The following is a 72,089-nucleotide window of genomic DNA, read 5'->3' on the forward strand; positions in this document are numbered from 1 at the left end:
TGTCTAGTGACATGTTCAATTAATAGACTTCCAGACCATGCCCAACATCATTGTATATACCTGGGGTGAGAAAACAGCTTAGCAATGCTAAAAGAGAGGATATATTCCCTCTGTGGCCAAAAGGTTACAATGCAGTAAGTGCATCTGGGCTTATCCTCACAGCTTGACTCAGGACACGGAATTGTAGTCCAGAACTATGAATGGCTCTTTCCAGCTGGCTTAAAATTTGAAAGTCCATCAGACTGGTGTGGGCTGGTCCAACAATGTTAATGCTTTGCCATTGGGGCAGTAAATAAGAACGTTAGAATCTGGATACCCTGAAAAAGTGTCAAGAGAAAGGTCAGCCATCTGGCTACTACATCAGGTCTTAGTGGTTTTAATTGACCCTTCTTTCTGCCCTGTTTTTCTATTTATGAGCCCACAATTGACATTTCAACTGGTATAATGTAGACTGTGTCTGAGAAGTCACTGTCCCAAGAGCTGGAAAGGGGATTTACAAATGCTTAGTTCTTTATAAAGGCATATTTTCTCATTAGCACATTTATTTTATAGTCAGTATCCTTTACATGTCCAAATAATAGAGAAAACAGATTTGATTTTCTTTTATCTAAAAGATTAATATAAATGGTACAAAAAGTAATAAAGATCATGGACTTGTTGTTAGAAGAACTGGTTTAAAAATATTTCTCTGAACATCTTTAATCCCTAGATTTATCAGCTATAAAATAGGAACAAGAATAGGATACACTTTAAAACATAGGCTGGCTTACTGATGGGTGGGCTTGGTCCCACCACAGCAGGCTGTGGGACTGCAGTTGTCCTGGAGTTGTTGTCCACCCAACTATGAGGTTATAACAGGCTCACTGGTGGGCAGGGCTGGGACCCTGCGGATTCTAGAGCTGATATCTGTCTCTGATGAGCAGAGGTAGGTCCTGAGAGCCTCAGCTTCACTGCTGCGGGTCTTCTGACTACACACTGGTGTGTAAGATTAGGTCGTGGGCCTTCCTGTGGGATGTACCCTGCCCAGAGGTTGCTGTGGGCTTAGGGGTCATAGGTGGTCTGTCTGCTGGTGAATAGAGTTATTTCCTTGCATAACTAGTCACTTGGCCTTGAGCTCTCAAAATGGCAATTTCCAGTATCTTTGTCTACAGTGTGAGTTCCAATTGCCTCCAGCCACTCTGGAAAATTCTCCAAGATCAGCAAGCAGGTCTGACCCAGTCTCCTTTCAAATTACTGCTTCTGTTCTGTGTTCCTGAACCTGTGAGATTGGTTGTGTGCCCTTTAAGGGTGAGTCTCTATCTCCCACAGTTCTTTGGGACCTCCAAAAATAAGTCCCACTCCCTTCAAAGCCAAGCATACTAGGGGTTCATCTTCCTGGTACTGGACTCCCAAGCTGGGGACCATGATGTGGGCTTCAGATGCCTTGCTCCTTAGAGACAACTTCTGCAATTGTAATTATTTTCATGTCTGTGGGTCACCCACCTAGGGTTATGGGACTTGACTATATTGTGACTCTACCCTCCCTACTTATCTTTTTGTTGTTCCTTCTTTATATCTTTGGCTATAGAAGATCTCTTCTGGTAGGCTTCAGTCTTTCTCATTGATAGTTTTTCTGTAAATAGCTGTAATTTTGGTATGCCCATGAGAAGAGGTGAGCTTCAGGTCTTTCTGCTATACCATCTTGGAACTGACCCTCCACCTTGGATATTCTTGAATTCTGGTATTTCATAAATACTATATAAAATCTTACTAGGATATTGAGTAGTGTCTCACTGAATTTGGAGAGTATTTCTGTAGACTCTTGCCACCATGATCATTGTATATCTCTAAATTTAGATACAGACTTCCCTGATGGCTCAAAGGGTAAAGTGTCTGTCCGCAAGGCAGGAGACCTGGGTTCGATCCCTGGGTTGGGAAGATCCCCTGGAGAAGGAAATGGCAACCCACTCCAGTACTATTGCCTGGAAAATCCCATGGATGGAGGAGCCTGGTAGGCTACAGTCCATGGGGTTGCAAATGATTTCCATGGAGTTTACATTTTTTATTTTAAAAATCTTATAGGATTTCATTGTGGTGGTGGTGGTGGTGGTTGTTACATTTATACCTAGTATCATATAATGGTTGTTACATTGTAAATGGCATTATTTAAATACAATTTTTAAAAATCTGATGTTTACTAAGATGGAGGCAAAAGATGTATGCCACTCAGACATACTTTTAAGAATGAAGAGATGCAAGTTTGATCCCTGTGTCGGGAAGATCCCCTGGAAGAAGGCATGGCAACCCACTCCAGTATTCTTGCCTGGAAAATCCTATGGACAGAGGAGCCTAATGGGCTATGGTCCATAGGGCAGCAAAGAGTCAGACATGACTGAAGCAACTTAGTATGCAAGCATGCAGCAGTCTTGAGTTGTTGCACTTTGGGGATACATTTCAGTGACTGAGTTAAACATACACTCTCTCTAGACAGGTCCCAGTCAATGACTAAATATGATTAGCATTTTAAGGCATGGTGTCTGCATCCCTTGAACTCCCTGTTAGGCTGCCTATAGGTTTCTTTCAGAGCTGTGTCACAGTTAAAAGCTCTTAAAAATTTTTTTTTTAAGGCTCTAAGTTTTTGAAGAAATCATGTATTTACTAAAAATAGGGCTTAATTAAAACATTAACATAAAGTTATAATCTGAGATGTTCCCATTCTATTCTTAAATAATCTGTATCCTCTCTGTTATCACCACTTGTGTCATCAACAGAATGCATATGACATCATGCTGGTTTTTACCAGAGGAATAAAGCTTCCATGAACCGTGGTCAAAAAGCATCTGACTATCTCACTGTCTCAAATACACTTTGCTTTTCCCAACCTAGAACACAGTTTTATATCCAATTCACACGGACGTATTCTGCCAAAGAGCTTGAGTTCATACTGTTACTAAAACAGGAACTTACAAGAAAATACATGAGTGATTATTGAAATGCACTCATACATTTTCATACTGCCAAATAGAAAAATAATACAGGTTAATAAAGTCAGGGGACAAGAATGCTGAATAAAAATTCAGTTTACATCTAGGTTACTGATGCAAACATGTGTTCCCACATATGGCTTTAAATATTTCAAGACATTTGGGTTGATATTTACACCCTACAATGTGTGACTCTTCCATATGGTGATCTTATATTACACATAGTATTTCAGTAATATGGTAAGAGGATGGTAGAAGTTTTCATTTCAAATGCTAGTAGATGCATTCATGTACACACACACACACACACACACACACACACACACACAGAGCCACACAAGCTGTAAAGGTTAGCATGAGTCTTCAAGACCAAGAAAATAGCCCAGGTTATCAGCCTAAGTAGGTACTGAAGAAATATATTTCTCTTGGGGTATTTTATTTAAAGGATACAATTTCATCTCTGCCACTCACACCTGTCTTCCATGTTAATGGCAGCAAGTAATTCAAGATTTGTCCCCTTGCCTAAAAACTAGCTACCAATACTTCACTTCATCATTTTTTTCTTACTTTCCGTATACTAAAGGAGAAAATATAATTAATATGACTCTTGCTTAAATGAGTCAATAAGTAAGAAGTTCCACTTTGAGAGAAAGGTCTACAGAAATGGTAAAAGAATAAAAAATGATTGGTTTGTTTAGACAGGGGATGTAGATAAGTGCAGCAAGCACCTCACACAGAGAATAGCATTTTCTAATTTATTTTCTTGGTCAACGCCTCCAAGAACTACAGCATGACAATCCTTGACCATGGAGAAATGACAAGAAACATATGTTGTTTTAAAAGAGTGTTTCAATTTTCAAGGAATTTTTCAATTAGCAAAAACATGACTAGAAGATTTTTAAAAATCAATGTCTTAAAGATTTAATGCAGAATCCATCTCAAAATCTTGCAGACATATTTTTAATACTCATCATTCAAATGTTCAAAAATAGATTTTTTTGGTAAAATGTCCTGCCAGAATGCACACAAACATTCTTTCTGATTCTTTTTCTGCTTCATTAACCTGTGTAACCAGGAATTCATAAAAATAAGTGGTTAGACAGAGTGCCTTAGTAGATGATATACATTAAGAGAGACAGATAGATATAGAAAGATAAACCTCTGTTTTTTTCACTGATAAGTGTAATTCCAATGCATCAACACCTCTTGGGAAGAAAAAAATTAGACATCTCAGTTTACCATAATGTTAACTATTCTTCCTTGCTTGAGAAAAATTATAGAAACACTTGTACCACATGTTTGACAATAATTAAGTGACCTGAATGCAGTCACCCTTTCTGCAGAAACTCACACAAATTGGTTGGAATTCCTCTACACAAGAAAATGGATTGACATTACAAGGGTCAAGACCAACTGCAAAAATTTTACACCACATGCCAAGTAATACCTCCTAATTTCCTGGCTTTTCTATAGTGACAGAAGAGGTACTGGACAGATCTTGGGAGGAGCAGAAAGCATTACCTAACTTTTCTGGAGAATTCCATGGACAGAGGAGCCTGGAAGGCTACAGTCCATGGGGTCACAAAGAGTCGTACATGACTGAGTGACTGAGCTTGTATGTATACTGTAACCAGGATCCCTCACCTAATGGTAATAATTTATCTCTGGTATAAGCGGCAGTAGTCGAGATTATTGTGTTTGCTTTTAGCAAGCCCATAAAGAAGAACAGGTAACCTAAATAGGAAATGGTGCCAAGATCATAGCTAAGATAAACTCTTTTAACAAATGGGTGGGAGTTAAAGAAAAGGACAGTGTTGTTACATGTAATCTCCTTTATTTTGCCCCCAGATAAATAAAAATAATAACAGAAATAGAGTTTAAACTTACATTGATAATAACAAAGAAAAAATAAATTTCTTTCAAGTTAATCATTACAAAATGCTCCTATCTATAAGTGGTATGGCCCAGTGCTACAGAATTTGCTACTCTAATCTGATGTTTTAATGGTTTACATAAGCCGAAGAGTTAATTCAAGATATATGAGAGATGCTAACTCCTCTTCCCAATATGTCTTGACATTAAATTCCCATTCTTGGTAATATATTATGAATGTTTGGAAATAACAGTCATTAAACTAATTGCTGTATGATATATGGTTACGATCTCACTTTTTGTTAGATCTTAATCTTGTTTTTCTATTTTTGAACAAGAATGAAATAAAATCATTAATATGCTTATTTTTCTTAGGCACATTTTCACCTTTTTACTCCATAAACATGTGATGTATAGTGCTTACCTTAAATTAATATGTAGGGATAAAAATATTATTGTATATTCTCAATTACATACATCAGTTCAGTTCAGTTCAGTTGTTCAGTCATGTCTGACTCTTTTGACCCAAAGGACTGCAGCACACCAGGCCTCGCTGTCCATTGCCAACTGCTGGAGTTTATGCAAACTCATGTCCACTGAGTTGGTGATGTCATCCAACCATCTCATACTCTGTCATGCCCTTCTCCTCCTGCCTTCAATCTTTCCGAGCACCAGGGTCTTTTCAAATGAGTCAGTACTTCACATCAGGTGGCCAAAGCATTGGAGTTTCAGCTTCAACATCAGTCCTTCCAATGAGTAACCAGGACTGATTTCCTTTAGGAGGGACTGGCTGGATCTCCTTGAGTCCAAGGGACACTCAAGAGTCTTCTCCAACACCACAATTGAAAAGCATCAATTCTTGGGCACTCAGCTTTCTTTATAGTCTAACTCTCACATCCTTACATGACTACTGGAAAAACCATAACTTTGACTAGATTGACCTTTGTTGGCAAAGTAATGTCTCTGTGCTTCTTAATATGCTGTCTAGGTTGGTCACAACTTTTCTTCCAAAGAGCATAATGGCACATATATTTTGCTTTGGACCTAATGCATGTTGAAAAGGTAGGGTACAATTTGACTATGCTAATTAGAGACACCAAGGGAACATTTCATGCAATGATGGGCTCGATAAAGAAAAAAAAAATGGTACAGCCTAGCAGAAGCAGAAGATATTAAGAAGAGGTGGCAAGAATACACAGAAGAACTGTACAAAAAAGAGCTTCACAACCAAGATAATCATGATGGTGTGACCACTCACCTAGAGCCAGACATCCTTGAATATGAAGTCAAGTGGGCCTTAGAAAGCATGACTATAAACAAAGCTAGTGGAGGTGATGGAATTCCAGTTGAGCTATTTCAGATCCTGAAAGATGATGCTGTGAAAGTGCTGCACTCAATATGCCAGCAAATTTGGAAAACTCAGCAGTGGCCACAGGACTGGAAAAGGTCAGTTTTCATTCCAATCCCAAAGAAAGACAATGCCAAAGAATGCTCAAACCACCACACAATTGCACTTACCTAACACACTAGTAAAGTAATGCTCAAAATTCTCCAAGCCAGGCTTCAGCAGTATGTGAACCGTGAACTTTCAGATGTTCAAGCTGGTTTTAGAAAAGACAGAGGAACCAGAGATCAAATTGCCAACATCTGTTGGATCATCGAAAAAGCAAGAGAGTACCAGAAAAACATCTATTTCTGCTTTATTGACTATGCCAAAGCCTTTGACTGCGAAGATCACAATAAACTGTGGAAACTTCTGCAAGAGATGGGAATACCAGACCACCTGACCTGCCTCTTGAGAAACTTGTATGCAGGTCAGACAGCAACAGTTAGAATTGGACATGGAAAAACAGACTGGTTCCAAATAGGAAAAGGAGTACGTCAAGGCTGTATATTATCACCCTGCTTATTTAACTTATATGCAGAGTACATCATGAGAAACGCTGGGCTGGAAGAAGCACAAACTGGAGTCAAGATTGCTGGGAGAAATATCCATAACCTCAGATATGCAGATGACATCACCCTTATGGCAGAAAGTGAAGAGGAACTAAAAAGCTTCTTGATGAAAGTGAAAGAGAAGAGTGAAAAACTTGGCTTAAAGCTCAATATTCAGAAAATGAAGATCATGGCATCTGGTCTTGTCACTTCATGGCAAATAGTGGGGAAAAAGTGGAAACAGTGCCACACTTTATTTTTTTTTTGGCTCCAGAATCACTGCAGATGCTGATCACAGCCATGAAATTAAAAGATGCTTACTCCTTGGAAGGAAAGTTATGACCAACCTAGATAGTATATTGAAAAGCAGAGATATTACTTTGCCAACAAAGGTCCATCTAGTCAAGGGTATGGTTTTTCCAGTGGTCGTGTATGGATGTGAGAGTTGAACTGTGAAGAAAGCTGAGCACAGAAGAATTGATGCTTTTGAACTGTGGTGTTCTAGAAGACTCTTGAAATTCCCTTTGACTGCAAGGAGATCCAACCAATCCATCCCAAAGATCAGTCCTGGGTGTTCATTTAAAAGACTAATGCTGAAGCTGAAACTCCAATACTTTGGCCACCTGATGTAAAGAACTGACTCATTGGAAAAGACCCTGATGTTGGGAAAGATTGAAGGTGGGAGGAGAAGGGGACGACAGAGTATGAGATGGTTGGATGGCATCACCAACTCGATGGACATGAGTTTGGGTGAACTCCGGGAGTTGGTGATGGACAGGGAGGCCTGGAGTGCTGTGATTCATGGGGTCGCAAAGAGTCGGACACGACTGAGCAACTGAACTGAACTGAAAGTTATAATACTGACAAAAGCGTGTCACATAATCTTTGAAATTCTTTCTCTTAATACTTAAAAAAGTCAGTGGTTTATCTGAATATACTGTATATTTTTCCAGATAAAATTATAGAGACAACTTCAACCTATAATTCATAAGCACAGCTCCAGAAACAGTCCTGTATATATGTACACTGGCTTAATTGAAGCACATGAAAAAATGTTTATTATTAATACTATATCATGATCACACCTAATGCCAATTTCTTTACTTATATACTGGGCTCCAAACTGATCTCCAAACTGAGCAATCTGATCACATAGACCACAGCCTTGCCTAATTCAATGAAACTATGAGCCATGTCATGTAGGGCCACTCAAGATGGATGGGTCATTGTGGAGAGTTCTGACAAAATGTTCTCCCCTGGAGAAAGGAATGAAAAATCACTTCAGTATTCTTGCCTTAAGAACCCCATGAACAGTATGAAAAGGCAAAAAGATAGGACACTGAAAGATGAGCTCCCCAGGTCGGTAGATGCCCCTTATGCTTCTAGAAGTCAGTGGAGAAATACTCCAGAAAGAATGAAGAGACGCAGCCAAAGCAACAGCAACACCCAGTTGTGAACGTGACTGGTGATGGAAGTAAAGTTCAATGCTGTAAGAGCAATATCGCATAGGAACCTGGAATATTAGATCCATGAATCAAGGCAAATTGGAAGTGGTCAAACAGGAGATTGGAAGTGTGAACGTCGACATTTTAGGAATCAGCGAGCTGAAATGGACTGGAATGGGTGAATTCAACTCAGATGACCATTATACATACTTCTGTGGGCAAGAATCCCTTAGGAGAAATGGAGTAGCCATCACAATCAACAAAAGAGCCCAAAATGCAGTGCTTGGATGCAGTCTCAAAAACGACAGAATAATCTCTGTTCGTTTCCAAGGCAAACCTTTCAATATCACAGTAATCCAAGTTTATGTTTTGACCAGTAATGCTGAAGAAGCTGAAATTGATTGGTTCTATGAAGATCTACAAGACCTTCTAGAATAACACCCAAAGAAGATGTTCTTTTCATTATAGGCGACTGGAATGCAAAAGCAGGAAGTCAAGAAATACCCGGAGTAACAGGCAAATTTGGCCTTGCAGTACAGAATGAAGCAGGACAAAACGCACTGGTCATAGCAAACACTCTCTTCTAACAAGAGAAACCTCTACACATGAACATCACCAGGTGCTCAACACTGAAATCAGATTGATTATATCCTTTGCAGCCAAAGAATGAGAAGCTCTATACAGTCAGCGAAAACAAGACCAGGAGCTGACTGTGGCTGAGGTCATGAAGTCCTTATTGCCAAATTCAGACTTAAATTGAAGAAAGTAGGGAAAACCACTAGGCCATTCAGGTATGACCTAAATCAAATCCCTTTTAATTATACAGTGGAAGTGAGAAATGGAGTCAAGGCATTACATCTGATAGACAGAGTCTGAAGAAGTATGGAAGGAATTTCATGACATTGTACAGGAGTCAGTGATCAAGACCGTCCCCAAGAAAAAGAAATGCAAAAAGGCAAAATGGTTGTCTGAGGTGGCCTTGAAATAGCTGAGAAAGGAAGAGAAGTGAAAGACAAAGGAGAAAGGCAAAGATATAGCCATTTGAATGCAGTATTCCAAAGAATAGCAAGGAGAGTTAAGGAAGCCTTCCTCAGTGATCAGTGCAAGGAAACTAGAGATTTAATCAAGAAAATTAGAGACACCAAGGGAATGTTTCATGCAAAAATGGGCACAGTAAAGGACAGAAATGGTAGAGATCTAACAGAACCCGAAGATATTAAGAGGTGGCAAGAATACATAGAAGAACTATACAAAAAAGATCTTCATGACCCAGATAATCATGATGGTGTGATCACTCACCTAGAGCCAGACATCCTGGAATGTGAAGTCAAGTGGGCCTTAGGAGGCATCACTATGGTGGAAGTGATGGAATTCCAGTTGAGCTATTTCAAATCCTAAAAGATGATGCTGTGAAAGTGCTGCACTCAATATGCCAGCAAATTTGGAAAACTCAGCAGTGGCCAGAGGACCAGAAAGGGTCAGTGTTCATTCCAATCCCAAAGAAAGGCAATGCCAAAGAATATTCAAACTACCACACAATTGCACTTACCTCAATTGCTAGCAAAGTAATGCTCAAAATCCTCCAAGCCAGGCTTCAACAGTACATAAATCATGAACTTCCAGATGTTCAAGCTAGATTTAGAAAAGGAGGAACCAGAGATCAAATTGCCAACTTCCATTGGATTTTCAAAAATGCAAGAGAGTTCAGGGAAAACATCTATTTCTGCTTTATTGACTATGCCAAAGACTTTGACTGTGTGAATCACAATAAACTGTGGAAAATTCTTGTAATCAAGAAATGGTAATACCAGACCACTTTGCCTGCCTGCTGGGAAATCTGTATGCAGGTCAAGAATCAACAGTTATAACTGGACATGGAAAAACAGACTGGTTCCACAACAGGAAAGCAGTACATCAAGGCTGTATATTGTTACCTTACTTATATATCTTATATGCAGCATACATCATGAGAAATGCTGAACTGGATGAAACACAAGCTGTAATCAGGACTGCTGCAAGAAATATCAATAACCTCAGATATGCAGATGACACCAAAATTACGGCCAAAAGGGAAGAAGAACTAAAGAGCCTCTTGGTGAAAGTGAGAGAGGAGAGTGAAAAAGTTGGCTTAAAACCCAACTTTCAGAAAGCTAAGAAAATGGCATCCGGTCTCATCACTTCATGGTAAATAGATGGGAAAACAGTGAGAGACTTTATTTGGGGGAGCTACAAAATCACTGCAGATGGTGAACTTCAGCCATGAAATTAAAAGATCCTTGCTCCTTGGAAGAAAAGTTACGACCAATCTAGACAGCATATTAAAAATCAGAGACATTACTTTGCCAACAAAGGTCCATCTAGTCAATGGTATGGTTTTTCCAGTAGTCAGGTATGGATGTGAGTGTTGAACTATAAAGAAATCTGAGCACCAAATAATTGATGCTTTTGAACTCTAGTGTTGGAGGAGACTCTTGAGAGTCCCTTGGACTGCAAAGAGATCTAATCAGTCCATCCTAAAGGAAATCAGTCCTGAATATTCATTGGAAGGACTGATGTTGAAGCAGAAACTCCAATACTTTGGCCACCTGATGCAAAGAGCTGACTCATTTCAAAAGACCCTGTTGTTGGGAAAGATTGAAGGTGGGAGGAGAAGGAGATGACAGAGGATGAGATGGCTGGATGGCATCACCACCTCAATGGACATGAGTCTGAGTAAACTCCAGGAGTTGATGATGGACAGGGAGGCCTGGCGTGCTGCAGTCTGTGGGGTCACAAAGAATCAGACACGACAGAGCAACTGAACTGAACTGAGACTTACAATATTATACCAGTTTCAGGTATACATCATAATAATCCAATATTTTTATAGACTATATTCTAATAGTTATTTTAAAATATTCTGTATTCCCTATGCTGTACCTCACATCTTTGTACCATATATATCATACATAGTAATTAGTACTTCTTAATTCCCTTCACCCATTTTAACTTTCCGCATATGCCTCTCGGCTTTGACAACCAAGGTTTCATTCTCTACATTTTTCTTCTTTAGATCTCACAATTATGTCGACACACATAGTATTTGTCCTTGTCTGTCTTACATTTTTACTAATCATGATACCCTTTAAGTCCATCCTTGTTGAAAATGGCAGAATTCCATTCTTTTTATGGAAGTGTAATATTCTATGGTATATATATATACATATATACATATATATATATATATCTTCTTTATCCATCTTTTGAACACATTCTTATCTTCCTATTTTTATCCTCCTATTTTTAGCAAAATGACTAGAGACAGGTGTTTTTATTTTCTATCCTCACATGTTCTCCGAAGTCCACTCTAATTATATTTTCTACCTCGTCACTCTCTTTAAAATACTGTCATCAATATCACCATCTAAGTGACTCAAGTCAGTTTATTTCACCTGTAAGTAGGATGTGAAGTTGTTGCCCAAACCCTTCTCTTTTATATACTTTCTCACACTTCTACCCAAACTGGACATTTTTCAGTACTTATCATATTTCAATGGTCATTTTACCCCAGTTTTCTTTTCTGGTTCCTTTTCTCTCCCCACTCTCCAAAGCGGACTGTTCCAAGTCCCAGTCTTTGGTCTTCTCTTCTTCTTGACAGTCTCACCTGTTCTCTTGTCAATCCCATTGATTCTGATAGCTTTAAAAATTAGCGTATGCCAAAGACTTCTAAAGTTACATCTTCCACACAAGTGCTATATTATCCTGCATCCCTATAAATCTGGTTGTCTACTAATATCTCTACTGAATATCCAACTGACATTTCAGACTCAACATATTCCAAAACAAATTCTCAGTTACATCTTCCCAAGTTTGCTCCAGTTATAGACAATCCTTCTCCATTTTTCCAGTACTTATGCCAACATATGTGGCCTCATCCTTGAAATCTGCATTTTCTTTCTCAACCTACAACCAATCTGTGAGGAAATCTGTTATTCCTACCTTTAAAATATATCCAAAATTCAAACATTTCTCACCACCTCCACTGCTACTGCAGCTGAACAGGACTCTGGAGGGCTTCCGGGCACTGAAGCCTTTCTGTTTCCGCCATTTCTTACAGGCAAGACTCCAGTCTCCATGACCTTCCCTTAACTCCAAAGGCCACATCTGAACAGTTAATCATGGAAGGAGCAGCCAAGAAACCACATGAGGCAAGATGGGGCCAGAGAAGTTCATCAATATTAGCAGACCAACAACCTGAGATGCTGCACACATCCTAACATTGTCAACAACCCCACTCTTGAGTTGTTGCTATAAAAGTGCTTATCAGATCCTCCCAGGTTGGGACACAGTTTTCAGGGGCAGGAGCCTGCTGTGTCTCCCTTTGCCTGGCAAAGCAATAAAGTTATTCTTTTCTACTTCAAAGTTCTGTCTCTGAGATTTGATTAGGCACTGGTGCACAGAGGCTGAACTTTTGGCCTCTCTACCACACATTTTTTTTCCCAGGACTACAATAGCCTCCCAACTGATTGCTTTACTCACAGATTTGTCCATTAGAATCTAATCTCAACCCAAGAGCTAGTTTGATAGGAAACATTCTCCAAATTAGCTCTTGTTGGGGGAAGGGATGGTGAAGAGCAATGCGTCTCTGGGTAAGGGAGAAGTTGGGCTGTGGTGCAGTCTTGGGAAAAGTCACTCAATTCCATAAGAATCTCTGAAACTACAACAGCCTTTCTAAGTTGTCCCAAGGTGGTGAAGGCCTTTATCTTCCTCAGTCATTCATTGAATGTAGATTTTCTCCAGAGACAGAGTGAGATCATGGATGAATAGATTGTCTTCAGTTGAGGGCAAATATGGGAATGTCTGGCAACTGAAAACAATCAAAGCACAACCAGCAACTATAGAACAAGTCCTCCAGTTCTGAAGGGGCATGTGCTGGGAACATCACTGTATACACAACACAACCAATTGAAAATCACAGTAGAGTAAGTAAGTGGAATTTGTCTAAAGTATACTTTGAGAATAGAATATTGCTTAGGGTAGCTGTGTGACAAAATACAAATTCTATCCCTTCTTTATGAATTTCAGCTATACTGTGTTTACAAAAACTGTGAATTCTAAGGTTCTTTCAAACAGAACATGTGATTAATGATTCAAGAAAGCATAGGTCTCTTAAGGTACCAACTATGTGATGTGGATTTAATCACTTCAGTGGTTTCAGGAAAGTTCCCTTATTACCAGATATCATTCTACACTGCTTCTTTCTGCATGAAATCACTTCCAAAAGTAGTCATTAATTCTTTTAGCCCATATTTTTCTTTGTTTAAACACACACACACCCTAAAAAAGAAAACATTGATTTTTTTCGTTAATTTTTTCTGAACATTACCATTCAGTAAAGGCTATTGACCCTTTAGGTACCAAGCACTGTGAGAGATTATGAGCTTACTGCTAAATATATAGAATTTCAAGAAACTGCAATTTAGTAATGGGAAAATAATGAAAAACAGACTATTTCCCGTGCAGTCTGATATGCACATTGACAGAAATTTGCCCAGGGACTTGGTCAAAGGTCACCAGAGAGAAATCCTGGAAGACTACTAGGGTTAATCAGTTGAAGACTAGAGATGGAGATAATATTTCAGACAGAAAAAGCTGTGTCTGCAAAGGGTGAGATGTCAGAGAGAACTCAAAACACATTGGAAATTGTAAGGGACCAAGAGGCCTGGGGCCGAGAGCCTGAGGGAGGCAAAACTGTGGTGAGAGGAAGGCTGGAGTCGGTGGCAGGGAGAGTACAATTGTACTCAGAAAATTATTTTTCCAAATCAGAATTTCTTTAGGGGTAAGGGGTACACTTGGAAACAAAAGTAAGTTGGAAGATAAGAATCAGAAATAGCGGAATCATTTTCTTTATGAATAGTTTATGACACATTGAAAAAATGTGAATCTTCCTTTTCTTTATACCTGAGTTATCTTGGTGTTTAATCTTCTTTGTGTGTGCATATATGATTATAGTCTATACAAAGAATTCTGTAAAAGAAATAGATCTTCCCTTATAAAATGTCACATATATGTGTACGTAAAATTGTATATACTTAATTTCAATATGTTTATAGATTTCCTGAAGGTCATCCATGGTTACTTTAGGACACTGAATTAAGAATTCCATATCTGATATGTTTACATCAATTTTATAAGACTAGAACTGCTATGTTCCACAACTACTCCCTTCCCCACCACCCAAAGTACACAGTGATGTCTCTTGTTGCCAATCCATTCATTTGGTGACATCCAGAATCATGATGTATTACATTACTCGGTTTCTGGGCAGGGACAGATGTATATCACCTTGGTCACACAGCCCCTTATCTATGAGCATATAAACTACCAGGGAGTAGTGCTTTTCCTTATGTCTGCTCTAAATCACTCAGATGGTATTATTGCTGTATTTCCACCTATTTTGTCCTCACTTGATTTGGAAGCGAACAGCTTAGAGAGTCATTTACCTGTTGTAAGTGCAGGTGTTTAAAACAGGAGCCCATAATTTATAGCTATGCGATGTCACAATGAGTTTACTTTGGGGGGGGGGTAGATTTTGTCAGTGTCACTGATGAAAACTCAATTTAAAAATTACTTTTAGTCTTTTGGATTTTACTCCAGTTGGCACATGAAATAGCTATCCTTTTATTCTAGTGCAGTAGAAATCTTTTGTTAAACTGAGAAAGTTGAAGGTTTTTCTTTGTCTTTGTTTCTCCTCTGCTATTTCTATGTACTCTTCAGTGTTCGGGCTTAATTTTCACCCCTAGGTGCATAGTCATTTGATTAATTTTTGGTGCATTTTGCTTATTTATTTTAAATAATTTTATGAGATTATAGTTGATTTGCAATGTTGTGTTATTAATAGTTTCAGGTGTAACCAAAGTGATTGGTGTATATATATATATATATATATATATACATATATATATATAATTTTTAACTTTTTATTTTGTTTAGAGTATAGGTGATTAACCCTGGAGTAGGAAATGGCAACCCACTCCAGTATTCTTGCTTGGAAAATTCCATAGACAGGGAAGCCTGGTGGGCTATAATCTATGGGGGCTCAAAGAGTAGGACACAGCTGAGTGACTGGCACTGAGCACATAGTTGATTAACAATGCTGTGATGCTAATCATTCTTTTCCATTAGGTTATTACAATGCAGGACTTAGTTCTCTGACCAGGGATCAAACCCACACCCTCTGCAGTAGAAGTGTGGAGTCCTAAACACTGGGCTCCCAGTGAATTCCCAGTTATCTATCTTATACATAGTAATGTGTGTATGTTAAACCCAAGCTCCTGATTTATCCCTTCTCCAATATTTCCACTTTGGTAATAAATGCCTATCTTTTAAAACAAGGATTGGATGATGTATAATTGTAAAACTACTATTTAACATAAAAGTGAATACATATTTTCCAAATTCAAAAAAATGTCAATTCATTGCCAAGTATTTTAATCACTAAAATGTAAACCTACAGTGACAGAAACTTAAGAAGCCTCCCCATCTACAAATAACCTACTATTTTCCTCAGTGAAAGGAAGGCTGAAAAGATTTCGGAAATGAGGGAGAATATGCTCTGATGATCATGTTTGCAAGCATCAGGCATAATTGGAGGGGTTTGTTGGTGGACTTCAGTTAAAAGAAAAATGCCCATTAGCTGAAATATCAGTAAGAGTAATGTGTATATAGTTCATTCTGTTAATCAAGTGTCTGATTATGAGAAAAGTTGCTCGTATAGAGTGATTATAAGATTTCTTGGAAACCTTCTTAACCCAAACTATGTTCATGTACTAGAGACAATGGTTCAGATAAGAATAATCCTCAGAAATTACTAGGAGATAGTTAATGTAAACCCATTCATAACCATATAAATTAATTTATTAGGTTTATCAGTTTCATCCTACAAAATCTGTGGACATACGACTTAAGAGCTATCAAGAACAGTATTTTACTTGAAAAAATACCCAGTGTGAGTTTTCTGATCCCTAAGGACATTTCAAACAGAAGGTAAAACAAGAAATAAAGAAAAACTTGATTTATACCATTATACAAAGTTTTGTCTTATCAGACTATTTGGTATATATATATATATGAAATGGCAACCCACTCCAGTATTCTTGCCTAAAGAATCCCATGGACAGAGGAGCCTGGTGGGCTACAGTCCACAGAGTCACAAAGGGTTGGACACAACTGAGCAACTTCACTTTCTCTTTCATATATATATGCACATATATCTGTATATTCACCTTTCTATTTATTCACTCAACATTAATTGGTGACCAGCGACCTTCTTAGGAGCTAAGGATAGTCTTGTGGTGCCATGAAGCTTACACTGGGTTTTAAAGTAAGCAATCACGCATCATCAGAATAACCAGGATATCACAATTCTCACTTAATCATTTTAAGCTGTTTACTTACATTAACCACACTGATGCAAATATTCAGGTATCAAGTCATATATCATCATTATATTTACCATTTTTAGAAGTTACACCAAATGGGTGAATTAGATATTAGTAAGTCTTCATTTCTGAAGTAAAAAAGTAAAAGTAAAATTTGTTCTTACACAAATTAATAATTCACATTTCCATTCCTTGAGCAAAACAGAATCTTAACCACAGGCAACTTTGGATCTTTCCCTGCAAGGGCTTTGTCTAAATTTTGAATGATGGAGGCTTACATGCCACCAAAATATTGGTTAGATGGGAAGTCAGCTGGGAATAATGTATTAGCTCAAATAACTTCTTCATTCATGCAGTTGCATCACTCTTTCATGAGTTATATGCCATGTTTTAGGGCATAGGAGTTAATCCCAAGCTTGCTTCCTGTTCCAAGGCACAGAATCATTGTGAGGTCATCTTTGGTCCCATCAACCATGTTTTCCTGGAGAGTGATGCAGCCTAGCCTGTTTCTTGATTCTAAAAGGGAAGTGAAAAAAATTTCCCCCTTATCTTGGAATCTTGGAATCCATTTTGACACTGTTTACCCTCCCACCAGATCCTGATTTACTCTTCACTGTACATATAAAATGAAAAATAACAACAACATTATTTTCAAACATTCTAGTAGTTCAGTTGCTCAATCATGTCTGACTCTTTGTGACCCCATGGACTGCAACATGCCAGGCTTCCCTGTCCATCACCAACTCTGGGAGCTTGCTCAAACTCACGGCCATTGAGTCGGTGATGCCATCAACCATTTAATCCTCCATCATCCCCTCCTCCTCCTGCCTTCATAAAAGTATTTTCCAAGGAGTCAGTTGTTTACATCAGATCAGATGGCCAAGGTATTGGAGTTTCAGCTTCAGCATTAGTCCTTCTAATGAATATTCAAGATTGATTTTCTTGAGGATTGACTGGTTTCATCTCCTTGCAGTCCAAGGGACTCTCAAGAGTCTTCTCCAACACCACAGCTCAGAAGCATCAATTATTCAGTACTCAATGGCAGAACCAGTGATATGATCCCTAAGAAAAAAGAAACAAAAAGACTAGTCCAACAATCACCCCAGCTTTCCCACTATTATTCATGATTTAAAATTGTTTAATTTCTTTAACCTTTAGGTTCTTATATAGTGAAAGTTGTGCAGTCATGTTCAACTCTTTGTGAACCCATGGACTATAGAGTTCATGGAATTCTCCAGGCCAGAATATTGGAGTGGGTAGCTTTTCCCTTCTCTAGGGGATCTTCCCAATCCAGGTATTGAACCCGGGTCTCCTGCCTTGCAGGTGGATTCTTTACCAACTGAGCCACAAGGGAAGCCTAGATTCTTATATAATAAGAATAATATTAGTATCTACCTCATCAGATTTCTATACAAATTTAATTTGATAATTTAGAAGCATTTTTAAGCATAGCACAAAGTTTAATAGATATTATGTCATGTCATTATCACTATTTTAGTAGTACTAATTATTATAATTACTTACCATTATTTTCATAGATCTTTGCTGAGTGTTGCTATATCTTGGTGATATCCAGAGATAGAATCCTTTTATAGAATGGATCCTCTTCCATTTACCCTTCATTGAGTCATTCTCTTATTTGCATTTGGAATTGCTTTTTTTATGAGTGAAATAGTAAAGCTTAAGAAGTTTAACTAATGGTAACACTAGAAGGGTTAAAATATCTAAATTCCAAATTCATCTGAAAATATTGATCACCTTATATTGATAATAATAAAGTTAAATGATAAAATCACAAAACTTAGGAAAACATTGAGTATTCTTTAGTCTATTGCATTATCTTCATGTAGAACAACATGTGAAAACATCACATTCCAGACAAATAAGGATCAAATGTACATTTAAATTCGTTTAGAAAAGGAGATGCATAATCACCCGCACCAAGCCATTCTAGTATTTTACAAAACTAACCTCTAAACTAAAGGAGCCTCTGCTACTGTTTACAGGCTATGGTTTTCCTCTCAAAATACAAGGAAACCAGCAGTTCCTTCTGTGAATGCAAGAAGACACAAAAGCAAAACCTATTGCTCTACTAATAAATACACTTTTAACTTCTATCTAAACATTTGCAAATAATGGCAGATACATAGAGTATGACTAATTTTAATAGTAGTAAATGTTAGGTCTCTTGAATTTCTTCACTGTTAAATTTCTTAGCTCTTATATTTAGTGATTCATTCACTGCATGGAATTTTGGATATTCATATCTTTTATTTTACAGGTTATTTAAAAATCAATTTAGTTCAGTTCAGTTCAGTCACTCAGTCATGTCTGACTCTTTGTGACCCCACGGACTTCAGCACACCAGGCTTCCCTGTCCGTCACCAACTCCCGGAGTTTACTCAAACTCATGTCCATTGAGTTGGTGATGCCATCAAACCATCTCATCCTCTGTCATCTCCTTCTCCTCCCACCTTCAATCTTTCCCAGCATCAGGGTCTTTTCCAGTGAGTCACTTCTTCACATCAGGTGGCCAAAGTATTGGAGTTTCAGCTTCATCATCAGTCCTTCCAATATATATTCAGGACTGATTTCCTTTAAGATGGAGTGGTTGGATCTCCTTGCAGTCCAAGGGAATCTCAAGAGTCTTCTCCAACACTACATCTCAAAAGCATCAGTTCTTCAGTGCTCAGCTATTTTTATAGTCCTATTCTCACATCCATACATGACTACTGGAAAAACCATACCTTTGACCAGATGGACATTTGTTGACAACGTTATGTCTCTGTTTTTTAATATGTTGTTACGGGAACTCCCACATTTGTGAATGATGTCTAAAGGCTTGGGTACACTTGGCAGTCTGGAGGATTATACCTTTAATTTGAGTTTGACCTAACCCTGGGTAGCACAAGGTATCAAATAAGAGTCCTACAATATACATGTACACAAATGTGTATAACCTTTTATATAGTAATTCTAATACTAAAAGTTTGTCCTAGGTTATAGATATATAATCATTATTATAAAATAATTTAAAACAATAAAATAATTTATAACAATAAAAAATAAAAGACAATGACCAAATAATCAACTTTTCTTCCACATGAATATTTTAATTGATATTTTTTGTGGCTTAGGAACTAGGTTAGATACTCAAGGATAGAATATTGAAAAAGATGAATTCCAAATACTCTAACAGTAACATAGGAAATAGTACATCATTCATCTAGATGAATAGACAATTTTAATATTCTAAGATGACTTCCCTTATAAAGAATAAACTTCTGCCATTGAATCACATAAGAATGATACCCTGCCCAGACCTGGGAGTCCAGAGTAGGTTATTCAAATGTAATGAACAGATCAGAATAAAATTGACTATAAAAACATTAATGATTTTACAAATAAAGATATTTAGTCATTGGATAAAACAACACTTTAAAATAAACATAATTAATTACAAAATAAAATAAAAGGTAGGCAATACCAGATTTGGAACCAAAGCTCAGTGATCTTATCAAGAAGCCAGTGATATAAAACATATCATTCTGTTTCCTACTCTGCCATCTCCAGCACATTGGCTTTTCAGTCCTGGTAAGGATGGTTGCTGCACGTCAAAGACATAATAATCAAGGAAAAAAAGAATGGAGTGGGACCACAGATTTCTGATTTCCTCTACAGATTCTGTCTTTTCATCAGAGGAATACTCTAGTGCATTTGCCAGAATGATGTCTTAGGTCGCACCAGTGAGAGGATGCTAACGTGAGGTTCTGACATAAGGAAATAGGATTTTCATGATTAGCTCAATTTCATAATGATTATACCCCGGTACTAGTGGAAAGTACTAGCAAATTTCATATCACTTCTGAAATCAAGGAACTTCCACTCTTAAGTAAAATCAAGTAGGATTTGGCTGCTGAGTAACTCACAGTATCTACCAAAGGAACTAACCTCTAAGATAAGACATGGTGGATGAGAGGATCAGCTAGAAAAATATGAGCATCAGAAGGATAAAATAAGACAGAGAACACATGAAATATTCGTAGAGACAAATCTTGATAATCATATTGAAATACCAACAATTTGAGATCACAGTGTAAAAGGTGATTGTTGAGAATAAGATTCTGAAAACTCAGAAAGAATCAAATCATAAAATACCACAAATTATGTACGTATAATGAAATATTACTAATTAATCAAAAGGAAGAATTTAAAAAATGATACATGTCCATAGATGTAGATAAAATTAAGGAAAATAAAACAAATGTATGTACTTTGGAATGTATACAAAATATTGTATAATATAATATATGAAAGAGATACAGTTGTGAGAAGATGGTAAGATTATAGATGCTATATATATTCACTTATTTTAAATATTTTTGACTTAGTTGATTAAATTAAAATGCTAATTAGTTTCCCAGTGGTACACATTTTTTGCACCATCAATTTACAATGTAAAGTTTTCAAGTAATTTGTTTTTTTAATTCCAAGTTCAAGCAGTCACATCTTGTTGTATAGATTGTGTACTGTGCAAGATCATTCTAGAGGGAAGTGGTTGTTCTGCCCACTTTACTGTTTGTCTGGATTCAGGATTACAGCTTCCTGGAAAGTTTCCACTTTTATTTTCCATAAAGTTATTGCATGGGTTAGCCACAGACTGCTCATGATGGAACATCATCTATTATTTGAAATGAGATTTGAAGATACTCATTTTCCATACGCTCATCTTCTCACTCAACTAGCATGGCTATTCAAAGTTAACTATAAAGCTCACAAACACACAAAATGAGTGTACTTGAAGTCACACAAAGAACAGTAGCAAAGTTCATAGCATAATATTCTTATTGGGGAGTGAGAAATCTTTTAAAGAAAAAATATATGTCAGGCAACTGTGGTTCCTTAAATAACTCCAGAGATTCCTGCAGATGCTCTTCACAGAGAGCTCTTTTTTCTGTTCATTTTAAAATTATTTCCTAAACTTCCTTAGATTCTTTATAGTGCCATTTGACCTACAAAAAATGGTGTTGAAATAGAAGTTCCTTTTCCCTTCTAACTAAATGAGAAGGGCAAGATTTGTGGAAGTTTTTCAAGAAAGGAATGAACTTGGTATTATGGTAAATTATGTGAATCAAAGGACGAAAATATAATTTGGTTTCTGCTCTTCCTATTTAATCCTATTAGTTCCAGTCTTTGCAACTCATCTTCTGCACTTTCCTTGAGCAGTCAGAATCCTTTGCTTTGAGCTGGTGGTATGACTAGTTGAGTACAGTCACAACATGGAGAAAATCCTTCTTTGGGGGTTCATGTAAGAAGATATGAAAAAAAAAAACTTTGTCAAGTAGGATGAAAAATATCCTAGAAGGTATGGACATCATTTTTTGAAGCAGATGCCTATCCTCTCCAAGGTGATCCTTGCCTTATGAACTGCCTTTACTGCTCCTAGAGGGAAGTTTTAACCAACGTGTCTGAACAAGATTAACTTCATAGCTGATCTGAATTGGAAATTTTCAGAGATTGGTATTTTTTCTGAAAGTCATTTAGATTCACCTCAAAAGTTGGTAATCTAACCAACTAATAGTCTCAGTCAGTTCTGTCCCCATATGGAAAAAAGTAAAATCAATAATTCTACATTTATTAAATGCTTACTAAGTGCAATGACATATTTAAGCACCTTATGTGTAGTTACTCACTGAATAAAACACCATACGAAGTAATATTGGCACCCACAATTTACATATGAAAAATTGAGGCATGTAAAGGTTAAATAATGTGTCTACAGTCAAATAAATTTTAAGTGTTGGAGTTAAATCCAAACCCGAAAGTTTAACACAGAATCTGATGTGTAATGATAGGTTCGCTTGATCAGACTGAATATTGTATTTAGGACAATGATCTATAGAAATTTATATATCATCAATTTTAATCTTCTAACTAGTGTTTAAATTACTTCTATGTTAACTCCTCCAAGCATACACTGTTTCTAGAAATTTCTGGTAAATCAGGAGGTTTCATAGAGTTGGAAAAAAATTAACTATTTCTTGTGCTTAAACTGCTTCATTAACTTAGGCAAGCATAAGAAAGATAGTGGACTGGTTGCCGGTCTCTGTCTTTTCTAATGAAATGAAAGATGCCAGCAATGTGCTATCTAAAGAGCTGCATCCACATGACATATCTCATGCAGATGCAAGGTTTTGATTTATTATTTGGTGGCTCAGACAGGAAAGAATCTGCCTAAATGCAGGAGACCTGGATTTGATCCCTAGGTAGGGAAGATCTGCTGAAGAAGGGAACAGTTACCCTTTCCAGTATTCTGGCCTGGAGAATTCCATGGATAGACCAGTCCAACAGGCTACAGTGCATGGGCTCACAAAGGGTTGGACACGACTGAGCTACTAACACTTTCACTTTTTCTCTTCTTTGCTGAAAACTGTTTATTCTCAAGACTGGAGAGGTCCCACATGCTTCCAGTGGCATTTGTGCTGTTTGTAGCAACACCTTCATTAAAAGATTTAGTGAAAACTCTGATTTTCAGAGGGCAAGTATAAATGATCAAACCTTAAAACGTATCTGAAATGTGAGGTCACCTGTAAATTAGCAGGAATATGGTACTATCTGCAGACAAACATGTGGTACTAGTGTTTACAATTTTGTATTATAGAAAAGAGCCTTGAAGCTAAGGAGATGACAGCTGTGTTACAGAAACCAGATTGGAATGTGTCTTTACTTACAACTCTTCTCCAGAACTTATATACATATTCTATCAGCAGTAACTATGCTCTTTTGTAACAGATATTAGAATGAGTGGGCAAAATGAAACCCCACATAAGTAAACACTCTTCTTATACACTCACATGGCCTTATGAATTAATTTAACAATGTCCTGGTAACTCCTGTTTTCAGTCATTCTCTTCTTTCCTTGTATGTGGGCTATTGCAATAGCCTTCTAATTGAACTTTCTACCTACAATCTCTGCTTTGCATTCAGCTTCCACATGTCTGTCTGTGTTGTGTCTGAATCATATACCTTATCTGATTTTTTCAGTGCTAAAAACTTTCAATGGATGCTTGATTGTCTTATAGGATCCCACATTTTTAATATGGAAATCAAGAAGCTTTATATGTAGCTCCAACCCTCTCCAGTCTTCAATATCTAAAGATTCTTCAAGTCTCTTTAGTCACTTCATAATTCATCCAACAATATTAAGACAGTACAATAAAGCTAAATGTACAGACTCTCCTGAAGAATGCCATGTGGAACTGTATGATCACAATGTGAGAATTTTTATAGGTAGTGAGTCATGGGCAGGATTATCAGAAAGTAGACAACCAGTCCGATGTATTGATTGCCCTAAGGCTGTGGTTTGCTGACACCAGCAACATTCCAATCAATTATTTACTTGTTTGTCTTCCTTACTAAGTAATGAGTTCCCCCAATGATAGAGCTGATCTTCATCTTTCTATTCTCAGTGGCTAATCTGAGTATGGCACAAAGTAGGCGCTTAATAAATGCTGCACAGATGAATATGTGAATTAATAAATTAATCAAAAAACAATTAGAAAATTTGGGGGAAAGGCCCAAGATTTTCAAACATAGAAACATGCCACTGGAGCATTCATAGTCAAAAATACTTTGAAAATTAGACATTCTTTTTTTTTTTCATTTATTTATTTTTGGCTGTGCTAAGTCTTCATTGCTAAGCAGGCTTTTCTCTAGCTGTGGAGAGCAGGGGCTACTCTCTTAGGCTTCTCATTCCAGTGATTTCTCTTACCGTGGAGAACAGGCTCTGGGAGCACAGGCTTCAGTAGTTGCAGCACGTGGGCTCAGTAGTTGCATCTCATGGACTCTAGCACAGGCTTAGTGGTTCTGGTGGACAGGTTTAATTGCACCGTGGTATGTGGTAACTTCCTGGACCAGGGATCAAACCCATGTCTCCTGCATTGGGCGGCAGATTCTTTACCACTGAGCCATCAGGGAAGCCATAAAATTCGACATTCTTTGTGAATTAAGTGACACTACATGAAACAGGTGAAGTCAAAGAATTCTGCAAAGCTGTCATTTAAAATGCAAGTTGGGAGACATCCAAATGATGGGTTTGATAACATTTTAAATAGTTTTATCTTTTAGTTTTATCTTTCTGAAGCTATAATGATTTATGAGAAAATAAATGAGAATGAATTAATTGCCCACAGTTGCTTTATGTACTAATTCATGTAAAGATTCTTGTTGCTTTATTAGATTTTAATCAAATACATTTTAAACTTCAATCAGAACAAGTTTTAAAATGTCAGTAGAAAAATATATGCATGAATTTTCCATTGTTTTGAAATCTTTTCATATAAATTTAATTGAAATATCATTATCCTCTATAGAAAATAAATTGATTTATATCAACACCAGCAGTATTTAAGAGGTCCTGTTTCTACACACACACACCCACCCCCTGAGTAAAATGTATTATCAAATGTTTTGATCTTTGCCAATCTTAGAGGTGAAAAATTATTACTCATTTTATAGCTTCATTTTTAGATTCAAACTTTCCTACTGAAAATTTGAGTTGAGAATATGGGTAATATGTTTAAGATCCATTTATATGTATTTTCTCTGTGTTACTACTCATAGTTTGTCCCTTTTTTGGGAAGAAATTTTTATATAGTAAAGATATTAGTCTACTCTCTATGATGTATTACAAACACATTTTCTATATAGTTTATTTCTTTTTTTTTTTATTTGTGTGTGTTGCCATGCCTTTTTTCCTTTTAATTATATGTAGCCAAGCTTATTATTCTTTTCTTTTAATATCTGAGTCTAGGATGATACTTCAAAAGTATTTTTTTACATCATCAAGATTTTTCTCTCAAGTTTTCTTCTAGTACTTTTATGGTTTTATTATTTTACACTTAAGACTTTGATATTTCTAGCAATTTTTATGGTCTAAGAAAGGGGCTGGAAAACTTCAGACATATACCTCACAATGAGACAGATTCAGCCATGCCAATTAATTTATGAACTATCTACAGCTGCTTTCACACTACAATGGTAGAATTGAGTGACAGAAATCTGCAAAGCCAAAATTGACAATTTGGCCCTTTCAAGAAAAAAAAAGTTTTGCTAACGCCTAAGATAAGTAATATAAAATACTATATATATATATATATATATATATATATATATATATGCATACACACATATATATATTTGAGTTAAACACTATTTCACCTTTTAAACACTTGTTTGAAAGCTAGCTTTGTAATGTACTAAATCTTCAAAGATCTTTAAAAATGGAAGGCAAGCAGGCTATTCATAAACAACTACTTTCCAGAAAGTCTGTTTAAATGTCTCCCTTGTTTTCTCTTATGTGAATGAGTCCCTAGTCTTTCCTTCCAGGGCGGGACTCTGGCCTGAGCGCCAAAGAATGTGGAAAAAGTCACATTTTACTGATTCCTTTTTCTGTGTTAGTCAGATCCCAAATGACTGTCATGGAGTCATAGCTTCCTTCATCCCATGAGTAGGGGAATGCTGAATTTATGTGGAGCACAGACACAATTGAAAGATTGCCTCTCATATACAACCTGTCTGGCTTAATACATATCATCCTTGGCATTATCGCTGAATTGAGAGGACTGAGCAACAATTAGGAAACACCATCCTTTAAGAAAGCACTTTTAATTATTTTGTCATTAGTCTGATTAGATCAATAAAGAACTTTTAGGGGGCCTCTCTCTCACTCCTCTTAATATCCATGGCATCTACTGATGACTCAGACTTGAATACCTGATTTGGAGATAGTCCGTGATAGATGATCATTTTTCTCAGTGCAAAGATGTTTCTCATTAGATGCTTCAGAAAATGTTATGTCACTATTTCCGGTTACTAGGAGACTGCAGTATATCTAAAGAATATATGATTGATCCATGGCCGTGGGTCCACAGTAATTTAGGCACATTCTAAACACAAAATTTAACCATGACCGTCTTGTCACCAAGATTTCAAGCACAAATAAAGATGACAACCAAATGAAGATGTCACTTGCCAGTAATTGATGCACTTTCTCTTATTCATGAATCAAAGAGTCTTTTTATTTTTAATTCCCTAAAATATTTAAGTGAAATGTACTTTAGGGCCTCTATGACTTTTATTTATGACAAACTCACAATTTACTCACGTGTAGAATAATCCTCACTTCCAGGGAAAATAAATGACTGCATGACGCCCAGGTTTCCACTAAATGTTCAACATGGAGAGAAAGCAGAAGATTAGTAAGTGAACTGACACTATAAGGAAAAGAAAGAAGACTTTCTATGTCAAATGGAAGTTCTTTAAAGGAACTGTTAAAGCTGTAGCTTTCAGACATCCTAGGAAGTTTCAAATGGCCGCTCATTGTGAGTAACTCATTTCGAGTACATTTGAAAGGCAGAACATCTAAACGTGCGGTGGCCTTTCCACCTCTCAGGAACTTTGATTGGTCCCTGACTGCGAAGGAGAATGCACAGAACTGAGTCACCAGCACAGCTTCTGTAGCACCCTGGGGTCCTTTGGAAACAAGTCCTCATCCAGCCTCAGTCTGAGATGGGTTAGAATAGTGACTCCTCCAGGCAGGGGTCTGAGATAAACGACCTCCGGAGTCCTCGCTCAGCCTCACGAGTCTTTGATTCGGAACTGATGAAGTGCAGGCCGACTTTAAGTAGGTCATCCAGAGAGCTCGCATCCCGGCATGTGTTTGGCAGTCACTAGTGTGGTGCAGAGGGAGAGTGTGAGAGACTGAGACAGAGATGAAGAAAAGTAGCAATGGATATTTTTTTAAAGCAAATCTTCTCACATATTTTTATTGTCCCTAAAGATTTAGTATCCTTCTTTCTCCTCTAGGAAGCCACTTCTGTAAGTAGTAGGACTGATTATCATGAGCATGAGAGTGCAAAATTATATGTGATTGTTCATGGTACCTATGTTGACAAAGCTACTGTGAAAATAAACAGTTGATGCTTCTGTCTGTTATATGATTGGCTGAGGGCAGATAGCACTCGGATTCTTTTTATTTTTGGAGTCAAATTATCTTCATTGCAATCTATAATTATATCTATAAATCTGATTAAATCTATATTTAAAGTTGGATTTAATTCAATCTGGGACCTTAATGAGCGACCTATAAGTTGTCAATCATTTAACTCCTTTGCAGCTATTTTTCTCTTCCAACTTACAACAAAGCCTCCTGATATACTACCATCTACATTATATACCATAATATATGTAGAAGAAAAGCCAGATGTTACTGTAAGTTATCTATATCTTTGTAACTTTTGTGAGCTATCCAATTACGCTTCTTTAATAACTTATAACTCCTCATGGGATTTTCACATTACAAAAAATCTTTGTGGTCATCTAATTCAGTGCTTTCATCAGTAAAAAATGGGAAATTTCCTATCTTTTTGTGTCACTTTTTGCATCCTGTATACCAAAGCTATTGTCTTTCACTTAATAGTAGAATGTATTTCTCACCATTATTTCCAATGAATTATTTTGCCAACACAATTTCTTATCAAACCAGAAGATTAGGGCAACTTTTCTTTTAAAATGTTCTTCTTCATAAAAGATAAAAATGCTCACTAGTCTTGTATCAATACAGCATTATTTGAGTTTGTTTTTTTACTATAGAAATAATTTCAAAAGGATACATCTATTTTGAATTTTCCTTTCCTCTTTGTTATACCTTAGTTTGAGTTGGCTTGAGTTGGGTTGTGCTCTGAGGTTCTTTCTGAAAAAACACACTCATTGTTCTGAGTATAAAATTCGTGTCCTCAGCCACATTAACAAAGTCATTTAAAGAATTATAGGCTCTAGATATTTTTTTTCTCTCACTGACCAGTTTTATTGTGGTGATTTTTCTAAGCACTTCATTAACAACTAGCATGGCTGACTTATAGCTTATATAGGGAAGACAGAAATCACTATTTGCCTCCTGAACAACTTGACTCAATGTGTGTGTTTATTGGATGGAATGGAGAAAGCTCCCTTATGGCTAAGGAAAAAAATATGTTACACTGAGTTAAATTCATAGAAACCAATACATCTGCAAAATAATTGATTTATTTCCAGAGTAAGAATATTTATATTTACTGCAAAATATCTTTAGGGAGAAGGAAATATAGCAGATTTTGTTGTTTTCTAGATCTTCACAAATTATTTCAAAAAGTTGGGAATAATGTAATTTGACAGTTTGAAGAGCATAATATAAGCAAAATAGTATTTGGATTGTCTAATAAAATAGTGTGGATTAATGTGTTTTTCAAAAAAATTATAAACAGATTGCATCTATTTATTATGGTAACCCTAATAAGGCTTTATGTTTTTCATTTTCTCTTTATAATGTGTGTATTAGTCATTCAGTTGTGTCCGACTCTGCAACTGCACAGACTGTAGCCCGCCTTTCTCCTCTGTCCATGTAATTCCCCAGATAAGAATATTGGAGTGGATAGCCATTCCCTTTCTCCAGGGAATCTTCCCTACCGAGGGATCTAACTCAGGTCTCCTTCATTGTAGTCAGCTTCTTTACTCAGGGAAGCCCTTTTATAATGTACTTGTATGTAAGAAAATTGTTTCTGAAGCTACATTTGAAATGCAGTCAACTCAGACTGGTTAGTAAGTCAGATACTTTGAATTGGAGGAGATTTCTGGTAGATGGACTGTCTGCTATTCGTATTCCAAACATTTCTTGGATTTTTAAATACCATTAGCTAATGATGGTGAGAAATAGAAAAGTTGAAGAAAGTTGCCAACAAAAGTGGGCAAGTGTAAGTGAAAGGCCTGGAAAAGGTCAGTTTTCATTCCAATCCCAAAGAAAGGCAATGCCAAAGAATGCTCAAACTACCACACAATTGCACTCATCTCACACGCTAGTAAAGTAATGCTCAGAATTCTCAAAGCCAGGCTTCAGCAATACGTGAACTGTGAACTTCCAGATGTTCAAGCTGGTTTTAGAAAAGGCAGAGGAACCAGAGGTCAAATTGCCAATATCCGCTGGATCATCGAAAAAGCAAGAGAGTTCCAGAAAAATATCTATTTCTGCTTTATTGACTATGCCAAAGTCTTTGTGTGGATCACAATAAACTGGAAAATTCTGAAAGAGATGGGAATACCAGACCACCTGACATGCCTCTTGAGAAACCTGTATGCAGGTCAGGAAGCAACAGTTAGATCTGGACATGGAAAAACAGACTGGTTCCAAATAGGAAAAGGAGTACGTCAAGGCTGTATACTGTCACCCTGTTTATTTAACTTATATGCAAGTACATCATGAGAAATGTTGAACTGGATGAAACACAAGCTGTAATCAATTCTGCCAGGAGAAATATCAATAACCTCAGATATGCAGATGACACCACCCTTACGGCAGAAAGTGAAGAATAACTGAAAAGCCTCATGATGAAAGTGAAAGAGGAGAGTGAAAAAGTTGGCTTAAAGCTCAGTGTTCAGAAAACTGAGTTCATGGCGTCTAGTCCCATCACTTCATGGCAAATAGATGGAGACGCATTGGAAACAGGCACTGACTTTATTTTTCTGGGCTCCAAAATCACTGCAGATGGTGACTGCAGCCATGAAATTAAAAGACACTCACTCCTTAGAAAGAAAGTTATGACCAACCTAGACAGCATATTGAAAAGCAGAAACATTACTTTGCCAACAAAGGTCTGTCTAGTTAAGGCTATGGTTTTTCCAGTGGTCATGTATGGATGTGATAGTTGAACTATAAAGAAAGCTGAGCACTGAAGAGTTGATGCTTTTGAACTGTGGTGTTGGAAAAGACTCTTGAGAGTCCTTTGGATTGCAAGGAGATCCAACCAGTCCATCCTAAAGGAGATCAGTCCTGGGTGTTCATTGGGAGGACTGATGATGAAGCTGAAACTCCAATGCTTTGGCCACCTGATGCAAAGAGCTGACTCATTTGAAAAGACACTGATGCTGGGAAAGGTTGAGGGCAGAAGCAGAAGGGGATGACAGAAGATGAGATGGTTGGATGGCATCACCAACTGGATGACATGGGTTTGGGTGGACTCCGGGAGGTGGTGATGGACAGGAAGACCTGGCGTGCTGTGGTTCATGGAGTCGCAAAGAGTCGGATGTGACTGAGTGACTGAACTGAACTGAACTGAAAGTGAAAGTCACTCAGTCATGTCCGACTCTTTGTGATCCCATGGACTATAGAGTCCATGGGATTCTTCAGGCCAGAATACTGGAGCGGTTAGCCTTTCCCTTCTCCAGGGCATATTCCCGACCCAGGAATCAAACTGGGGTCTCCAGCCTTGCAGGCAGACTCTTTACCAGTTAAGTTGGCAGGGAAGCCCAGTTACAATACAGATCTACTCAGATCATTAGAATGAGTAATATAAGTCTACTGCTCATGAGATAAGTAAATTCCCTTTAGACAGCTTTGACTATTTTTAAACAATTTTGTTTTGTTTTGTTTTAACAAAATTTATTACCGTTGTTAAGTTTTAAGTGTAGGTTATATAACCCATATAAAGATTTTCTTGAGCAATATAGAGAGGCAAGTTTCCTTCTGAACAGAATAACAAAATACATATTAATCTGATCTCGGTGGGCCTCAGCCTGCAGTGGCTTGAAGCATGATTTTAGTTTCCAGTCACAGACTCGACGGACATGAGTCTCAGTGAACTCCGGGAGATGGTGATGAACAGGGAGGCCTGGCGTGCTGCAATTTATGGGGTCACAAAGAGTCAGACACGACTGAGCGACTGAACTGAACTGAAAGACTGAGATCGGGCCATGGCAGTGAGACTGTTGAATCTTAGCCACTAGACCGCTGGTCAGTGATAAGGCCCTGGCCCCTTGACTTTGCAGAACTGAATTTTTCAAAGTCAGAAAAGTAGTGGAACAAAAGTTTTTATTAGGAGGAAAAAAGAGTATGTGTGGATAGACACACAGGCAGTCTCAGGGAGGAAGTCATGCCCCCTTGGTAGTTTGAATCACATACATGAGGCATTTTTCCAGGTTTCCTTTGGCAGTCTTTTCATTTTGCCTGGTTCTAACTCTCTATTTGGCATATCTCAGGATCCTCCCATGTGTAAGCATGCATCTCTTAGCCAAGTTGGATTCCAGTGAAGAGGCCTGTGAGTATATTGACATTACTCCCCTTTTGACCTCCAAGGAGCCTTTCTGTGCATGTATAGTTAGGAAGGTCTCCTTGACTTTGAAAATGACAAACAGGTGGTCTCTATCTTTCATCTGGGCAAGGCTCAGCCTCTCTTATCTTCAACTTGGAATATCTATCCACAGGGGACAACTACAGCTGCTCAGCCTGGGGCCCATCTATCTCCCGACTCTCATACAAAGGCTACTTTATTTGTTAGATTTTTTAAGATTCATAGGTGGCAAAGACATGCTGTTTCAAATTTGGATCTCTGTAATAACATGAAATGACAGACTCACAGAGAAGACCATTTTCCACCTTTATCAAAAGTGTGAAGACCCCCCAAAGAATTACCACATGGGTATAGGGAAATTGCTAACAGAAACCAAAATTGTATTGTTATTATTTTAATTATAAAGTGCAGTGGAAACACTTGAACAAATGAATGCAAACATTTGAATATTCAAAATGAATCATTACCATGTGTATAGGCAAGACATTTGGCTAATGCAGAAAAATTGAACACTGAGGATTTGTGATAAACTACGGTTACCACAAAGCTATTGGAATTAATGTTTTAATTTGTGCTTGGGAATATGAAGCCATAGCTTATCATCCTGGCCAGGCAGACTTGTTGAGTGTTTCTGTTTCTGAATGCTTTCATTAACATTTTAAAAGCTGTTCCAATATGACAATATAGTTTCTCCTTCTTCTATTTGTTACATGCTTAAGAACTCCTAGGATAGAATGATCAACACATTGACTCAGCACACAATTTGAAGGGGACAGAAACCAAACAAAATATTTTAGACAATGGATTAGAACAAACACACAGATAAATAGAACATTTTTTAAAGGTAATTATATTGTTGCTCAGAATACACTAAAAATCTCAAAGGGAAGACATAAGCCATTCTATATTTCATGAATGCTTTGGTTTTTCCACTCCAGGAATGATAACACCTGGAAAAAAAAATTCTGCTCTCATTCTACAAAAGACATTTGTTCAATGAATGTGCTTAAAACTTACTGTGTGTGAGGTCCTTATTAGGCACCGGGGTAAACACAATCTTAAGGAGCTTACATTTTAAATGCAGAGAGACAGATTTCAGTGAAAAATAACGCAGTACAGACATCAATCAATCTAAGAGCCAATGGCTTTCTCTAGTAAATAAAATGTAAGAGATTTTCAAAATGAGAGGCAGCCTTCCCAGGTGGTGCTAGTGGTAAAAAAAAAAAAAAAAAAAAAGCCATGTAAATGCAGGATACTTAAGAGGTGTAGGTTCTACCCCTGGGTTAGAAAGATCCCCTGGAGGAGGGTGTGGCAACCCATTCTAGTATTCTTGCCTGGAGAATCCAATGGACAGAGGAGCCTGGTGGGCTATAGAGTTGAACAAAGAGTTGAACATGACTGAAGCGACTTGAAGAGTTGACCATTCAGGTATGACCTAAGTCAAATCCCTTATGATTATACAGTGGAAGTGAGAAATAGATTTAAGGGACTAGATCTGATAGATAGAGTGCCTGATGAACTATGGACAGAGGCTCATGACATTGTACAGGAGACAGGGATGAAGAACATCCCCATGGAAAAAAAAATGCAAAAAAGCAAAATGGCTGTCTGAGGAGGCCTTACAAATAGCTGTGAAAAGAAGAGAAGCAAAAAGCAAAGGAGAAAAGGAAAGATATAAGCATTTGAATACAGAGTTCCAAAAAACAGCAAGGAGAGAAAAGAAAGCCTTCCTCAGTGATCAATGCAAAGAAATAGAGGAAAACAACAGAATGGGAAACACTAGAGATCTCCTTAAGAAAGTTAGAGATACTAAGGGAATATTTCATGCAAAGATGGGCTCGATAAAGGACAGAAATGGTATGGACCTAACAGAAGTAGAAGATATTAAGAAGAGGTGGCAAGAATACACAGAAAAACTGTACAAAAAAGAACTTCACGACCAAGATAATCACGATGGTCTGATCACTCACCTAGAGCCAGACATCCTGGAATGTGAAGTCAAGTGGGCCTTAGAAAGCATCACTATGAACAAAGCTAGTGGAGGTGATGGAATTCCAGTTGAGTTATTTCAAATCCTGAAAGATGATGCTGTGAAAGTGCTGCACTCAATATGCCAGAAAATTTAGAAAACTCAGCAGTGGCCACAGGACTGGAAAAGGTCAGTTTTCATTCCAATCCCAAAGAAAGGCAATGCCAAAGAATGCTCAAACTACTGCACAATTGCATTCGTCTCACATGCTAGTAAAGTAATGCTCAGAATTCTCCAAGCCAGGCTTCAGCAGTATGTGAACTGAGAACTTCCAGATGTTCAAGCTTGTTTTAGAAAAGGCAGAGGAACCAGAGATCAAACTGCCAACATCTGCTGGATCATCAAAAAAGCAAGGGAGTTTCAGAAAAACATCTATTTCTGCTTTATTGACTATGCCAAAGCCTTTGACTGTGTGGATCACAATAAACTGTGGAAAATGCTGAAAGAGATGGGAATACCAAACCACCTGACCTGCCTCTTGAGAAACCTATATGCAGGTCAGAAGCAACAGTTAGATCTGGACATGGAACAACAGACTGGTTCCAAATAGGAGAAGGAGTACGTCAAGGCTATATATGGTCACCCTGCTTATTTAACTTATATGCAGAGTACATCATGAGAAACGCTGGACCTGAGGAAGAACAAGCTGGAATCAAGATTACCAGGAGAAATATCAATAACCTATATATGCAGATGAAACCACCCTTATGGCAGAAAGTGAAGGAGAACTGAAAAGCCTCTTGATGAAAGTGAAAAAGGAGAGTGAAAAGTTGGCTTAAACCTCAACATTCAGAAAACTAAGATCATGGCATCCGGCCCCATCACTTCATGGGAAATAGATGGGGAAACAGTGGAAACAGTGTCAGACTTAATTTTGGGGGGCTCCAAAATCACTGCAGATGGTGATTTCAGCCACAAAATTATAAGATGCTTACCCCTTAGAAGAAAAGTTATGACCAACCTGGATAGCATATTGAAAAGCAGAGACATTACTTTACCAACAAAGGTCCATCTAGTCAAGGCTATAGTTTTTCCAGTAGTCATGTATGGATGTGAGAGTTGGACTATAAAGAAAGCTGAGTGGTGAAGAATTGATGCATTTGAACTGTGGTGTTGGAAAAGACTCTTGAGAGTCCCTTGGACTGCAAGGAGATTCAACCAGTCCATTCTGAAGGAGATCAGCCCTGGGTGTTCACTGAAAGGACTGATGTTGAAGCTGAAACTCCAATACTTTGGCCATCTCAGGTGAAGAGTTGACTCATTGGAAAAGACTCTGATGCTGAGAGGGATTGGGGGCAGGAGGAGAAGGGGACAACAGAGGATGAGATGGCTGGATGGCATCACTGACTCGACGGACGTGAGTCTGAGTGAACTTTGGGAGTTGGTGATGGACAGGGAGGCCTGGCGTGCTGCAATTTATGGGTCGCAAAGAGTTGGACACGACTGAGCGACTGAAGTGAAGCGACTTAGCAGCAGCAGCACAGCTAACACAAGTTCTTGGAAGAAATGGGGTATGTGCCTTGTCTTTGAATTCTGCTTTCCTAGCATAGGCACTGTATGATATTTGCTGAACTGAAATGATCTGAAAGCATAATGGTAAAAGATATGAGCCATGTTTTTTGTTCGCATAATAGATATGAAGTATTTTAAGAAAATATTTACACATATTTGACTAATCAGGCTTCTTAGGGCTTTCTAACACTCGATACTATTTTTCTGAAGTCAGAGCCAGAGGTAAGAGCATTGAACCAGATTCAAATGCAGTTGGAGAGGCATGTTGTACAGGCTCAGAGAAAATCACAGCTCAATGTTGGGTCATTAAAAAGTTGATTTCTCACTTATTCCACAAATCTGGGAAAACTAGGTTTATATTATTTTTTTGCCCAAATCTCCAACATGGTATAAAACTTGATTTTTACAATTAGCAGCCAGGTTAAGAATCATTTCAAATAGCTTGTAAATATTACTCAAATTCACTAATCTTGAATGAACTCCGAATACATTTGATTCAGACTCACTAATTAAATTATCTAAGAGTAACTGCACTGGAGATACACATTCTCAGCAGGAGAAACAACAAAAATTAATTTACATCATAATATAGCCCCTGGGCATGAGAATCAAAACACCTTAGTTCATTTTGCCATTTCTCTAGGAAGACAACCCTGGAAAATGTATGTTTAGTTGAGATTACTGGCAAGAAAAAAACCTTTTGTCATTACTTCTCCCTTTTTCATTCTTATAGAGAGAAGCAGAAGGAGGTAATCAATAATTACAACTAAAATTTTCTTTTTATCAAATACTCAAATGCCTTCAGATATGTCATCATTACATTTAAAAATTATAACCTTCTCAAATCCATGAGGCATTTTCCTTTCTTTTCCTGACAAAGTGTGTATCATTGATTCTGGTACTTAAATGCTACACAAATTAGTGAAATGGTGAGAGTAGTTATAAATGGGGTTTTAATAGTCAGTGAAAGAAAATAATTATATATAAGATAAGGATACTTTTCTAAATGTAATAAAGGTAAAATAATTTGACATAAAAATGAAATTTTCTCTGTTGCTGCTTTATTAAAAATGACATGTTGAATTCTTATTGTTAACAGTTCATTATGCAATTTATTATTCCTCAAGTTCTATTTCCTAAACTCTTGCTGAGAATAGGTGAGATAGACAATCAAAGCATAACACCTGGCATCACAAAAAAGACACTAAAATGTATTATTTCTCTTTTATTGATTTTTCTTCAATTTCTTCCACCTAATGTGAAGATTTACTCATTTATCCACTTAGCAAGTATTTACTAATAGAACCTATGTGTCAAGTACTCTGCAGGTACTTGAGCTACAGTAGTGAGCAAAAGGAAATCTTTCATAGCATCTGCCAACCACATTGACATCCACACTGTGAAAAGGAACACAGATGTTGAAACTTAATGGAGTCTGATATTCTTTTATAATTGTAGTATTTGTCAGCGATGACTCAATATACCAAAATTATTGTTGGGATGTTTATTAATGAAAACCATTTGCTTGATGTCATTTAAATACAAATTTTATTACTTGAATAAGCTATTTTGTTATTTCTGACTGGAAATGTGATGGTTTGGGAACAATACGTTGTGAAGTGTATTGTTGCTGCTAAATAGTTCTGTAGATTAATTATTCTAGGTAGTCTGCATTCTCTATGTGAGGAAAAGGGACTTATTAGAAAATAGAATGTTATAGATGAGACAGGCCCCACAAAACACTTTCCAGATGTAGACAGAGGCCTCAGGTATTTAAAGTGACTATCCCTTATGATCAAGTCAATTATTAACAAATGCAAGCAAAACTGTTGTGTACTGCTTATACATTTTTATGTCAATTAGTTGCTAATTCTGAAAAAATATATATTTGTAATTACATTGATATTCACAGATTCTCCACAGATAATTCATTTTATACTCTTTCCAAATTACATATGAACCAGAATATCTAAATGGGTATGCTATATATTAATCAGAATTCTGTAGGCCTCCTAGTCAGAGAATTTTTTAACTTTGAGAAATTTTTTTTTTGAGATATATTTTTTAAAGCACAGGTTTTGGATGACTTTTTAAATGTTTGGTTTTGAAACTATCAGATTGCTAAGCACACTTGTTCTTAGAAATGAAGTGCTAGGAATCCCTGTTAAGTGGAATACTTTTACTGGACTACTCATAGATCTACCACTGTTCCCATAGTAACTCATTCTTAGATGAGCAAATAAGCAAAGGGACTGATTTCTATATTAATAAATATGGTCCAATGATATTTGATAAATACCCACTCATACCTAGGATATAGTAGGAGAGTGGGTTTTTGGCGGGGAATATAAGCATACTGAACAGTTGTCCAAAACAAGGCAAAAAAATGATGGTGTGGTGTGATTTTCTGCTTTGTGTCTGAATTTTCACTAGATTACTTCTCTAGTGGTGTCAAGAAAAGTTACGGTTTTGAATTAAATAAGGAGAAAAATTCCTCTGGAGTATCTTTTGAAGAAATCTTCAAGATTTTGGTAATACCTAGGAAAACTTCCAAGTATTGGTACAATTTTACAAGTATTAATTATATACCTGGAATGATAGTTAAAGATTTTACGTACTATACCAACAGTTGATGCTTTCATTAAGATTGGAATCCTTAGAGAAATAAATGAACCTATTAAAAAACAGATACTTATTAATCTGTTGAAAAATTAGATAGATACTTGTCATCTATAATTTACAGATAAATTATAACAAATATAAGTAATTAAAATGTATTGTTTCTCAAATTTCCCTTGCAAACACCTTAAAGACATTCTCCTGTCTGTAAATGTCTAGAAGTTTATGCCTTCGTTTCCTAAAATCATTTTTATTCATTGCTCTTCTTTTTTCATATAACCTGGAACAGGAAATACGACGTTTAAAAATATTCACTATTTTACCCCAAACCATAACTCCCTTATAGACTTTCTTTTGTTCCCCTTATTGGACACAAATAAGTTCGATCCCTGATTTGGGAGGGAATGGCAACCCATTCCATTATTCTTGCCTGAAAAATCCCATGGACAGAGAAACCTGGCGGGCTACAGTCCAAAGGGTCATCAAGAGTTAGACATGACTGACTGACTATGCACAAGCCCACAAAAGCTTAGTACTTAATTTTGATACTTTGAACTTCATGTAAAGTTCATTTTCCTTATTTTTTTTATTATGTCCTTTTGGATGGGTGAAACAAAAAAAATTCAGAGTGAAGTATAAGTATCACAGATTCTTGCCTCTCATTAAGAAAAATAACTTTTGATATATTTTATAAACTGTATTTAATTTTTATATTGTTTATCATAACCTTATGGTCATATTTTATATTAAACTCTATACTTTCAAGATAGAAATCAATAGACCAAAGGCATCTCAACCAGCTTCTATTGATAAAAACCTGATCTCAAAACCAGACCAGAGTGCCAAATATGTGACAAAAGTGAAAGTGTTAGTCACTCAGTCATGTCTGACTCTTTTCCACTCCATAGACTGTAGCCCTCCAGGCTCTTCTGTCCATGGAATTTTCCAGGCAAGAATACTGGAGTGGGTAGCCATTCCTTTTTCCAGGGGATCTTCCTGACCCAGGGATGGAACCTGGGTCTCCTGCTTTGCAGTTAGATTCTTAACCATCTGAGACACTTGTACTTACACACAGAATTAGAACTTAATCAGAAAGAGCAGAATCTTAAAATAGATCCTGAATAAAGCCTGGAGAACTTCAAATGCAAAGCAGGCATGACCGTGGGTCCAAGACAAAAGCAAGCCTTCAAATTCCAGGGTATGTGAGCCAAGCAGTGAGCAACAATGGGCTCGATTATGAGTACTGGACCTGTTTTTGCTCATCAGCACTGGAGCTGTCTGGAAGCATTTCTCGTCCCTGTATGTGCCACCAAAATGTTGATCTAAAACAAATAGACTGCTACATATTTCTTCAGCAGTGACGGGCTTACTTAGGATCAGCAGAGAGTTGCAAAGCAGGATATAAACCATGGAGAGCCACATGCAAGTCCTTATATGCATAGGAAGGAGAAATCTTCTGTAGAGAGAAAAGGGCAGCTTCCTTTATAGTCAGTAAAGAGTCCAAGCTTTTCATTGACTGAGTCATTGCACGGGAAAAAAAGAGTCTTTCTTCCCACTGGGCTCTGCTATTGTTGTAGGATGTAAGTGCTCCTCATTTGGATTTCTTGAGTTTATTTAATTGACGTTGCTGTTCATTATTATTATTTTTTGCAAGAGCAGCCTGGTGTGCTGCAGTCCATGGATGTGACTGAACAGCAACAGTCCAAAAGTTAAATATATGGCTCTAGGGTCTGTTAATTGGACTTAGAACCCAGCTCAGCCATTTCATTCTATCATTTATTTTATTTTCGTGATTGTTGAGTGCTGCACGGGCTTTTCCCCAGCTGCGGGGAGCTTCGTTGCAGTCTGTGGGCTTCTCATAGCAGTGGCTTCTCTTGCTGCGGAGCATGGACTCTAGAGTGCAGGCTCAGTTGTTGTGAGGCATCTGGGATCTTCCCAGACCAGGAATAGAATCTGTGTCTCCTGCAATGGCAGTCTGATTTTTTACCAGTGAACCACCAGGAAATGGAAATAACATTATTTTTGATAGTTAGATGAGAATTATATAAGCTAAAGTATGAGGAATCCTAGAAGAGCGATTGGCATATAGTAACTGTTTAATAACTTCAATTATATTAGTATTACTAATAATAGTAACCTTGTACTTATGCTAAGCAGTTTTACTTCTCCATTCCTATTTCTTTTTCTAGAAAATAAAGATATTGCTATTACCCGCTTACAAATCTGTTATGAAAATTAAGTTAAACAATACATATAGAGTGCTTACGACATTGCCTGGCACGTGTAATCAATAAATGCTAAGTTTGTTACCATCAGTTTTTAAATTCTTCCCTACCACCCTGCTACTTCTCCAGTTATGAGCTACTTTTCTGTGGCTCTGGGTTTTTTTTTTCCCCCTCTTTTTTATTTTCAGAAAAAAAATGTTCAGTTCAATTCATGTTCAGCTATATAAAAATGATGGGGGAGGGAATCTACCATGTGATTGATTTGCTCACGTTTTCAGATCCCTCTGGGGAAAGCCCTGTGCATTGGCAATAACATTTTCTCACCAAAAAACATATGTCCCTCATTCCCCAGCCTTATTTTTCATACACAATCCTTTGCCAATTGTTGCTGCTATTTGGCTCATGTTTAGGATAAACATTCTTATCAATTCAGAAAACTCTTTCTGATATTCGAAAAGATAGAAGTATTCAGATCTCAATGTGCCAGTTTATTATTTTTAAGACAAAAGTACTTTTTATTATGTACTTCCTCATATATTTACTTTTGAATTTTCAATGTCTTTCTTTCTTAGACAATAATTACTCATCACCCATCCATGCCGTCATTGACAGATTGGATACGGCTATTTATTCCACATAAACCTTGGGGTTTCTGCTGCTTTATTTTTTTTTCTTCATTTTATTTCTAAAAGAAAAGTTAATGCTTTTCCTTTCCTTGGAGGAATGATGTCCTATTCTTAGTTTCTCCTAAGAAAGATAATTTGTTCTTTATGTATCCCCATTCTCTGAGGTATTTCTACTCAAATTTGTAAAAAATTTTTGTTGTTTTGTTTTGTAGTGGGCAAATTTAGGCAAATCCTAAATCCACCATAATTAAGAAATTAAGGTTATCTGTCTTGTAAAAAATTTTTTGGGGGGAGAAAAAATATAGATCTAGAAGAAAAAAATTATTTAACTTAAATATATTTCCACTAAAATCAACTTTTTTCATTTTCGTATGTAGATTTCCTATGTAGAATACCATTTATCTCATTTTAGATTTATTTATTGCACTTTTGTCTTGGGCATGAAAACAGTAAATACTTGTTTTCATCTTTACATGTACAGATCCTGTTAAGGTGATGGACCCTAGACAACAAAAGAAACACCAAAACGTGTAATGCCAATCGGTCAGCATTCCCCGTGCCTTGGATGTTCACTGACTCCATGAGTTTCATCAGACATCAGTGCTTTATTGACTCTCTCATCCAATCTCATAACAGTTATGATTTCCTTCCATCCTGCTGATTACATAGTTATATATGTGAACAATTAGTTTCATTATATGCTAATACAGTTAGTTATACTTACATAGCAACTACATGTATGTACATATGTATACATGATGTATAACCATATACATATATACATGTTCATTCATCAATACATATTTATGAGCATACCTATATATATTTATCAATACATAGTTACATAAAATTGTCATCTTTTTAAGGATATATTATAAAGCTCTTAGTTATGTTTCAAATATTATTTAGATCATATCACAAAGGAATATCTCAAGTTAAATTCCTTTCTCTTCTGTTAAAGTTATTCCCACAGAGGAAGATCATGTCTGTCTCATATTCATTATTCATAGGTTCCCTTACCACGGGCACTCCTTCATACTGCCTCTAGTCCTAAGGCTGTAGCTTCTCCGGTGTCTGCAGTGACACCATGAAAAGATGGCATTTCTGCCGCCTATTCTCCTCACCCAGCAATCAACCAGAAAGCCAAATGTCCTCCCACCCTCTTAATCACAGATCTGCAGGGGAGGCAGACATCCAAACTGCCTGATTCCTTTGTTTAGAATTCTGAGTGCTGGTCCAGCCATTTCTCTTGGCCCAAGGCTGTCTTTGGTTTTTTTGTTTTTTGTTTTGCACCTGCAGGTTTCCTGGATTATGACTAGACAGACGCCTGAAGCGCCACCACAAATCCAGGCTAAGCTCTCACTGTATTTGAAGTGTTGTGATCATAATTGAACACTCACTTTGTTTCCTCCCTTAAAGGGGCCTTTAAAGAAAGAACTACAGGCTCAGGGTACAAGAAGAAGACGTGCTACCAGGTTCTGATACTACCCCAACCTCCACACTCCAAGATAGTCAATAGGATCCCCGCTGGGTGTTCTGAGAGACTCAGCCATGTCCCCCTTGAGTTTCTCTAATTTTATCAAGGATTCAGTTGTATAAAGTCATATAAAGAAGAGTAAAAAAGGATGTGGCTGTCAGTGGGTTATCTTAACTGGGCCAGATCAGTTACTTAGATCCAGTTTCTGTTTAACATGGTTCTGATTACATTTACTGGTGTTTCTGAAACATGACCTTACTTTTAAAACCTAGTCTCTAGACTAGTTGTCAGTGAACTGACATATGGTACACTTAAAAAAAATAGCTGTTGGAATATAAGGAATTATGTTTGGATGGAATGAGCCCCTCTTTTCCCCCAAAGCATCCTCTTCACTGTCTGCAAAGACCATCTAACTTCCACCAGTCTTCCTTGTCCCTTCTGGATAAAAAGATGCCCACACTGGAAAAATGTAAAAGTTCCAACAATTTACCATCCTTCCTCCCACATTCTCATTTCCCATAACTGAGAGTTAAAATTCTAGACCAGGACAATCAAACTTTTTCTATAAAGGGATCTCATGTGCTAGATAATGTCCCACTGCAAAGCTATGTCTAATTGGAAAGTGAATGTGATGTTCTTTGGAAAGAAATATTTTTTTGCATATGTAATTAAGAGACTTGAGAAGAGATCATCCTGAATTATCCTCTCAGTCCAATGACAGGTGTCTATTCTAAAGGGAAACGCCAAGGAGACAGACCTTGTAAAAACCAAAGCTGAGGTTGGAGTGATACAGCCAAAAGCCAAGGAACATTTGGAGCCACCAGAAGCTGGAAGAAGCAGAGAATGGAGTCTTAAAGTCTCTGGAGGTAGCACGCTGCTGCTGCTACTGCTGCTAAGTTGCTTCAGTCGTGTCCGACTCTGTGCGACCCCATAGACAGCAGCCCGCCAGGCTCCTCCGTCCCTGGGATTCTCCAGGCAAGAACACTGGAGTGGGTTGCCATTTCCTTCTCCAATGCATGAAAGTGAAAAGTGAAAGTGAAGTCGCTCAGTTGTGTCTTGACTCTTAGCAACCCCATGGACTGCAGCCCACCAGGCTCCTCCATCCATGGGATTCTCCAGGCAAGAGTACTGGAGTGGGGTGCCATTGCATAGCTCTCCCCAAACCTTGAGTTTGGACTTTTTAGCTTCCAGAACATTGAGAGGATAGATTTCTATTATTTCATGCTGCTGAACTTTGTGATCATTTGTTACAGTAGTGATAGAAACCTAATGAAAGATCTGAATAGTAAATATTTTAAATTTGATGAGCCATACAGTCTCTTGAACACTGTGCAACTATTGAATTCTGCACTGTAGTGTGAAAACAGCCACAGACAATGTGAAAATAGCCACAGTCAATGTGCAAACAGATGAGCATGGCCATGATCCAATAAAACTTGATCTATGAATATTGAATCTTTCTATGTCACAAATTATTAATAGTATTCCTCTTTTGATTTTTTTTTTTAATACTAGAAATGTAAACCCTATCCTTGGCTCATGGGCCATGCAGAAACAAGCAGCAGGACAGATTAGGCATACAGGCTGTAGTTTGTAGAACACTTGTTCCAGGGTGAAATAGAACACTGACTATGTGGGGCGAGGGGTGAGGGGGGAGTACGGGGAATGCAGATTGTACCCACTCTGAAAGCTGGTTTGGATGACTGATTTCCTTTCCTCCTTGGAGATGCTGTGTACCTCAAAACACAATTTCTCATTGAATCACCCCAAGAACAATATATGGACCCTTGCTAAGAGTCCAGAAAATATCTGATTGGAGATAGACCTCAACCAGTATTTGATAAACCTTGGGCTCAGCTCCCAATTTTCATCAGCCCATATCAAACTGATATTGTTTTCTTGTTAGTGTCTCAGAAATATTGTTTAAAGCCTTGCTTATATATTAAAGTCAAATATACAGGCTTCCAAGGTAGCACTAGTAAAGAACCAGACTGCCAATGCAGGAGACATAAGAAATGTGGGTTCAGTCCCTGGGTCAAGAAGATCCCCTGGAGGAGGGCATGGCAACCCTCTCCAGTATTCTTGCCTAGGGAAACCCATGGACAGAGGAGCCTGGCAGGCTACAGTCCATAGGGTCATGCAGATTTGACACCACTGAAGCGACTTAGCATCAACATATGATTATATGCAATATATATATATATATGTATATATATATATATATATATATATATATATATATATGCATCTATGTGTGTATGTTTGTGTGAAGATCTAGGCCCCATCTCAGAGATACTAATTTTACTATTCTAGTGAAGACCTTGCCCACTCCAGTACTCTTGCCTGGAGAATCCCATGGATGGAGGAGCCTGGTAGGCTGCAGTCCATGGGGTCGCTAGGAGTCGGACCTGACTAATCGACTTCACTTTCACTTTTCACTTTCATGCATTGGAGAAGGAAATGGCAACCCACTCCAGTGTTCTTGTCTGGAGAATCCCAGGGACGGGGGAGCCTGGTGGGCTGCCGTCTATGGGGTCACACAGAGTCAGACACGACTGAAGTGACTTAGTAGCAGCAGCAGTGAAGACCTTGAGGCACTGGAATTTTTAAACTCTTCCTGCTTAAGTCTAGTTAGACCACTCTGACACTGAGAAACATTTGTTCCCAGACATCTTAACCCTGGGAGTCAGGCCCTCAGCCATCATTCTTATATGTGCAGCTGTAGAGGAATCTGCTCTCATGCCTCTCCGAATCCTAAACTGGCTTACTAATTTCCCAACATAATATTCCAACACTGTGTTTTTACAGTGTTCCAGAGGTGAAGAGTTCCAACTGTCAGAAGCTTGACAGAGTGTTGAAAACATGAAGTCCGCTATGTTCATTGGGATTTACAAAATGCCATGGGAAGGTTTCCTATGACAGTGTAGAAATTACAAGCTTTTTATCAGAGTTAAAAAATCAAATCAAGTAGTACTCCATGTGGTAAATGATATAGATCTACCATGCCTCATTCAGGAGATTGGTTCCCTCTCCCAGGCATGTAGTTACACATGGAAATAACTAGATGAGGAAGTTACCATACTTCCTCATGCACCCGTTTTACCAGCATTGCGCCTATTTCATACAAGAAAAGCCTGAAAACAATCAGATGGAAAATGTAATTCTACTCTCTGAGGAAAAAGTCGTAGCTTCTAAAGCCATCTTGTTTGTTTATTTTTCTTCCTTTCTCTCTCTCTGCTTCCTGTTCTCTCTACCTTCCTCCCAGCATGTATTTCTGACTTCTATTAACTCTCTCTTGACTGCTCTTTTGACAGGCATGGTGATGAGGAATAGTGTCTTAAAATGCAGGCCTTGGGTCCTCATACCCGCTGTTTCTCAGATATCCATGTAAAAGGAAATTAATAGAAGTTGAAATAAACAACTTAGGAGAAGCACTTCTAATGTATGAAAAGATTTATATGAATGAAAATTAATCATAATCACTTCATTATCAGAAATCTTTTTTTCATCCTGTATTCTCTGTGCTCAACATGTATTCTGTGGTCTTTAGTCTGTTCCTTCCTCAAATTTATTGCAGAAGCTTTTTTTAAAAAGTACCCTAAAACCATACCTACTGAAAGAATTGTGTTTCTAGAAATGACTTAAGTGGATGTATCTAATAGTCACTAATACTGTAGCTGTCACAAACCAAAATAATAATGATACATCAGTAAAAAGAATGACCCTAAGACACCTGGCTTTTTTTTCCCTGTGCTTAATTTATGATTACTGGCTGCACTAATGACATGAAATAGCACATAACTAGGGAGAATTCTAGACATATCATCAATATATTTTATCAAACTTATTTGTTTATTGATTTCTTGGTAACACATGCCACTTTTTGGTAAAAATGACTTATACTCTCAAATAAACTTTATAAATATACTCATAATTTACTGACAGGTTGCTTTTTCTTTCACCAAAACTTTAGCCCTAGGAGTAAGCAGAAGTATTAAAATAACTTAATAGGTAAATAAACAGCTATATTTCTCATAATATAAAGTATGTCATCTGTTTTATATTATGCTAAATGATACAGACTTTGCTTTTATTTTTTCCCTCAGGGCTCAGGACAATAGAGGTTGAATCACCCCAGGAAACAAACAGCACTGAAAGAGGATAAGTTATGAAGCCTGAAAGATATGGGTTCAAAATTTTGCCTCATCACTCTTGTCTTTTTCTTTTGTAACTTAGAAAGTATTTTTTAATTTATCTGAGTATGAATTTTCTCTGTAAAATAAGCTTAATACTCATTGTTGATAGTTGTCGAATTTTATGGGAAAGGAAATTACATTCCATTTATTGTTGTGGGCACTTAGTAGGCCATCAAAAACCCACTAGCTAATATTATTCCCCTAATTTCCATACAGGATTCCCAGGTGACTCAGTGATAAAGAATCCACCTGCCAATGCAGGAGACACAGGAGATGTGGGTTCGATCCCTGAATTGGGAAGATCCCCTGGAGGTGGAAAAGGCAACCCACTCCAGTGTTCTTGCCTGAAAAATCCCTTGGACAGAGGAGCCTGGTGCACACACACACAATTTCCACATACTGTACACCTGGGTTTGGTGACAGTGATTAGGTTCCTTCTCGTCTGTTGTTCACATTGTTCACCAACAGTGATAAAAGGACCAGTACCTTTCCACAACACAAATTTTTATCCCTCTCTCTTGAGAATGGGAAAAAACATATAACTGTGGGAAAAAAAGCCCTAAGATAAAATAACCACCTAACTAGAAAAAAAGATACAAATTATTCATATCAGAAATGAAAGATGAGCCATCACTACTTATTCAACATACATTAAGACTGATAAAGAAATATGAAAAACTATATGCCTCCAAATTTGACAACTTGATGAACAAGTTCCAAAAAAGACACAACCTATCAAAATTCACACAAAGAAAAATAGACAATCTAAATAGTAGGACCATATCTATTGGAGAAATGGAAAAAATAACTAACTTTGAGACAGAAAGAACTAGGCCCAGATAGGTTCACTGGTGAATTCTGCCAAACATTTAAGGATGAAATTCTACCACAGTCTATAATATCTTGCAGAAAATAAAGCAGAGGAAAGACTTCTTATCTCATTCTATGAGGCCAGCCTTACTCTAATCTCAAAAGAAGATATGGGAATAATATAAAGGAAATCTATATATAGAAAATCTGATAGCTAATAACCTAACTTAATAAAAATCCATTAATAGGAAATCATGACCATAGATGCAAAATTTGCAACGAAATAATAACATATTGATTTCAACAATGCATAAAAAAATTATGCACCATGACCAAGTGGGCTTTATCTCAGATATACAAGGCTGGTTAAACATTTGAAAATCAATTAAAGTTGACCCTTGAACAATGTGGGATTAGGGATGCTGACCACCTGTGCAGTCAAAATTCTATGCCCAACATTTTTTTTTTCCATATACATAATCTCTTTCATGATTTCCTATATTGGCTCAGCTGTAATCCTGTGAAGTCATGTTCAACATCCGGACGCAGTTTTCTCCAGTGGGAATTTACTGTTTGGGGCTGGCATCTTCAACAGTGTAATCCTTCTAGACTTGCATGATGTTCTCTCTATTGGGGTACTTCTCCACAGCGTTAACAGTCCTTTCCATAGAATAGCACAGGCAGTGAGCCTTAAAGGTCCTCACGATCCCCTGATTTAAGAGGCTGAATTAGAGACATTGTGTTTTGGAGCAAGTAGACCACTTTGACACCTTTGGTGCTGAACTCATGAAGGGCTGAGTGGCCAAAGGCATTGTCCAATATCAAAAGAACTTTAAAACTTTGACAGTTAAACTTTTTACTGGCAAGGTACCTCCCTTCAAAGGTTGATGGAAGGTTAAAGCATTGATGGAAACAATTCAGAGAAAGTCCTGACCAGGACTTCTTGTACAAGCAGAAAACAGTGACTGCTGTTATGTTTTCCCTACAAAAATCTAGAAGATAGCAGCTTTATAGATAAGGGCAGTCCTGAGCATAAGCCTGACTACAAAACTGCATTTAGACTATCCTTTCCTGCTCTAAATCCTGGGCTCACTGCTCTTCCTAATAATAAATGTTCACTGTGGTGTTTTTTTTTTTTTTTTCAAGAATAGGGCACTTTCATCTGCATTAAGAACCTGTTCAAGCAGATCTCCTTCTCGATGGTTTTCTTAATGTTGTCTAAGAATGCATCTGCTGACTCTTGGTGGGCAGAAGCTGCTTCTTCTGTTACCATCACATTTTTAAGCCAATACTATTTCTAACCCAGGTCTCCCACATTGCAGGTCGATTCTTTACCATCTGAGTCACTAGGGAAGCCCAAGAATACTGGATTGGGTAGCCTATCCCTTCTCCAGGAGATCTTCCTGACCCAGGAATAGAACTGGGGTCTCTTGCATTGCAGGTGGATTCTTTACCAGCTGAGCTACCACAGAAGCCCCTGATATGGCATTAAACATAATGAAAAATATGTGAGAACAGTGAGAGTTCATGTTTTACTGCAATATGGCATTTACTGGAGGGAAAATGCTAACACAGAGATGATTAGTGCCACAAGGTATTTTATAGAATACTTGCAACATTAGAGCTCACCAGAATAGCAACAGGAAGTGGTTACAAAATTATTACAATAGTAAAGTAGATACTACAATTAATTTTATGCAGTTGTGATTTAATACTTCATATTTATATATTTACATTTATCTCAACTGTGAATGCTGTCATGTATGGTCTGTAAGTGTTTGTTTGTGTAAGTTTTAATAGATGTTAGCTTTAGCCATATATAAAGTATTATATATACTGCCATATATAATAGCAGTAAATGACAAAATAGACTAGTATCTACATATATTTTATGCTTCCATGAATAAGTAACTCCTTATTTTTTGATATTTCTAGACTACTGAGTTCTTTGTAAGTTTTTTTTTTTTTCAAACTGTGACAAATCTCCAAAATATTTTTTCAATGTATTTATTGGAAAATATCCTTATGTATGGGGATCCATGCAGTTTAAATACATGTTGTTTTAGGGTCAACTGTAATGTAACCCATCATATCAACAGGTTAAAAAAGAATATCATATAACCATATCATTTGATGAAGAAAAAGCACCTATTTATGATAAAAAGAAAACTGGACATAGAGGGTAACTTCCTAAACCTCATAAAGAACACCTACAAAAAATGCACAGCTATTTTTATGCCTAGTGATACAAAATGAGATGCTTTCTCTCTCAAATTGGAAACAAGTCAAAGATGTTCCTTTTCAAACTCTTGTTCATCATTTTAGTGGCTATCTTAGCTAATGCAGAAAGAAAAGAAAAGGAAATAAAATACGTATATATTCAGAAGAAATAAACAAAACCACCTTTGTTTACAAATTACATGATGGCCTATATAGAAAATCTGGATGAAAGGAATATTGTCCAAAATCTCCAGAAAATAGTATGCAATTACAATGATGTTTCAGGACACAAAAGTTAATATTCAGAAGTTGTTGATAGCCTATATACCACTGATTATGGGGCTTTCTGGGTGGCTCTAGTGGTAAAGAACCTACTTGCCAATGAAAGACAGCCTGGAGGATTATGATCCATAAAATCGCAAAGACTTGAACATGACTGAAGTGAAAGTGCTGCACTCAATATGCCAGTAAATTTAGAAAACTCAGCAGTGGTCACAGGACTAGAAAAAAGTCAGTTTTCATAACAACCCCAAAGAAAGGCAATGCCAAAGAATGCTAAAACTACTGCACAATTGCACTCATTGCATACACTAGTAAAGTAATGCTCAAAATTATCCAAGCCAGGTTTCAGCAATATGTGAACCACGAAATTTCAGATGTTCAAGCTGGTTTTAGAAAAGGCAGAGGAAACAGAGTTCAAATTGCCAACATCTGCTGGACCATCAAAAAAGCAAGAGAGTTCCAGAAAGACATCTATTTCTGCTTTATTGACTATGCCAAAACCTTTGACTGTGTGGATCACAATACACTGTGGAAAATTCTGAAAGAGATGGGAATAACAGACCACCTGACCTGCCTCTTGAGAAACCTATATGCAGGTCAGGAAGCAACAGTTAGAACTGCACATGGAACAACAGACTGACTCCAAATAGGAAAAGGTGTACATCAAGGCTGTATATTGTCACCCTGCTTATTTAACTTATATGCAGAGAACATCATGAGAAATGCTGGACCTGAGGAAGCACAAGCTGGAATCAAGATTGCCGGGAGAAATATCAATAACCTCAGATATGCAGATGACATCACCCTTATGGGAGAAAGGGAAGAGGAGCTAAAGAGCCTCTTGCTGAAAGTGAAAGAGGAGAGTGAAAAAGTTGGCTTAAAGCTTAAAGCTCAGAAAACTAAGATCATGGCATCCGGTCCCATCACTTCATGGCAAATAGATGGGGAAACAGTGAAAACAATGGCTGACTTTATTTTTCTGGACTCCAAAATCACTGCAGCCATGAAATTAAAAGACACTTACTCCTTGGAAAGAAAGTTATGACCACCTTAGACAGCATATTGAAAAGCAGAGACATTACTTTGTCAACAAAGGTCCGTCTAGTCAAGGCTATAGTTTTTCCAGTAGTCATGTATGGGTGTGAGAGTTGTACTATAAAGAAAACTGAGCACTGAAGAATAAATGCTTTTAAACTGTGGTGTTGGAGAAGACTCTTGAGCATCTCTTGGACTGCAAGGAGATCCAACCAGTCTATCCTAAAGGAAATCAGTCCTGGGTGTTCACTGGAAGGACTGATGTTGAAGCTGAAACTCCAGTACTTTGGCCACCTCATGCGAAGAGCTGACTCATTTGAAAAGACCCTGATGCTGGGAGGGATTGGGGGCAGGAGGAGAAGGGGACAACAGAGGATGAGATTGTTGGATGGCATCACCGACTCAATGGGCATGAGTTTGGGTGAACTCCAGGAGTTGGTGATGGACAGGGAGGCCTGGCGTGCCTCCCTGTTCATGGGGTTGCAAAGAGTTGGACATGACTCAGCTGAACTGCACATAACTGAAGTGAGTTAGCATGCATGCACATATATCACCAATTATATCAAAACTGTGTTTTTATTTATATTAGCATATCCTCCCAAATGAAATATGAAAGACTCAACAAAATAGGTACAATATCTTCATGAGGAAATCTATAAAACTCTGATAGAAAAATCAAAGAATTAAATAAATAGATATCCTGTGTTCAATGATAAAAACACAATACTGTCAAGAAATCAGTTATCCCCAACTTGTTTTATCTATACAGTGCAATCCTACTAAAAATCTCACCAAGTTATTTTGTGGATTTTACCTAATTCAGGAGTTCATGTGTAAAAGACAAAAGGCTCAAAATTGCCAACAAAATATAGAAGAAGAATAACAAAATCAGAGAACAGACACTACCTGATTCCAAGGTTTGCTGTAAAGCTACAATAATCAAGATAATATGGTACCGATAAAGAATAAACAGGTCAATGGAACAGAATAGAGAATTCAGAAACAAATCAATACAAATAAAGTCATTTGATCTTTGTCAAAGAACAAAGATAATTTAATGAGAAAAGGATATTTTTTTAACAAATATTGCTGGAACAAGTGGATATCTTCATGCAAAAAAAAAGAAAAATCTAGGCACAGACATTTTACCCTTCCCAAAAACTGACTCAAAATAGATCATAGTTCTAGATATAAAACAGAAAAACAAAACTTTTAGAAGATAACATAGGACAAAATCTAGATAACCTTGGTTTGGCAATGACTTTTTAGATACAACACCTAAAGCATGATCTATGAATAAAATAATCAGTTACATGTCATTAAAATGAAAACTTCTGTTCTGTAAAAAACATAGTTCTGACAATACATAGGCAAACCAAATACTGGGGGAAAGTATTTGCAGAATATATATTTGAGAAAAGACCTATCATTAGTTATTAAGTAGATATTAATAAGGGAGAATGTGAGAGGGGAAAGAAGGGGTATACAAGAACTCTTTGTACTATTTGTTCAATTTTATTGTAAAACTAAAACTGCTCAAAAAATAGACTATCAGTTTTTTTGTTTTGTTTTGTTTTGTTTTGTTTTTTAAAGCACAGGGATCCCACTAAGGGCCTGAGTTGTGAACACATTCTAGTCTCATTTCTTCTGCAGAACATGACTTCCTCATCATGGCATTCAATTTCCACAGTTAATCAATAGTCTGATGCTATGCTCATCAGAAGGGCATTGCTTAATGGGACAATGATAATTTGAAGTCAGTAGAGTATGCAAGAAGCCTGCCCAGAAAAAAGAAATTATAAGATTTTCATTTTTGTGAGGTTCCTGCCATGAAAGAATTTTCATTTTTTAAAGATTTAAAATCTAATAAGGCAAGGAAGTAATTTCAAGTCCACTGTAGCTTGAAATTAGTGCCAAATTATTGGTGGCTGGACTGGTCCAAAGACAAACTGTTTCCGTGGACAGACTGAATCACAGCGTTGTGCACATCTCTGCTGAAAGTCTTGGAGAGCCTAGGTGAGAGCAGTGCAACCTATACTGTTAGTTCCCTGTCTTTGGGATGACATCCCTACTACCCTGATATGAAATTTAATTAGAAGAGCTGTGTTACAAGATTCAGAATAGATTTGTATGCACATAAAAATCCACATGCCTAGAGAGACCACTTGCTTTTCAATGTGACCCAATCTAGGAAGCATGTCTGGAAAATAGCAACAATTTGATCACAAGCTCATGCACTGCTTTTTTTTTTTTTTTTTTTTTACTGTTCCCTAAAGCATGAGAACAACTGTCATGTTAGAGACCTTGCCACAATGCACTGAGTTACATTAGCGCCTGACTTCTGTCCATCAGTGATAGAGCATGAGATTCTTTTTCATTTCATTCAAAAGGAGTCAGACTTTGGGATTTAGCAAGAAAGCTGCATATTCTGCGAGAGGAACCTTCTTAGATATAGCTCTAGCGTGTGCTGTAAGTCACACAAATATGTCTATCATCTGTAAGACAGAGGGAAGAACTGAAATAAAGCTAATTAATTAGTTGGCCTCTCCCCAACCCCTAATTTATAAATTTTGACGTTCCTGATGCTTTTCTAGTGTTCAGAGAGGTAGCATTAGTTAAAAGCATTATATAAATGTAACTTTTATAGAAATAGTCTGCAGTAGAGTTGACATCTAACCTCTTTAGAGTATAAACATCTACACAATTACATTTCCCTAAAGGACTCTAACATGTATTTTGAGAACAGGTAAAGCATACAAAAATAGTTGGCAGATATTTGGGACATTTGTGTTATGTCCATTAAAAAAGGAAAAAAATTCTGAAAAAAGTATTATCTTCTGCTTTTTTAAAAAGTAAATTAAGAAAATATATGGGGCTTCCCTGGTGGCTCAGACAGTAAAGAATCTGCCTGCAATACAGGAGACCCAGGTTTGGTCCCTGGTTCAGGAAGGTCCCCTAGAGAAAGGAATGGCTATCTACTCCAGTATTCTTGCCTGGAGAATTCCATGGAAAGGAGCCTAGCAGGCTACAGTCCATGGGGCCCCAAAGAGTTGAACATGACTGAGTGACTAATGCTTTTTTTTTAATGCGCTCCTACCTGATAACTGGCACCTTCACATAAGGTTTCATATAGAGAAGGAAACGTCAATCCACTCCAGTATTCTTGCCTAGAAAATCCTGTGGACAGAGGAGCCTAGTCAGCTACAGTCCATAGGGTCACACAGAGTCGACACGACTGAAGTGACTTAGCATGCAGGCATGCATTGCAGAAGGAAATAGCAACCCACTCCACTATTCGTGCCTGGAGAATCCCAGGGACAGAAGAGGCTGGTGGGCTGCCATCTATGGGGTCACACAGAGTTGGATACAACTGAAGCAACTTAGCAGCAGATCCTCATAACCATCTTGTGGAAAAATATCATCACCACTTTATTATTGAGGAAGCTCAAGCCCAGAGAGGTTAAACTGCATGAGAAAAATAAATAATAATGATGATAATGATAAGACTAAGATGGAAACTAGAGCCTAACCTGATCAGAACAACTGACTCATTGGAAAAGACCCTGATACTGGAAGACTGAAGGCAGAAGAAGATGGTGACAGAGGATGAGATGTTTGGATGGCATCACCGATTCAATGGACAGGAACTTGGGCAAACTCCAGAAGATGGTGAGGGACAGGGAAGAGCCTGGAGTGCTGCAGCCCATGGGGTCTTGAAGAGGAGGACAAGACTTGACAACTGAACAACAACAGAGCCTAACCTTGAAGTCCAGGTTCCATCAGTTCAGTTCGGTTGCTTAGTCATGTCTGACTCTTTGTGACCCCATGGACTGCAGCATGCCAGGCCTCCTTGTCCATCACCAACTCCCAGAGTTTACTTAAACTTATGTCCATTGAGTTGGTGATGCCATCCAACAATCTCATCCTCTGTCCTCCCCTTCTCCTCCTGCCCTCAATCTTTCCCAGCATCAGGGTCTTTTCAAATGAGTCAGCTCTTCACATCAGATGGCCAAAGGATTGGAGTTTCAGCTTCATCATCAGTCCTTCCAATGAATGTTCAAGACTGATTTCCTTTAGGATGGACTGGTTGGATCTCCTTGCAGTCCAAGGGACTCTCAAGAGTCTTCTCCAACACCACAGTTCAAAAGCACCAATTCTTTGGTGCTCAGTTTTCTTTATAGTCCAATGCTCACATCCATACGTGACCACTGGAAAAACCATAGCTTTGACTAGATGGACCATAGTTAGCAAAGTAATATCTCTGCTTTTTAATATGCTGTCTAGGTTGGTCATAGCTTTTCTTCCAAGGAGCAAGCGTCTTTTAATTTCATGGCTGCAGTCACCATCTGCAGTGATTTTGGAGCCCTCAAAAATAAAGTCTCCCACAGTTTCCACTGTTTCCCCATCTACTTCCCCAGGTTCTATATCTTTTGAATAAACCACTCTCCCTCTGATAGTCAATAAATTCTGTCTTCCTTCCTTTATATTTCTTTACAATCTGTTTCTCTTCCCTTATCAGCCATTTCCTTTGGAATTAATTCTTTCTTTCCCCACATTCTTACATCTGTTATTCACAGGAAGATAGTATTGAGCCAGTTACCCTTGGTACATTCATGCCCTTTAGGTAGGTGGCAGCCAAGGACATGTTCCCATGAGACAAAGAATTCAGGTGATCAAATTTAAGCTCCTTATCAACTGGGCCTTCAGGTAAATTGACCAAAGATATTTGCTAGGGGAAAGATATTTATGTAGGAAAAGCTCTTAATAGGACGCTTCTGGCTCCTTATTGCCTATAGTAATAGGAAGCAGGAACCATGGGGCCAGGCTCCAATGAGAATGTTGTAAGAGCTCCACAGCCCTCTTTAAGTGCTTTCTGCTATCTAAGGAAATCCATGAGTCACACTTAAAGATCTCCTTTTATCTGTACCTGAAGCACATGTCTGACACAGAAAGGAAAAATCTGGGGATCTGCCTTGAAAATTCAAGGTTTCTTTCTGCTTTGTATGAGCCTCTTCGTCCGTCAGTATTTTGACTTTTTTAAAGTAAAGCTTAATGTATACTTCTGATTTGTATCTCAGTTGACAGCCTGAACCTGTGTGTTAGCTTACTCTTTAAATTAATGATGGTTTACCTATTGCTATAGTTGATGAAGTATGCTTAGCAAGAACTAGTGGACAAGGATATCTAGAGTAGTTGTACAGATTCTTTATTTATGGGTGACTGGCATGTCTGCATCGCTATATCCATGTATCTCCTGAGACCAAGACCAGCACTCTGGAAATGCTTTCATGCAGTTCTGTAAGGCAGAAACTACTGATTGCAGGCTAGTAGCCTCAGAGACTGGTAGCACATTGCTATCAACAGATGGTGGGAGAAAATGAACATTATGGAGTTAAGCTCCAAGGGAATTTTCGTCAGGAAGGTTAGAGCTATTCAATTATATTGTAGTGGGAATTGAATTCTGACAGATATGATGTGAGTAGACTGCTTACTACCTCGCTCACCTTCAACAACTCATTTCTGAAAATCTGGTCCTCATATCTCTTGCAGAAAGTTTTCAGTTTTCTAAGCCAGAGAGGACAGCAATGGCCTTGATAATTCAAAACAGCAAATATGTTATATATTTCATCTTAGAGCAGCTAAACTGTCATTTAAAAATATATATCAGATTTGTTCATTTGACATTTTTTCCAAACTTGCATTAAAATTAGCTCAGCATTCTTGGTCTCTTTTATATAAGGCTCCAAAAAAAAAAGCATAATGATAGTTTTAATATGTATTGCACTGTGTCCTTTGGATTCTTTATAAATAGATACCATCAAAAAAGTGAGAGTGTTAGTCACTCAGTCATGTCTCACTCTTTAAGACCACAATGTACTGTAGTCTGCCAAACTCCTCTGTCTGTGGAATTCTCCAGGCAAGAATACTGGAGTGGGTAACCATTGCCTTCTCCAGGGAATCTTCTCGACCTAGGGATCAAACCCAGGTCTCATGCATTGCAGGCAGATTCTTTACCATCTGAGCCACCAGGGAAGCCCTTCAGATTCTCTGATAAATAAATACCAAGACGGAATTAAATATACAAGATATTTATTGTTGGAGATACAAGAGTAAACAGGCTGAAAAAGCGAGAGTAAACAGGGAGAGTCTTGCTTTGACTCCTATAAATGAAGAAAGGGAAGGATCATCACTCTGGACTGAACTGTGTCCTCCAAAAGTTCATGTGTTGAAGTACTAATACTCAGTGTGATGTTATTTGAAGGTGGGGCCTTTAGAAGATAACTAGGTTTAGTTGAGGTCATCAGGGTTTGGCCCCCATGATGGAATATGTGTCTTTCTAAGAAGAGAAAGAAAGGTCAGAGCTTTTTCTCTCCATCATGTGAGGATATTGTGAGAAGGAATCTATCTGCAAGACAAGAAGAGGGTTCTCACAAATTGGCTGGCACCTTGATCTTTAATTTACCAGCCTCCAAATTTGTGAGAAGTACATTCCTATGTTTAAGCAGCTCAGCCAATGGTATGCAGTATAGCAGACTGAACAGACAAATATAATCAGAAAGATGAGTCTCAGATTGCAACTAAATTCTGAGCAAACTTCAATCATGGTGATAAATAATGATCAAGCAGAACTTGTCCATCAGAATAAGAAGCTCTCCTTGGGCAGAAATGGGCCAGTCATTGTAACCTTGCTGCACAGAGTATTTAGCTGGGAAAAGCCAAGAAGAAATGGTTATTGATTATTTCTGTTGTTTGCTTCTCTTGATAATCAATCATAATTCCTTGCCTCCACATTTCTTTTAATATTTAATTCTGTGCTGTATATGTGTTGAAGAACATTGGAGATACCATGATAGTATTATTTTCCATAAAAAAGTGATTTCCTTGTCTCTGTTAGGCAAATAAGGTAATGTACTGGTAACGTTTATCAACCAGGAGTTGAGCTTGAGTCAGATTACGGTTTTAGTAAAATTCTATCTACTCAGAGTTTCCACTGCTCCTCAGCAGTAACCCTCCTGGGATTTTGGTTTTTGTAAGCCATGGTTTCTGACTCCTTTGGTGTGAGTGTTGCCAGATATTAGATTCGGTCCTTCGGAAGTTCAGTGTTTATCTCCTTATTCTCCACACACAATACCTAAGAATCTGATACACATCTTAAAGAGAGAGAACTCACATATTCAAAGCAGGTCCCATCTTCGAGTGGACCCTTGAATCCTAAACACATCAGTTCAGTTGAGTCGCTTAGTCATGTTCGATTCTTTGCAGAAGAACTGTGCTGCCCCATGAACTGCAGCACACTAGGCCTCCCTGTCCATCACCAACTCCTGGAGTCCACCCAAACCCATGTCCATCGAGTTGGTGATGCCATCCAACCATCTCATCCTCTGTCGTCCCCTTCTCCTTCTGCCCTCAATCTTTCCCAGCATCAGGGTCTTTTCAAATGAGTCAGCTCTTCGCATCAGATAGCTAAAGTATAGGAGTTTCACCTTCAGCCTCAGTCTTTCCAATGAACACCCAGGACCGATCTCCTTTAGGATGGACTAGTTGGATCTCCTTGCAGTCCAAGGGACTCTCAAGAGTCTTCTCCAATACCACAGTTCAAAAGCATCAATTCTTCAGCACTCAGCTTTATATTCCAACTCTCACGTCCATACATAACCACTGGAAAAAACCATAGCCTTGACTAGACAGACCTTTGTTGACAAAGTGATATCTCTGCTTTTTAATATGCTGTCTAGGTTGGTCACAACTTTATTCCCAGGAGTAAGCATCTTTTAATTTCATGGCTGCAATCACCATCTGCGGTGATTTTGGAGTCCAGAAAAATAAAGTCAGCCACTGTTTCCACTGTTTCCCCATCTATTTTCCATGAAGTGATGGGACTGGATGCCATGATTTTAGTTTTCTGAACGTTGAGCTTTAATCTAACTTTTTCACTCTCCTCTTTCACTTTCATCAAGAGGCTCTTTAGTTCTTCTTTACTTTCTCCCATAAGAGTGGTATCATCTACATATGTTAAGTCACTTCAATCATGTCTGATTCTTTGCATCCGTATGGACTGTAGCCCATCAGGCTCCTCTGTCCATGGAATTCTCCAGGCAAGAATACTGGAGTAGGTAGCCATTTCCTTCTCCAGGGAATCTTCCTGATCCAGAGGTCAAACCTGCATCTCTTATGTCTTGTGCATTGGCAGGCAGGTTCTTTGCCTCTAGCACAACCTGGGAAGCCCCACAAGGTCACAAGACTACACTCTGCCCTTCTACATGCGTCAGCTCTCCAGCTTTCTGCTTGGCTACAAATCTCAACAAATTTCTCACGAGGAAAGGGCTTCTCTACTTGACAATCTGTCATGCCAGCTTTCTCGACCATCACAAATCCTTCTCTCTCTCTTTTCCCTAGTAGAGTTCCTCTAATGAGGTCATGCTTCATGCTGGGCCCATGCTCAAAATTGATAAATGGTAAGAAAGTCGTTGATTATTGACACTTTCCTAACAGGTTGAATTTTAACTTGTCTAGTCCCCTTTCTAGATGTGTCTTCTGATGGGCTTAAAATATGATTTTGGTAGCATGTCTATTTTTTAATTGTTTCAAAAAATCATGCTCTCAGTAAATTTATTAATTTATTGTAATGTTTCCTGGATTTTGAGACATAGAAATACTTCCCTGAAATTTTCAAAGAATATCTTCATGTTTTATTCTAGTATTTTAAAAGATTTATTGTTTCTACATTTAAGCCTTTAGTCTATTTAGAATTTATCCTTCTATGCAATATGAAGCATACATCAAAATCAGTTTCAAAAATGGCTATTCCACTTTTCTTAACACTGTTAGATAAATACTACATTTTCCTGCCTGACTTGAGTTGCCACTTTTATAAAATAAATAACTGTACAGATTCCATTATAATCTATTTTTGGAATTTCTGTTTTCTTATGTTGGCTTTTTGGTTTACTAATAACTCTGCACACTGTGTTTTAATTTTTAAAGCATATATATATATATATATATATATATGGAAGTAGCAGTCTCTTCCTTATTTCTCTTCTACTTGAGATTTTCCCAAGTTCTTCTTTCCTTTATGAACTATAGACTTGAAAGAACAAAAATAGTATTTTATTGGGATCTCATTAAACATAAAATAACAAGGTAAGCTGAGAATTTTACAATGGTGAATCTTCTTATCCAAGAATATTATATTTATTCTATTTGTTTAAAACGTATTGTGTGCCTTTTGATAGTGCTTTTAAAATAAAAAACATTCCATATATATATATAAATATACACATACAAGTGTATATATATACACATATATATTTACTTATTTACTACATTTCTAGAAGTTTGATTTTTGTTTCTGTTGTTATGATAAATGGCAGCTTCTCTTTGATTTTGCCATCTAAATGTTACATATGAAAGCTATTGATGTCTGTAATTTAATACCTAGTGACTAGATTGTTGAATTTTTAGGTTTTCCTCTTAAATGTCACACTTATACAATTATAGTCTATGAAAATAGAAAATTTAACTCTTCCTTTCCAATTAAAAAATTTTTTTTTGATGTGAACATTTTTTTTTTTAGTCTAAATTGAATTTGTTACAATATTGCCTCTGTTGTTTATGTTCTGGTTCTTTGGCCATGGGGCATGTAGGATATTAGGTCCCTGACCAGGGAAGTCTTAACCACTGAACCATCAGGGAAGTCCCTCTACATTTGCTTTTAATGTCCAGGTTTATTTTCCTGCCTGAATGCATTGTGTAACATCATTGATTAAGGTTATAAAATAATGTTAGGGTCTACTTTTCCCATTTTTCTAACTTAATAGGAAATATTCTCTCTCTCTCTCTCTTTTTTTTTTTTTTTTTTCAAATTAGGCATGTTGGTTTAGCAGATGAGTTAAATGTATTTTATGGTTTGGCAAGTATTCATCTATTTCTATTTCTCAAAAATCTTCCTTTTTTTGCTATTGAGTATTACAACCATATAAGAAAGTACATAAAAACATACATACTAGTAAATAAATTACCACAAAACAAAACCTGTGTAACTATCAGCAAGGTCAAAGTAAAAGTAATTGCCAACTCTTAAAACCACTATTCATACAGTCTCTCAAACACTACTCCTCCTTTATTCCTAAAGCTGAGGAATGTTCTACTTCTGTGTGATTAAGTATTCCTCATAAGTAGTTTTTAGGGTTCACTTCTTTCATTTGACATGAAGTACACAGGATTCATTCATGTGGCTGACTTCATCTTTATCACTCTATCATATTGATTGTATAAATTTACTACAGTTCATATACCTCACTTACTGTCGATGGATATTTGGGATGTTTTCAATTTGTAGATATAAAAATGCCAACATGAATATTCTTCTTTACATTGCTTTATTGAACATGTCCATGTTGAGTATACATCTGGGAGTAGAATTGCCTCATATGAAAAATACATATATTCAATTTACCTGATATATTCAAATTTGTAGTGTCCCAGGGTGGCTGTAAAATTTACATTCCCATCAGTGGTTTATGAGAATTCCAACTGCTTCATGTTCACAGAAAAACTTGATATTATTAAATCAAGTATGAGTTTTAAAATTAAAAATGACAGGAGGAAAAAGGATTATTCAGCAATTTCTTGAACAAATTGTCCAGAATATTTATTTATCCTGTATATGCAGTACCCAACAATATTTAATAACATCTTAATAAAATCTTAATAATATTAAATAAAATTTTTCAGAGTTAATAGAAATGATAAATTAGTCACCATATGGTGATATTTTAACATATCATTCATGAACTAATAGATTAGAGAGCCTAAAAAAATTGAATAGAAGTATAGCTTTGACTGTGTGGATCACAACAAACTGTGGAAAATTCCTCAAGAAATAGGAATACCAGACCACCTTACCTGCCTCCTGAGAAACCTGTATGCAGGTCAAGAAGCAACAATTAGAACTGGACATGAAACAACAGACTGGTTAAAAATTAGGAAAGGGCTACATCAAGACTATGTATTGTCACCTTGCTTATTTAACTTATATGCAGAGTATATCATGAGAAATGGCAGGCTGGATGAAGCACAAGCTGGAATCAAGTTTGCAAGGAGAAGTATCAATAACCTCATATATGTAGATGACACCATCTTTGTGGCAGAAACCAAGAGGAACTAAAGAGCCTCTTGCTGAAAGTGAAAGAGGAGAGTGAAAAAGCTGGCTTTAAAACTCAACAAAAAATGAAGATCATGGCATCCAGTCCCATCACTTCATGGCAAATAGACAGAGAAAAATGGAAATAGGGACAGACTATTTCCTTGGGCTCCAAAATCACTGCAGATGGTGACTGAAGCCATGAAATTTAAAGCCGCTTGCTCCTTGGAAGAAAAGCTATGACCAACCTAGACAGCATTTTAAAAAGCAGAGCCATCACTTTGCTGACAACGGTCCATCTAGTCAAAGCTAAGATTTTCCAAGTTAGTCATGTATGAATGTGAGAGTTGAACCATAAAGAAGGCTGAGCACCAAAGAATTGATGCTGCTTGAACTGTGGTGTTGGAAAAGACTCTTGAAAGTCCCTTGGACTACAAGGAGATCAAACCAGTTAATTCTAAAGGAAATCAATCCCGAATATTCATTGGAAGAACTGATGCTGAAACTGAAGCTCCAATATTTTGGCTACCTGATGTGAAGAGCTGACTCATTTGAAAGGCCCCTGATTCTGTGAAAGATTGAAGGCAGGAGGAGAAGGGGATGACAGAAGATGAGATGGTTGGATGGAATCACCGACTCAATGGACTCACCGACTCAATGGACGTGACTTTGAGAAAGCTCCAGGAGATGGTGATGGACAGGGAAGCCTGGTGTGATGCAGTCAATAGGGACGCAAATAGTAGGACATGACCAAGTGACTGAATAACAACAAAATAGCAAATATCAGTTTTATCAGTTTATCAGTTCAGTCGCTCAGTCGTGTCCGAGTCTTTGCAACCCCATGAATCGCAGCACTTCAGGCCTCCCCGTCCATCATCATATCCCGGAGTTCACTCAGACTAATGACCATCGAGTCCGTGATGCCATCCAGCCATCTCATCCTCTGTCGTCCCCTTCTCCTCCTGCCCCCAATCCTTCCCAGCATCAGACTCTTCTCCAATGAGTCAACTCTTCCCATGAGGTGGCCAAAATACTGGAGTTTCAGCTTTAACATCATTCCTTCCAAAGAAATCCCAGGGTTGATATCCTTCAGAATGGACTGGTTGGATCTCCTTGCAGTCCGAGGGACTCTCAAAAGTCTTCTCCAACACCACAGTTCAAAAGCATCAATTCTTCGGTGCTCAGCCTTCTTCACAGTCCAACTCTCACATCCATACATGACAACAGGAAAAACCATGGCCTTGACTAGACAGACCTTAGTCGGCAAAGTAATGTCTCTACTTTTGAATATACTATCTAGGTTAGTCATAACTTTTCTTCCAAGGAGTAAGCGTCTTTTAACTTCACGGCTGCAATCACCATCTGCAGTGATTTTGGAGCCCCCCAAAATAAAGTCTGACACTGTTTCCACTGTTTCCCCATCTATTCCCCATGAAGTGATGGGACCAGATGCCATGATCTTCGTTTTCTGAATGTTGAGCTTTAAGCCAACTTTTTCACTCTCCTCTTTCACTTTCATCAAGAGGCTTTTTAGCTCCTCTTCACTTTCTGCCATAAGGGTGGTGTCATCTGCATATCTGAGGTTATTGATATTTCTCCCAGCAATCTGGATTCCAGCTTGTGTTTCTTCCAGTCCAGAGTTTCTCATGATGTACTCTGCATATAATTTAAATAAGCACGGTGACAATATACAGCCTTGATGTACTCCTTTTCCTATTTGGAACCAGTCTGTTGTTCCATGTCCAGATCTAACTGTTGCTTCTTGACCTGCATACAGATTTCTCAAGAGGCAGGTTAGGTGGTCTGGTATTTCCATTTCTTTCAGCATTTCCCACAGTTTATTGTGATCCACACAGTCAAAGGCTTTGGCATAGTCAATAAAGCAGAAATAGATGTATTTCTAGAACTCTCTTGCTTTTTCCATGATCCAGCAGATGTTGGCAATTTGATCTCTGGTTCTTCTGCCTTTTCTAAAACAAGCTTGAACATCAGGGAGTTCACAGTTCACGTACTGCTGAAGCCTGGCTTGGAGAATTCTGAGCATTACTTTACTAGCATGTGAGACGAGTGCAATTGTGCAGTAGTTTGAGCATTATTTTGAATTTCCTTTCTTTGAAATTGGAATGAAAACTGACCTTTTCCAGTCATGTGGCCACTGCTGAGTTTTCCAAATTTGCTGACATATTGAGTGCAGCACTTTCACAGCATCATCTTTCAGGATTTGAAATAGCTCAACTGGAATTCCATCACCTCCACTAGCTTTGTTCATAGTGATGCTTTCTAAGGCCCACTTGACTTCACTTTCCAAGATGTCTGGCTCTAGGTGAGTGATCCCTTCCTCATGATTATCTGGGTCATGAAGATCTTTTTTGTACAGTTCTTCCATGTATTCTTGCCACCTCTTCTTAATATCTTCTGCTTCTGTTAGGTCCACACCATTTCTGTCCTTTATTGAGCCCATCTTTGCACAAAATGTTCCCTTGGTATCTCTAATTTTCTTGAGGAGATCTCTAGTCTTTCCCATTCTGTTGTTTTCCTCTATTTCTTTGCATTTATCACTGAGGAAGACTTTCTTATCTCTTCTTGCTATTCTTTGGAACTCTGCATTCAGATGCTTATATCTTTCCTTTCCTCCTTTGCTTTTTGCCTCTCTTCTTTTCACAGCTATTTGTAAGGGCTCCCCAGACAGCCATTTTGCTTTTCTGCATTTCTTTTCCATGGGGATGGTCTTGATCCCTGCCTCCTGTACAATGTCACGAACCTCATTCCATAGTTCATCAGGCACTCTATCAGATCTAGGCCCTTAAATCTATTGCTCACTTCCACTGTATAATCATAAAGGATTTGATTTAGGTCATACCTCTAGTGGTTTTCCCTACTTTCTTCAATTTAAGTCTGAATTTGGCAATAAGGAGTTCATGATCTGAGCCACAGTCAGCTCCTGGTCTTGTTTTTGTTGACTGTATTGGGCTTCTCCATCTTTTGCTGCAGAGAATATAATCAATCTGATTTTGGTGTTGACCATCTGGTGATGTCCATGTGTAGAGTCTTCTCTTATGTTGTTGGAAGAGGGTGTTTGCTATGACCAGTGCATTTTCTTGGCAAAACTCTGTTAGTCTTTGCCCTGCTTCATTCCGCATTCCAAGGCCAAAGTTGCCTGTTACTCCAGGTGTTTCTTGACTTCCTTCTTTTGCATTCCAGTCCCCTGTAATGAAAAGGACATCTTTTGGGGGTGTTAGTTCTAAAAGGTCTTGTAGGTTTTCATAAAATCGTTCAACTTCAGCTTCTTCAGCATTACTGGTTGGCCCATAGACTTGGATAACTGTGATATTGAATGGTTTGCCTTGGAGATGAACGGAGATCATTCTGTCATTTTTGAGATTGCATCCAAGTACTGCATTTCAGACTCTTGTTGACCATGATGGCTACTCCATTTCTTCTGAGGGATTCCTGCCTGCAGTAGTAGATATAATGGTCATCTGAGTTAAATTCACCCATTCCAGTCCATTTTAGTTCGCTGATTCCTAGAATGTCGATGTTCACCCTTGCCACCTCTTGTTTGACCACTTCCAATTTGCCTTGATTCATGGACCTGGCATTCCAGGTTCCTATTCAATATTGCTCTTTACGGCATCGGATCTTGCTTCTATCACCAGTCACATCCACAACTGAGTATTGGTTTTGCTTTGGCTCCATCCCTTCATTCTTTCTGGAGTTATTTCTCCACTGATCTCCAGTAGCATATTGGGCACCTACTGACCTGGGGAGTTCCTCTTTTGGTATCCTATCATTTTATGGATAACATGATTCACAAGTTTGGTTAATAGACATATATAAAATCCTGTTATGAAATATTGCCATACACATTCTTCTCAAGCACATCTTGAATTTTGAACTTGAGGCATTCCATTCACATGCTTCCAATGTAAACACTCAGTAATAATAATAATGAAGTAAAACAATTTTTAACTGTAAATATATTTATCTGATCAAAATATAAAATGATGTATAGAAGAGTAAAATGTCAGTTGTATTATTTCCTTATCCTTAAAATCTGATTATTTACTGCCACTCCTCAGTGGTAACTAATATTAGTAATTCCTGGTATGTTCTTTCAAAAATGCAAAATATTAGATGCAGTGATAAGTGATATAAGACATATTTTTATTGACTTTCCTATTTTTTTTACAAATAAGCAATATTATACAAATGATTATTTTTTTCACCTAAGGTAGAATGTATCTAATATAATTATATGTGTATATATTATATATATTATTCACATATGCATGTTGATATTTCAAGATATGTTATATCTTAGAAGAAAAAAGTAAGTTTCACAGTATGTTTTATATATGTGTGTTTAAACACACATACACAAGCATTATTCTTTTTATAGTTCAAGAGATGTTTATTATATTTTATGCCATAATCATCTACTATAGAGTAAGGTGTGGGGAGCATCTAACCCAAGCTACTTAGAAGGTAGTACCTCTATGTTGTCACTGAAAATATTTCTCTCAAAGTTCAGGAGATAAATATATTTAGGCAGAAAATCAAGGGGACTGTCTTTACAAAGTAATTCTAGGGTCAGAGCTCAGATAAGCTACTTACCTATGAGTGTATATGAAGAAGTGTCTGCGTGACACATAGGACAGGACAAGACCACAATGTGTCTCATTAATTCCTGCTTAACATTTTTATTGACTTTCTGACACAATGTGTTAAAATGTAAACTCTTTGTTTTCAAAATGAATCTGGTAGAACTTTCCATCTGAGTGTGTGAATCCAGAACAACAGCCCTACTGAAATAACGGTACTTCCCTGGATGCACGTGCACTTCTACCCCTCCATGACTCTGAATGTGCCTGCCTTGCAGCCCAGAATGCCTGCTGCAAAACTTTCCTCTTGACGGACTCCTTGATACCTTTCAGGTTAGTTGTGTAATGTCACCTGCATTGACTCTCCTCACAAAGCCTGATGTCACCTCATAGTTTGTCATGTCCTCTGATTTGTTCCATCTGAGATCTCCATTATGGTATCATGTTATTTATCTGTTATTTTATTCCGTCATATCCCATTATTATTACAATTCTTACACTGTAATCTTTGTAAATAATTGCTTATTCTTCTCCCTTTACTCTGGGTTCTCACAACGTGGGAATCACCTTTGTTAGTGCTTCACACAGCACCTGGCGAAAAAATGGCAAGATGTGTGAAACTGGAATGAAAACGTTGAGCCCATTTATAGTTTTGGTATATTACTTTATGTTCCTAATGTTCTGCTCTTTTCTCAGCCAGTATTGATTGGGTGGCTTCATTAACTAATTCTAAGGAAAAGAATAAATTTTCTTTAAAATGCTTCTTAAACTGTATATTTCTCTCATGCTAAGAAGTCTAAACACTTCTGCAATATTTTTTTCTTGTTCCTCAAAACAATCTTCACTTATCACCTTCCTTAAAATGCTGATAGGTCCCCATATCCTATAAATCAGAGGTTCTTCCTCACCTTACCATTGAAGTTATTCACAGTTGTCTTCTGGAAGGAATATATTACCATCCTAAAGCAATTTGCTTCTCATCAGTTTTCACATTCCCTGGTCCACTTATTTCATGCTGTAGCTTGGAATGCCTTTTTATTTAGGAAACAGCTTACATTTCTCCATTCAGTGAGATTCTTTCTCCATAACACTTTCTTTATAAATTAAAGCATTAATTTATCAATGCCAATAAACAAAATTCTATGAGTACATTTCATTAATTTTAAAGAATGAAACCTTCATTTTTATTGGTTTATAGAATGTCACTGCTGCTTGGCAATACTTATTAAGAGTCAAAAATACTGCCTTTTAAAGTAACATAAGCCCAAGAAATAAATGAGATATACGAGTACAGGCTTATGTGTTTGTATGTTCAGTATAGTTCATTATACAGTAAAATTTTTAGATATAGCTCAAACATCCAAAATAGGACCTATTAAATACCACTACATATGAATTTATGTTGGTGTATGTCAAATAACCACTAAAATTTATGCTTTGAAAACTGTGTATCATATATCAGACATATATAGTATGACTTAAATTTTGATATAATTAATAGATCCTTTGGAATAAAGTCAAAAGTAAGCAAATCAAAGCATTGTATGCTGTTGAAACTTTATTTGGAGTTTTTATTTTCCTGCTTTTATTTCCCAATTTTCTGTTGTAAACATATAATTTTTTAGCTACCAGAAAAAATGCAACTGCAATTTTAAAATAATATGAGAAAAAATATACCATTAGTTAAAACACTGAAAATATTCAGTCACAATCTGTTGGGCCTTAGCAGATAAATAATGCTTGCTTATTCATACTGTATGAAATATATTTTCATAGACATGCATATCATCTGGGCTGTTTACAGAAATTGCTTTATCTGTCATTTTCACTGTGACCTCTTTGGTGTGTAATGCCAATGAAAAAACATCTCTGTAGTGAATTCACTCTACATTAAAATTCTAAATCATTGACTCTACTTTAAAGGATATTTGCCAGTTTTCTCTTTTATCTTTTCTTTCCCATTCAAATATTGTTCAATTACTTTGTGACAATCCTTATTAAATCTGTTTTATTTTAGAAGATTCTAAATGTTTAGAGGTAATCAGTGAATTGCATCTATTTTAAAGATAAAAAAGAAGCAACTGAAAGCCTGACTTGGTGTCTAGATGTTGTTGTTCATAAATTGAAGCTCCACAGTTCTGAGATTTCAGAAATTCATTCCTGTGGATTTAAGAGATAGTCTAATTTTAAAACTGTTAAGTGCCTATATGGATTTTGCAAGCACTGTTGTTACTCTGGTAACTAAAACTCTCATCTTGAAGAATACTATCACTGCATTGTGGCTGAGAGTTAATGGAAGTTAATGAATTAATTGAGAGTTGTTATTTACTAAAGAAAGTAAACACCATAGTGCACCATTACAAAAATCATTGTTACTTTTCTGCATACTTATTAGTAAGGAGGATAATATGTTTCCTGTCATTAAACATAGCTCATTTATATTTTTCTATTCTTATTAGTCTAAAATAGGCTAACTTTTGTCAATATTCTGTGTTCTGGTCATGAATTTCTTTGTTAGGATTTTATTGTTTGTTTGCTATAAAATTCCGTAAGACACAGAACTGCTAGGCTGGGATTTGTCTTCTTTGAAGCAGTAGGATCCAGATAGCATATAGGGGAACTGATATGCATTATTGAGATAGAAATAATATTATTCAGGTAGAAATGTGGTACTCACTGAATTTTCTTGCAATTAAATTGGAGCCATATTATGACTCCTGGTCAGTGAATTGTTAGCAGAACTGAACATATCATGGTAGGTGTTTTTAAGAATCTCCTATGTCTTTTTCTCCCCGTTATCATAACTTTGGAGGCAACAGGCATCAGGTGGCAAAATTACAAGATGGAGAAAGACTGGCTAATCTTTAGCATACTTTAGGGGCTTATTTGACTCTACAGCAGACTAAACCTGACCCAATATATCTGTGCTTTAGTATTAATATTATTTTGGTTATTATTTACTGCAAGTGGAACATATTATTGTGGTGGCACAGTTATTAAGTTGAACCAAAGCTCTGCCAAGATATTTGACTAGAAAAACACATTTAAGGCAAGATGGAGTCAAATTTTATGCAAATACACATACCAAACCAAAAACTATTCAGCTGTCTTCTCCATGTTTAATGTCCTAATTCATTAAGAGTCCTGAACAAAGGAAATATAAGAAAGTAATACAGTATACACATTTGGGTACAAATATAAATGGAGAAAAAAATAATAATGTGTCACTAATCCAAAATGTCCATCCTAAAGTAAATCAGTCCTGAATATTCATTGGAAGGACTGATGATGAAGCTGAAACTCCAATCCTTTGGCCACCTGATGTGAAGAACTGACTCATTTGAAAAGACCCTGATGCTGGGAAAGATTGAGGGTGGGAGGAGAAGAGGATGACAGAGGATGAGATAGTTGGATGACATCACTGACTCAATGGACATGAGTTTGAGTAAACTCTGGGAGGTGGTGATGCACAGGGAGGCCTGGTGTGCTGCAGTCCGTGGGGTTGCAAAGAGTCAGACATGACTGAGTGACTGAACTGAACTGAATCCAAAGTGTAATTAAAAGAAAATGCCACGAAAAGGCAGTGCTAACCCAAAGGGAAGGAAAAGCTCTTGCAAAGTAAACAGATAAGAAAACCTTTCAAAGAAGACACTACTGTTTTCTTTTCACAGATGAAGACATTCAGGATCAGAAGAGTCTAGTAACTGGCAAAGATCATGCAATTATATCAGTATGCCCCACATATTCAGCTAATTATACTCAGTACGAATGAGAATCTAGTGGAATCAGAACACACCAAGCTCCCTTAAAGTAGCAGGTAAAACCTCTGGCAAAGAGGTGATATAAAACTCAGAGAGAGAACAGATGTGTGACAGGAGAGCATGCTGTTTTTATAGGCACTGAAGTTTTTCTTGAAATAAATACAGTCATTTAAAGTCTTTGAGTCATGGCTGGGGAAGCACCACATGGAGGTGCCAGAGCAATTAAGAGTCCTGTGGGAAAAGGGAAGAACTGGGAGAAATTCTCCACGGAGCAAATCTTGAATATACAAAGTAAATTGTCTGTAAATAGTAGATGGAAACCTGTCTGAATCTGGTTTCATAGTAACAGAGTTCTATAATAGACAAAGTCTAATCTTTTAGCAAGCCTGAACTAAAAGGAATAAGGAAAAGAAAGCGTTGCATGTTAACTCCTGCTCAATACCAACACTCTCTATCTATTTATTTTTATTTAATTTTATTTATTTTGTATTAAAGGATAATTGCTTTACAATGTAAGGGTGGTCTCTGCAATACATTAACATGAATCAGTCATAATTTTATACATATATACATATACATATATACATATATATGTATATATATATGTGTATATGTATATATATGTGTGTGTGTATATATATATATATATATCTCCCCTGCCTCTTGAGCCTCACCCCACCCATCCCACCCCTCTAGGTCATCACAGAGTGATAGGCTGGGCTTCCTGTGTTACATAGCAACTTCCTGCTAGTTATCTATTTTACACATAATAACGCTCTCAATCTAATACAAGTGCTTTATTAATTTTTACTCTTCATAGTTAGTTTCATCACCTTTCGCACAGCCAAGTGGAAAAGATTTTAATGACATGGTGAGAAAAATTACAATGGACTTTGAATTGGAAGCTTAGCTCTATTTTTGCTATCAAGGTATCTTTGGATAAAGCTTTTAGTTAGTTGAGGGTTGCTTCCTTGTCTTTCAAATAGAAATAATAATTTCTTTCTCACAGAGTTTGTGAAAATTGAAGGTAATCAAATTTGTAAACTGCCAGCCACATAGAAAGAGCTCAGTATTAGTTTTATTTCTTCTCTTATGAAAAAAAGCAGATCATATAGAAAAGGTAGAATGCACTTGGAAATTACACCCTAAAGTGATTTTATAAATTTTATAATTTGGTCTCATAATATATATTTATTATTATTAAAACATAGATTATGTCAAGCCACTCCTGTTCAGGAGTTCCTATCCTCTTGGCCTTATTTTACTTTTTTTCCACTGCAATTGTCACCGTGTGAAATAATAGCTCATGGTTTATTTATTTACTATCTGATACCCCTATAATAGAAGGGGTTCTCCCAGGTGGCTCAGTGGTAAAGAATCTGCCTGCCAATGCAGGAAACTCAGGAGACATAGGTTTGATCCTTGGTCAGGAATTTCCCCTGGAGGAGGAAATGGCAATTCACTCCAATATTCTTTCCTGGAAAAATTCCATGGACACAGGAGCATAGTGGGCTACAGTCCATGGGGTCGCAAAGAGTTGGACAGGACTGAGCAACTGAGCTTGCACAGACTCCCCTATGATACATCAGTTTCCATCTGTTGTATTTCTATATCCTCAGTGTCCAGAACAGTGCTAAGTACATATGTTCTTTAAAAATATTGGTTGAAAGAAGGAAGGAAGGAAGAAAGGAAGAAGTGGAAGAAGAGCTTTTATTTCCTTTTCTGTGGCTGAATTTCTGAAAAGGAACACACTTCAG

This window comes from Ovis canadensis, chromosome 2 (assembly GCF_042477335.2).
Source record: "Ovis canadensis isolate MfBH-ARS-UI-01 breed Bighorn chromosome 2, ARS-UI_OviCan_v2, whole genome shotgun sequence".
NCBI classification, from domain to species: Eukaryota; Metazoa; Chordata; class Mammalia; order Artiodactyla; family Bovidae; genus Ovis; species Ovis canadensis.